This window comes from Cupressus sempervirens, chromosome 8 (assembly GCF_028749045.1).
Source record: "Cupressus sempervirens isolate cs-2001-9-10 chromosome 8, ASM2874904v1, whole genome shotgun sequence".
Lineage (NCBI taxonomy): Eukaryota > Viridiplantae > Streptophyta > Pinopsida > Cupressales > Cupressaceae > Cupressus > Cupressus sempervirens.
In genome coordinates, this window is record NC_143125.1 from 9,368,561 (window position 1) to 9,440,649 (window position 72,089).

The 72,089-nt window shown below is 34.9% G+C and overlaps 1 protein-coding gene and 1 long non-coding RNA gene across 6 annotated transcripts; both read left to right on the forward strand.

Annotated features, from left to right (window-relative positions):
* The first annotated feature begins 27,150 nt into the window (after positions 1-27,150).
* On the forward strand, positions 27,151-42,196 carry LOC149541314 (protein STABILIZED1-like). Of its 5 annotated transcripts, none has more exons than XM_089796605.1 (7): positions 27,267-27,565; positions 27,707-27,766; positions 27,963-29,209; positions 37,109-39,104; positions 40,931-41,073; positions 41,202-41,245; positions 41,374-42,196. In XM_089796605.1, exons 3-4 carry the CDS (start codon positions 28,002-28,004, stop codon positions 38,961-38,963), a joined length of 3,063 nt encoding a protein of 1,020 aa, XP_089652731.1. In that variant the 5' UTR covers positions 27,267-27,565; positions 27,707-27,766; positions 27,963-28,001; the 3' UTR covers positions 38,964-39,104; positions 40,931-41,073; positions 41,202-41,245; positions 41,374-42,196. The 5 variants fall into 5 exon arrangements, with proteins under 5 accessions (XP_089652727.1, XP_089652728.1, XP_089652731.1 ...); XM_089796603.1 differs by having other exon boundaries at positions 27,282-27,565; positions 27,946-29,209; XM_089796604.1 differs by having other exon boundaries at positions 27,442-27,565; positions 27,900-29,209.
* Positions 42,197-53,320: 11,124 nt separating this feature from the next.
* LOC149541315 (uncharacterized) lies at positions 53,321-54,554 on the forward strand. Its single transcript, XR_016355127.1, has 2 exons — positions 53,321-53,739; positions 53,898-54,554. It is a non-coding gene; the product is annotated as an uncharacterized LOC149541315 (long non-coding RNA).
* Positions 54,555-72,089: the final 17,535 nt, after the last annotated feature.

The window sequence follows — 72,089 nt, forward strand, 5'->3', positions numbered from 1 at the left end:
CTCCTCATTCTACTTCTTTTAACCCTTTCAAGAGTGGGTATAATCCTAAGATCAAACTGGATGTAAAATTTGACTTGCCTAAGTATTGTGGTGAACTTAATGCTAAAAAATTGGATGATTGGATTCAGCAAGTAGAAGTCTACTGTAGAGTCCAGAACCTACTAGATGATGTTGATAGGATTCAATTAGCTACTCTTCGGTTAGGAGGTACAGCTTTAACCTGGTGGGAGAGTAAGACTAAGGTAGAAGTTTCACAGCATGGTAGAGTCAGTTTAACTTGGGTAGAGTTTGTTAATGCTCTTAAGAAGCAGTTTTATCCCCTAGGACATATACAACAATTAATGATGGACTGGAAAATGTTTAGGCAAGGGAAAGATCAAACTATCCAAGAGTACACCCATGAATTTAGAAAAAGGGCTATTGCTTTGAATGTTCCTTTGTACACCCAAGATACTTTGTTGAAGTACATAGGAGGTCTTCATTCCTACCTTAGACATTCTATTTTGGTATTGAACCCTTGTAATTTGGATGAAGTGTCAGTTCAAGCTACACACTTAGAGTCAAGGGGTAAGAGATCTTTTATTGATAACTTTGATAATGATGTAAAGAAATCTTTTAAGAATGCAGAGACAAAGAAAGGAAAGAAGGCAGCTATAGTCAAGAAGGATGAGAAACTTTCTTGCACTCATTGTGACAAGAAGGGTCATGATGAAGAACATTGTTGGAAGTTGCATCCCGAATTGAAGCCTAAGTGGGCTCAGAAATTTGATCAGAAACAGAAAGGTAAGGAGAAAGCAGCAAATGTTGTTTTGGATCTTGGTTCAGATTCAGATGATGAGACTAAGATAACAACTATGGGTTTGAAAGGTAAAGCTCCTATTTCTAATGTTTCTGTTGCTAGTTGTGCTTCTACTTTTACAACAAATGATTTCTTTGAAGATAAGAAAAGGAATGAGCTTTTTCATTTAAGGGTTGTTGCTAAGAACACTATAATTGATGCACTCATAGATAGTGGTTCTCAAGTGAACTTGATTTCAGAAAGTATTGTAAGAAACTTGGGATTGAAAACTACATTACATAAGAAACCTTATCCACTAGGCTGGATTTGTGAAAATGATAAGTTGCAAGTAACAAGACAATGCACCTTAAGATTCGCAATCACTAGTAAGTTTGTGAATGAAGTACAGTTTGATGTGGTTCCACTGGATATCTGTGGGATAGTGCTTGGTAGCCCTTATCTTTATGACCGAAAAGCAATTTTCTATAGGGAAAAGAATCATTATCACTTGTTTAAAGATGGCATTCAGTATATTGTACATTCTCACAGGATTAAGACTAATCGTTCTTTTGCAAACACAGGGCAGTTAAAGAGGGTAATTAATGCAAGTAAAGAGTTAACTCTTATGTATGTTAGTACAGGTGGTTCTAAACTTGTCAGATGTTGCAGGATGCACCCGTAGTACAACATGAGAGAATGATGATTGAAAGCATTGATGGTTCCTTGGGTAAAAATGTTCCTGTTGTGAAGAATCGATATGTTGTTGATTTATTCTCTTTCATTTCTGCATTATTGTTCAGCTTGATGCTAGTCAATGTTTGTTGGTTAGTGGCTACGACAATTGATGTAGATGCTTATGGAAGTGATAGAATAATGTTTATAATCAACAATGTTGTTGCAGTCTTCATTGTGCTTGTGAGCCAGGTATTTAGATTTACAGATGATACAGGACAAGTGGGGAGGCCAAGTCCTCACTTTATGTCAGAGTAAATGTCACTTTTGGAGGTCCAAAAGGTCTTCAGTGGGGAGGCCTGATCCGGTGGATAATTTCAGTGAAAAGTGAAGTGTCTTCAAATCTCCAAATTTTTGCACCATCAAAAAGATCTCAGCGTCCTAATTCCAACGCAACTTGAATGGAGCAAAAAGGAGTTCGTTTGTGCAAGTTATGCTCGGTCAAAGTTTTGGTCAATAGGTAGACCAGAGGGCTAGATAAGGGGCAAAATCAAACCATCTCAAAAGTGGTCAACAATGGATTTCAAAATGAAGAGCCTGATGAGAGCTTTCCAAAGGCGTTCGTTTCGTCAAAAATGGACTTCATATGTGAAAGTTATGGCTGTTTGAATTTTGGAGGCAAAATGTAATAGTGATGATGTCATCATGACATCAGCAGCTCAAGTGATGACACATGTCAAAAATATGAGCAAATAAAATAGTGCCACATGGCACCTCAAGCTCAAATTTGGTGGTTTAAAAATTTGTTGAGGTTTGAACCTCCAACCTCCCATTTACCACTTTCCCTCCTTGCCACTAAACCATGTAGAGCTTTCAACAACTTTGAAGTAGATTTTTTATTTAAACTATGAATGCCGCCAAAGCCATTTGAAAAGATGCATGGGTGGGAGTTGAACCCTCGACCTGGCTGCCCCTAAAATAGCTACGTGTCAATACACCACTGATGTGGCTTGTTAAATGCATGGCAAATGTGTTATTTAACCTGTATCAAACAATAGAGCCCCCTTAAAATAGATTTATTTGTTATTTTTAACAACATTAACCCCTAAAATTATATAAATGCCAAAATGTAAAATTGGCAAAGGGGGTTATTCAAAGGGGATGTTTTGTTTTATACCCTTAATTGGTTTTGAGCCAATTTAGGCAAATTATTTTGTATAAAAAGGGGGGTAGGATGTCATTTGGGAAATTAAGGGAGACTTAAGAGAAATTTCTCTTGGTGAAGTTTTTTTTAAAGGAATAGGGAGATTTTTTGGAACCATTTTCGTACTTCAGAGTATTGTTATGCTACCGAAGTGCTAGAAGAAATGGTCTTCTTTGGTGCATATTTGTAATTAATTTTTGGAGATTAATCGGATTGATCGTACTCTATTGGAGCCAACCCAAAGATGTAGTCACGTTTGTGGCGAACTCTGAAATCAAACTTTGTTGCACTTTCTATCTTTTTCTCTCTCAATTCTGTTTATTTCACCTCAAGCTTTTGAGTTTGTGATGCTTAATTTCATTGATGTTAAATGTATTAAGACTTCTGCTAATTTGATTTTATTTAAGCATTCAATACTGTAATTAGTCTAGATCCATCCATCAGATCACACTTGCATATAGATTTAGTATTTTTGTTCTTGATTCTATAGGTTAGAAATCACAATTAAAGAGGTTTAAAGCATATACTTTGTAGAAATCATTTCAAGTTTACGTCCCTGTTTGATAAAGTAAATAGGTCTAAAGGAGAGTTTTGGATGCTATCTTAGATGTCCAATCCATGAGCACAAGCCCTAGTTTCTAGTTCAATCATTTAACCAAGTAGTAACATGTACAATAATATAGGATTGTTGATCTATACTCTAAGAAAATCTAAATTGGCAAGGCCTCAAATCGTGCACTCTTTGAGCATCATTGCAATCATGGCCTAAACCCCTATAAAAATCTACATTTTCCAGTATCTAGACCCTGAGTTCATCAATACTAATTTGGGAAATCTAGAAGGAAAGAAACAAAAGAACATTTCAAAGAAAAATAAAGTTTTTGGATAGATTACTTTTTAGAATCAATTAGGCCATCTAGGAAACTATAGGGATCATAGCCTTAAAAATTATGTGCCCCCTCTACACCCTTTACAAGGTCAGATTAATTTATCTAACAATCTTAGCCAAGCATCAAGTTTAGACTCATGAATGGGCTCCCTAAGGTCAATCTTCCATTCCTCCATTGGCTCTAGTGTGTTGGGAAACACCATAATAGGCATGAAACAAGTACAATTTTCATAGCACATCCAAAGGTAATCCAGATCCATGAGGATCTGGGTTCATCCTTAGTAATGATAAGGGAGATATTGTATCTCTAGGGGGGAAAGACGCTTGAATGGGCCAAATAATGTGGTTGAATTAGAGGCAACATTATTAGCTATAAGATAATCCAAAAAATTAGGGATAACCAAACTCCATGTAGAAGGGGACTTGTTAATTATTGTAAATTTAATTATCATTGGTACCTTGGAAGCTTGGAACCTACAAAATTATATAACAAACTTTACCCATAAATTGGCCACCTTTGAGGATTTTAAAATTTCTCACATAAGACAAGATAACCTAGAGGAAGATCAAATGTCTATTTGGGGATTAAATCCCACCATGCTTGAAGTTGTGATTTAAGATCTCTAAAATGTACCTTGGTAGGAAGCAATCCAACAACATCATTGAAACATTGTTTAACAGAGGAATTAAATTCTTTTATAATGGTTTGTAGGTTGGCAAAGTTAGATGTAGTTTGAGTCACACGCTTGAGGCTTAAGTTGATGGGACATTCATTTATGGCATCATAACTGGCAACTTTTTATTTCTTTCTTTCTTGTGTTCACTCAAGAGCTATTTGCATTGAAGTGTGAAGGTATAGTTATTTAGAGTATTTGAAACAATCGAGGGTTATCAGGTAATTGTAATGGAGACTTCTTTCACCTTGGAATACCCAACACAATATTATCCATTCTGGAGGTTAGTAGGCAAAACCAGGATGGATAAATTATTTTAAATTGAACATCCTCAACTCACAAAGTTGGTGGATCCCTTGCTAGGGGATATGTTTTTTCATGTTCAAAATGACTACTACACAAACATAGATGTCTACTCCATGATCATGGCCTAGGCTCTACAATTGGGAGAAGAGAAAGACATAATGAGATTCATCATGCACCAATTGGCTCATCCACATTACATATAGTGTTTTAAAGAAAATTTATCAATTTTGGTACCCGATTGGGACATTAATCTTGGTGAAAGGGAGTCTAGAATTGGAAAAAATTCCAAGAACAAAACTCACTCCCTTTCTTTGGAGGTTTGCAAAAAGCCAAAGACATCAAATGTTTGAAAAGACAAGAAGGGGTTGAGAAGCCCTTAAAATACTAGTGATGATTAGCCTCTACGACAGTGACATTGAAAAAATGAAACAAAGTGTGGGATGGTTGATAGGGGATGATGAAAACATGAATGAAAGATTGAGGATTGGGGCATATACTCCTCAAGGAGTGCAAGCTACAAACTTAGACCTGAATGCAATCATTTGAGAATGTATTGAGGAGATTGTGCCTCAAGCCCTACAGTGAAACCTGTGATTTATGGTCATCCCTTAAGTGTGTAATTTCTTTATGGATTTTGTTGGCAATTTTGTCTTTTTGTAAATTTTGTTGAACATTGTTAGGTTTGGGAGGTTCTACTTTTAGTAGTTTAAAGTGTAAACACCATCTAGCAAAATTGTTATTTTTTTGGGTTGGTTAGTGGTATTTTTTGTAATTATAGTCGAGAACGTAAAGTTTTTGTCTTGGACAATTTGAGACCACCATTTTGTAAATGGTTACTTATGATGAACACCCAGTTTTTTTTCCTACTAGTTCCTCTCTTTTGGCTTTGATGGATGAACTATGAGGAGATTTTGGCAAATAGATTTATAATGTAATGATGGATGAGGTGCCTACTAATGAAAATTATTGTAATTAAGAGATTTATTTTGAAGTAGGGGTATATAGTGCATTAGCCTGTAGTTGTTGGTTGGGACTCTTTTGTGAAGAAGTGTTTTTTGGTGGGTTTGTTTTGATAACCCTTTTTGGTGCACTCACTATGATCGAATTTTTGATGGATTAGGTGATGTTTGTAATGCTATTCTAGAGTTTGATCCTCGAGAAGATAGTATGAGGAGGAAACTTTGTAACTATATATGTACTTCTCTTTTCAAAGTATCAATAAAATCAATCAACTATTACCAAGAAAAAAATATTATAAAAAAGATTGCAAAATAATTTTAATTTTCTAAATTAAAAGATAATATTTTTTTATGTTTGTAAAAATACATAAAAAATTATCTTTTTAATTAATTAAAAAAATACAAATATTATAATTATAATAAATTTTAAACAAGGTGACACAATTGTATCAGGCAAGAGTCTACAACACAATGGTAAATTGTGAACATCTCATTGGAAAGGTCTTCAATTTGAATCTACTCAAATTTAACACATAATAAATATTAATATCAACAAATAAAATAATAAATAATTAGGCCTCGACCCAACACCTATAAAAAGAAAAAGATGGTCCACAGTTGTATCATGTTCCTCCCATGATGTTTTATATTGAAGTTGGAACTTTTATGCATTCTATAACGACATTAGAATCTTAACATTGTTAAATAATATGAGTTCTTTGAATAATAGTTGTAGCAATAATATAGTAGATCTTCTAACAAACATTATTGGTAAAGTTTAATCTTGAAGCATCTAATAACATATTTCTTAGTTAAACAACATTGTAAATATAATGGCATATGCCCCGCCAATAGTTGGATAAATAGGAATGATGGTCAAGAATGGTTGGAGGTTAGATGAAAACACATGCACATGATACCAATGTTGGTATAGATGTAATTCATTGTGCTTCACTAACAAATATCACTGACTACCATTGATAAAAGGTTGACACACATGATTTTGAAGCATAGACATTGACATAGTAAAAAAATGTATGCATAGATTCATCAACAAAGTCATGAAGAAGTGTTGAAAATATCTTTTCATCATAGAGGGAGTGCTTTGGGGGACATAAGGGAGATAAACAAAGGCCTAAGGAGTTGCATATAACAAATAGGGGATATATAAGGATATCCAATTCTTTGAATGATGAAGAGAGGTAAGGTCATGGATGGATACAAAATCAAGGAGAAATATGGAGATGCTTGATTAGCCAAAGTGATAAGACTCAGAAGAATGTAAATACCAACATGAGACAAATCTAGGAGGTGTTAATGCCTTAGCACTTTCCCATACCACCACTGGGATGGGGTCCCCCAATGTGACCCCACTAGTTCATAGCTCTAATCAAAAGTGTTCACCAATATAAAAAATGTATTATTATATTTTTATTAATGTCTATTATTATTGAAAGTAATTTTTTTCTATTTATTATTAATGACTATATAATAATAAGCATTTAGTATTGAGTTGAATATTTGTTAACCAATCAAATATAATAATTACAATAACTAGTATCACATATACTTATACATATAATAATTAATCTATTTGATAATAATGATAATAGACATATACTAATAATTCTTTTTATAATATTAGTTATTTGCGACACCTATTTATTTTTTTGGCAACATATTTGATTTTATTGAAATAGTAAAAACATTACATAAAGTAAGTACATTGAAATACACTTATAGATTTCTACGATGGATTCATTGTGTTGACCAATCCATCCAAAATAAATCTAACATCTAACCTTCCTTGCATAACCATTTCTAAAGCCCTTCCACTATCATTACAAAGATCTATAAAAATCTACATAATTGCATAATTTACATTTGTGTTTAGTGAAGCCTTAACACTTTAGAACACCAACATAAGTAAACAGATTGAAATATTCTTGACAATTACTTTCATGTCGATGAAACAAAAAATTGTCAATCTTTGATTTACATTATTTCTACCATATATATATTTTTTCAATTCATCATTATGTATAAAAAAAATGATAAGAAACCCAACCTGCTTCTAGATAGTTCTTTGTGACAATCCATTAAACCCTTTGTAAAGTTGCAGACAGAGTTAGCAACTTAACATGTTGTCCTGAAGAGTAGTTTAAAAAAAACTAGACCATTATTTCCAAATAGCCCAAATACTAGAGTATTTGAAAATTCGTATAAAACATAACAAATAAATAACAAAGGAACTGAAAATGAGACACAAACCACCACCAGAGCATCAATGAAAAAGGGAAGCATGATTTGGCTTCATCTAAGGGCATGCAAGAAAAATCCTTGGATCCTTGGTCTAAGAATTGCATTAATTTTAGATTATGACTTGCCTTCCTCACCTTTATTTGTCTTCTCCCTTACTCTCCCCAGCTCTTGCAACCATTCTTCATCTTTTGCAAACCAACCCATATAGATTTCATATGTGCAATGTCTTTGTCAATTACATGTTGCATAACCAATAGTTTTAGGGCATATCTGGCTTTCCTTGCCTCCTTAAAATATTTGTGCCTTAGCCTTGCATCAAATCTCCAAATAATTGGAGTGTACTTTATACCTTGGATTTTTTTAATTCTGCTTTCTTTCTCTCACAAATTGATGCCAATGCTAGCAACTAATGCATCTAAAATTTCTTCTAATCCTAGTAGAGCTTCCTTAGGAACTAAATTAATCATCATAAACCTAACAATGTCCTTACCTTCTCCTAATTGCACAACCATGCCATAATCATAGAGTAAATGTGTGTGTGTTGGTGTGATGATGATTTTTCAACTGGTAAAATGTCTCTCCAAGCAACCAATCAACCACATCAATGAGTTTGTGGTGGGTAAATTTAAATATTTTGTCTAGATAAATTCTTCTACAATGTCCATGAATGAGATACTTTTGTTAGGAATAAGGTGTCTCAACCTTGTATAATTCCTATTCTTATTATTATTTGTTCTGTAAAATGTATTTTTGCAAATAATATGTAATGTGAGTGTACATGTCTAGTTGGCATGTTGATCACTTACACGTGTCGGCATCTTGAAGTGTGTGAAGGAGATCATGGCTGAAATGGTTATGACAGATTTCTATGACAAGTAAGAGCTATTTAAGGAATATGCTATGACAGGTGTAAGAGCATCTTATGACATGAGGCCTATTTGGGCACCCAAGAAAGAGTGGTTGGTGTGTGTAAGAGAATATGCCAAAAATAGGTTGGTATGACGGATTCCCTTACACTTCTCTTGTGACCACTATTTTTGGCAGATTCTATGACAAGCTGTCATTGCCTATTCAAGGGATGGATGCCCTTTTCTTGGTATTGCATGTACATGTGGCATTGTGCATGTTTCTTGGTGGTTGAGCCATGAAAATGCCCAACTCTTTTTTGGGCACTTTGTTGGGTCTTAAGATGTTCATAAAAGGGGTATTGCATGTTGTAATGCAATAGTGAGAGAGAGTGTGAGAGTGAGAGATGAGAAGTTATTTGCACAGGGTTATGATGCCAGATTTCCTCTAGAATGGAGCAAGATGTAAATCTTCATGTGAAGGCTGAAAATGTATTGTAACTTGTTGCTGAATAATACATTAGCTTGAAGGTTTGGAGGGTGGGGTTTTTTACCTGGAAAGGTTTTCCCCACGTATATCTGTGTTCTCTATTCTGTCTAATTATTCTAGTTCTATGATTGTAGAGTAATAATCTGTATGTCATAATGCTTTGTTTAGATTGGTAAATTGTAATCACTTTCCTTTAAGGTTTTAATTGTGGGAAATCAACTATGTCTGTTTTTGCTTTTATGGCATAGTAGTATGCACTTGTATTTGCTGATTAGAAGTTGTACAAGAAACTTTTGTATACAGGATGTGCATACTGATCTCAGATGAATTTCTGGGATGCTCTCATTTCCCTTCATTTGGTATCAAAGCCCATTTTTTGTGAATTGCATGTTGTTTGCATGGGAGGATTCACAGAGTTTTTGGTTCTGTGTATTTCTTCTATTAAGATTTCTTAGCTTCCAGAGCTTGAAGAAGTTTGTTTTGAAGAAATTAACTGATAATTAATCCTTTGATGAGTGGAAGTCTTGCAATTGATTTAGTTTTTCAGGAGACAACAGACATTTCTTGAAGGATGGTGAAGATAGAGAAAATAGAGTTGGTCATGTTGAAATGACATTGATCTGGAGCTCTTGGTTGATAGCAGAATAACTCTTGATGCATGGCTATTTGAAGGTGTCTCTTTTGTTACCTGGAATGCATTAAGACTATGGAGTTGATCATTGGATGATCTGGAAGCTTCTGGATAGTCACTCTCTCTCTCTCAGATGCATGTACTAGTAGTGGTTGTGGGATTGGTCTACAAGTGGGCCTGAAGTTCTAGTACTATGTTTCCCTCTTGGATGTTTATACATGCATGGCTTGGATTCTTGTCCATTGGATTTGAGGGGTTTATAGATTTTCCTAAAAAATCTATGGTGATGTTCATCTATGATAATCCATTATTCTAGGTTCAGTTGTTTGGTATTTTTTTCAGACTTTGAGTCTTCCAGATGAGAAGTGGGTGTGGATGTGCATGGGTGTTCTTAAACACAATGTTTTTGCAAGTTTTGCATGCTGAAATAAAAAGCTTGTGGTTTTTTGTAGATCTACTAAAGAGCTATTTTCTAGACTCTTGTTCCTTTAGAGTGGTACCAGATGAGATGGTTGTAGTTCTACATGCATGCATTCTTTGTGCATGGTGAGAGGAGGTGTTTTTCTTTCTCTGCATGGAGATGTTGGTACGTGATCAGTCACTTAGCATTTCTATGGTGATGCTTTGTTGGATTCTTGGACTATGGTACTTGATGTGCACATAATTGGCAAATCAGATTTGTGCTTGATCTGGTGTTTGAGTCATGTTGTCTACATGATTATTCTCTTTGATCTCATTTATATATGTCACTAATGTGATAGTGGGTTTGCATGTTGCAATGATTGGATCTACAAGTTATGCAGTTAGGTGGGTAGGCCACCCATTTAATTGCAGTGGGATAACTTGGATGTGGACTGTCTATATCCACCAAATTTGATTCAGTGTTGGTGCAGACTTGTTAGCTGGCCTTGTTTGTGGTCACTTGTGCATTTGTGTGGTTGCTTTGAGATGAGAGGATGGATGTTTTTTGAGTACTTGGATAGTCAGTTATGGAGTCCTAAAGCATGGTGAATTTCATTAGTGTGGAGATCTTGGTTTCACCCAATGATGTGTGGACCTAGATGATTTTTAGTTTTGGAGGATGGTGTGTCATATGCTTGGAGAGCTTGGTATCACGCTTCAGTGGGAGCTTTAGCAGTGGCTGTATTTTTTCCATCATATGGTGGTGGATGATCTTCTTAAGTGTTTGCAGATGTTGGAGCTTTGTCTTAGATCCTGTTGCTGCAGAAGCATCTTTGACATTTGCATGGTGCACTTGTTATCTTCATGGTGTATGGAGATGGTTCTTCATGGTATGTTGGAGATGGTATCTTCATGCGATTGGAGATGTTGACATCTTTAGGATTCAAGGAGTCCTTGGTATAGATGTTGTTTATGCTTTTATTTGATATGTTATCATGGTGGCTTTTATGTCATGGTATACTCTTGATACGCGTTTAGAGTTGTGACATGATACAGTTATTTGATATGATCACATGAAGCATGTTATCTCTTTGGAGGAGATGGTTTAGATCATAATGTCATGATTATGTTCTTGATTCCATGGTTGGAGTTTTGACATTGATCTTGTTTTAGTTTCTTGGTATTAAGTGCTTTGATCATTTGCTCGATACTTCATGATAGTGCTATGTTGCAGTGGACTTTTGCATGGAGTGATTGGTTACAGATGCTTGTGGATACCTGGAGACTTAGGTGAGGCTAGAGTTCTCTTGAGATGAGAGACATGTTGTTGAGATGTATACTCTTGATGAGATTTCAGCAGAAAGTCCAAGGAGCCTACACCTTTGTTGGACGTGAGTTCAATAGAGACCTATGAGGAGTTTGTTCTTAGATAAGTCAAAGGGTGACTTGCATATCTTGGAGGAGCATTCTCATTCCCCACTCTTGGTCTACTTGGCAGTTTATCACTTGAGAGGTATTGCCCAATGTTACTTTCAGGTGCTTTATCTTTTCTTTCATATTTGTGGATCTTGAGCTGCAGTTAGATGGTTCTGGAGGATTCATTGCGAGAGATGGATAACATGATTATCTCCTTGAGGTGTACTTTCATTTATGATGACAATAGGAGATGGTAGTGGGCTGATTTCCTGAAATGGGAAATGGAGTTTGTTTGATCTTCTTTGAGAGGCTTACATCCATGTAGATTTATGATATCAGGCTATGGTTGATCTGTTGAGGTTGAACGGTTTTGGATGTAGTTGTGGCTTTTCTGTTGGGGCTATGAAGGAGATCATACTTGGCACAGTTGACATTTAGAAGTGTTTGTAGAAGGACATGCTACATGCTTATGGTTTGCAGTTTCTCTCTTTGGCTTTGGTTATCTTCTTGGATGTTTAGGTTCACATAACATTGTTTTTGAGATTTGTTGGAGCTATGTGGTCACTCTTTTTTGGTCAAATTGTTATCACTTGTACTTCATTGTTTTTGGGTGATGACAAGTTGGTTCCTTTATCTCTTGTCTTTGTTGGATGTGGAGAACATAGGAGATTTGTGGAGACTGGATGAGAGAGATGTTTCTTGCAGTGTTTTTGCTACAGGATTTGCATATCTTTGTGGATGGTCTTTAGTACTACATGGTTTAACTTTCTTTGTGTTGTTATCAGTAGACTCAGTATGCCGTTGATTTTTTAGATTCGACATTATCCATGCAGTGGGAGTTCTTGTATGTGTTTGGTCTTCATCGACTGGTTTGCACATAGAGCTTGAGGTTACAGTTTATGGATTGGCTATGTTGCTGGCATGAGTTTTCTAGTGTTCGATACCTTTGAGGTATGGGTGATTGGATGAGTTAGCATTTACTGTGGATGCTATTTTCAATCTCGTGGGTTTATCAGTTGGATTGGACAAATTAGTTTGGTTGTTGTTCTGGCTGATGTTTTATCTTGTTTTCTGGAGGATGACTTCACAGTTTTGTTGGGCTAAGAATTTGATATTTCTGATGCTTCTGTGTAGCTCATGAGCACAGTAGAGTGGTCGCATGGATCTTATGCTTGTGTTATTTGGACAGGTGTCTAGTTGGAGCACGAGAGCATATGTTATGATTTATGTTGTTTTATGGATGGCTGTGATGATATAGTTTCATCGGTTCTCATGCTTGTAAGGAAGTCATTTGGCTTAAGAGATTGTGTTCTGATGTTGGTGTTGATGCAGAATAATTTATTATTTGGTGTGCCAGTCAGAGTGTTATTTGCCTTGCGAAGAATCCAACTTTCCATGCCAGAACGAAGCACATTGATGTGCAGTTTCACTTTGTGAGAGATATGGTGGAAGATGGAAAGGTAAATTTGGAGAAGGTAGATACTGTGAAGAATGTTGCAGATGTATTAACAAAACCAGTGGGCACTAAGAAGTTCAGATGGTGTTCAGAGTCTATGGGCCTTTCGACCTATAGCGGTTAGTTCCTATTATGTTCTTGTTGCTCTTACAAGGTGTTCGACAAGTGGGAGAATGTTAGGAATAAGGTGTCTCAACCTTGTATAATTCCTATTCTTATTATTATTTGTTCTGTAAAATGTATTTTTGCAAATAATATGTAATGTGAGTGTACATGTCTAGTTGGCATGTTGATCACTTACATGTGTCAGCATCTTGAAGTGTGTGAAGGAGATCAAGACTGAAATGGTTATGACGGATTCCTATGACACGTAAGAGCTATTTAAGGAATATGCTATGACAGGTGTAAGAGCATCTTATGACATGAGGCCTATTTGGGTGCCCAAGAAAGAGTGGTTGGTGTGTGTAAGAGAATATGCCAAAAATAGGTTGGTATGATGGATTCCCTTACACTTCTCTTGTGACCACTATTTTTGGCGGATTCTATGACAAGCTGTCATTGCCTATTCAAGGGATGGATGCCCTTTTCTTGGTATTGCATGTACATGTGGCATTGTGCATGTTTCTTGGTGGTTGAGCCATGAAAATGCCCAACTCTTTTTTGGGCACTTTGTTGGGTCTTAAGATGTTCGTAAAAGGGGTATTGCATGTTGTAATGCAATAGTGAGAGAGAGTGTGAGAGTGAGAGATGAGAAGTTATTTGCACAGGGTTATGCTGCCAGATTTCCTCTAGAATGGAGCAAGATGTAAATCTTCATGTGAAGGCTGAAAATGTATTGTAACTTGTTGCTGAATAATACATTAGCTTGAAGGTTTGGAGGGTGGGGTTTTTTACCTGGAAAGGTTTTCCCCACGTATCTCTGTGTTCTCTATTCTGTCTAATTCTTCTAGTTCTATGATTGTAGAGTAATAATCTGTATGTCGTAATGCTTTGTTTAGATCGGTAAATTGCAATCACTTTCCTTTAAGGTTTTAATTGTGGGAAATCAACTATGTCTGTTTTTGCTTTTATGGCATAGTAGTATGCACTTGTATTTGCTGATTAGAAGTTGTACAAGAAAATTTTGTATACAGGATGTGCATACTGATCTCAGATGAATTTATGGGATGCTCTCATTTCCCTTCAACTTTTTGTTTCCTACACTAGAGGGTGAAGGTGGTTTCCATTTTTTGTAGCTCCCATTCTATTTTTCTCTACAAATCCTTTACAACTTCAAGACTTATAAGTTTGAGGGCGTACACCTCTAATTTTTTAAGGTGGTTATTGATGGAGTGTATTTAAGACTTGTCACATCCTTTGTAGTACTTTATGAGGAATGAAAACCCTTCACCTCCATTGGTTACATGCCACATTAATGGGAGGGGGAAGGTAACTACTTAAAGGAGTAGGGGAATAATTATTGGGTTTCTTTCATTCCACCTATCTAACATCAGATTAATTCTCTATGATAATTTCAAGAATGTTAAGGTTCAAAGCCTAGTTGGATATTATATAAGCCTCTTTGTTCTCATTTCTATTTATGTGTGAGATCTTGTAGTCCTCCAAGGATGTCAAGTCATCATTGATTATGGAGATGTAGTTTAAGAGCTGCCATCCTTCCATGCCACCTTTAATAATTATATTAATAATGATTTGTGAATTACTATCAACATGCAACTTTATTGCTCTTTTTTTTTTTTGAGGCTTTGATTTCTAAAAGAATCAATTCAGCTTCGACCACGTTATTTGTTCCATCTAGAAGACATTTGCTTCATTTTCTTCATGAAACTTTCTCCAGAAGGGCTAGGGTTCTCTTTAGAGGCTCCACCAAAGTTACACTTTCACTAGCCTTCTTGGGTTCTTTCCCAACGAACCACCTCAAGAAAAAAGGATGGGGAGTGATTAAGCCTAGAACACACATTCACAAGTTCTATGACCATTATTATTGTTTATAGTAATGACTCTTCTATTTATTATGAATAACCATAGATTTTTAGTATTACATAATAATTATGAAACTATATGTAATGTTTAATTTATATATATTCTTGGTAATAAGCTTGATTTTATTGAAATAGTAAAAATATTACATAAAGTAAGTACATCGAAATAAAGTTTAAAATTTCTATGATGTAGTCATTGTGCTAAACAATTCATCCAAGTTAAACCCTAAGCTCTAACCATCCTTACAAACTCATTTACAAAGCTCTTCCAATATCATTAGAGAGGTTTACAAAAAATACAACAATTACATTAGGAACTAAGAAAAGTGTTTAATAAAGCCTTAACACTTCAATACACGAGCACGAGTAAAACCATGAAAGATTCTTCACAATAACTATTCTTCAACTAAACCAAAACTGTCGACCATTGATTGGCATCATTTCTTCCTTTCCTTTCTACTTATTAATTATCTATTAAGTATCTACAAAATGAAAGGGAAGTCAAACTTCCTCTAGATAGTTCTTTGTGAATTTTTTTTACCCCATTATACAATTGCAAACAAACTCTTACAACCATTCTTCATCTTCTGCAAATCACCCCACCCAAGCTTTCATCTATGCAATGTGTGTGTGTTAATTATTTGTTACACGACCAATAGTTTTAAGGCATAGTAGACTTTTCTTGTCTCCTTAAAACATTTATGCCTTAGCCTTTTATCAAATCTCCAAACAAATGGAATGTACTTTATGCCTGGATTCTTTTCAATTTTGATTTGTTTCTCACCCAAATTTATGCCAATGCCAAGAATTGAGGCATCCAAAATTTTATCTAAGCCTAGTAGAGCTTCCCCTAGAACCAAATTAATCATCATATACCTAAGAATGTCCTTACCTTCTCTTAATTGTGGAGTCCACCCCATAATCATGGAATGCATGTCTGTATTGGTGTGATGGTCATTTTCCAATTGGTAAAACATTCCATCAAGCAACTAATCAACCACATGAACAAGTCTGTGATGAGTGATTTTGAACATTTTGTCCAAATAGTTTCTTCTTTTATGTCCATGAAAGGGAATCTATTTTTTGGACTACATTGGAAGGTGACTGGAGTTTCCATTTTGCACAACTTGCAAGCTATTTTTCTATGTGAATCCTGTACAACTTACAAGGCTTGTAGGTTTGAGGGCACACACCTCTATTTTGTAATGTGGTTAGTGATGAAATGCATTTAAGATTTTTCATATCCATCATAGTACTTTATGAGGAATGACAACTCCTAAACTCCATTAGTTGCATGCCCCATTAAAGGGAGGGGAAAGATGGCTAGATAAGGGAGTAGAAGAATAATTGTTATGTTACTTTCATTCCATCCAAATAATTATCCATGTAAATTTCAAGGATGTTAATATTTAATGTCCAATTTGACATTGTGTTAGCCTCTTTATTCCCATTTCTTTTTATTTGCTTGAGATCTTGTAGTTCCCTAAGGATGTCAACTCATCATTGATTTTGGAGATGCCATGCCTCCATGTCACATTTAATAATGACATTCATAAATATGTGTGAGTCACTTTCAACATGCAAATTTGTCACTCCTATTTTTTCTTTGAGGCCCTAACTGCCAAAAGAGTTGCTTCATCTTCTACCACATTATTCATTCCATCTAGAAAATATTTACCTCCACAAGTAATGAGATCCCCCTTTGCATCTCTGACTATGAAGCCTACTCTAGAAGGGTCAGGGTTCCCTTTAGAAGCACCATCAAAGTTACACTTTACCACCCTTCTTGGGGTCTTTCCCATTGGACCGCCTTAAGAGCTAGGGGGGAGAGGGATGAACCTCAAGAAACCCATTCATATGTTAAAGTTTTTAAACATTGGTTGTAATCACTACAGGCAATAAGCCCCACTATCTCACCAAGGGTTAAGGGAAACAACTCTCCATTGAGAATCATGATAGAGAACGACCTTGTGGGTACTTGAATGTTGGTTGTAGGCACTACAATAAAGAATCTCCATCATTTCACCAAAGGGCCAAGCCCTTAAAGTTTTTGAACCTTGGTTGTAAATCCTACGAGATATAAGCCCCACTATTTCAACAAGGGTCAAGGGTAACAACTCTCCATTAAGAACCATCGTAGAGAACAATGCCATAGGGACTTGAACCTTGGTTATAGGCACTGCAGGCAAGAAGCCCCATATTTCACCAAAGGGCCAAGCCCTAAAAAGGTTTGTGATAATCTAGGTGTGGCTTGAACTAGACTTGATGCATATCACTAGGATCATTAACCTAACACAATGCCTAATGACTTGCCTTAACACCAACTTGATTGCACACTTGTCATTACTTATTATATTTATTTTATTAATATACATAAAGTATATTAGATTCTTTTTTATTAGTTATTATACTTTCATATAATAAGCATATTTCTTAAATTAGTACTACATGAGAAATAATAATCTTATTATTGCTAAATAAATTTATTTAATTTTTTTAAATAATATTTGTAATTATAGATATTTTTAATTATTATTATAAAAAATCAAGTATTTTTATCACTTCAAGATGGACAAAAAGATATTTGTTAAATTATTATTATAAAAAAATGATTTTATCATCTATATACAATGGAAAAAAGGAAAAAAAAAGGAAAATGAAAAAATAAAATCATAAGAAAAGTTAATCATCCCAATAATACTATTAGAGTACTATTAGCCAATAGAATTGGAGATAAATATAGGTAAATAATAGTATTTTAGAAAAAAATAAAAATAAAGGTGTAAAAACAAAATAATAAATAATAGAGGAATAAAGCTACAATTTTTCACTTATTTTCATTGAAAAACATATCAACTAGAACATTTCCATTATTCATTCTTAGTTCCTACCCATGGGAAGGTTACATACATATCCATTCAATGTCATTTACCTTTTTTAACTATCCAATCAACATTAAGAATTTATTCGAACTCTTAAAGTTTTCTATAATTCTCAAATACATATATATTTATTTGAAATAACCAAAACTATTTATTTTTCTTTTCATTGGTTAAGAGGGGAAAGGCAGGTAAAAAGTCAAATTTAATTACTTTTATTCCAAATAAATAAATAAATTTTATAACATTCAACATTCAGACACTTAATTAATCTCAAAATATTTGTGTTTTTCAGAAGTTGGTAGTCACCAAAAGCTCACAGAAGAAGCACTTAGATTTTGACCCATTGCAAGTGTTTGTTATCTATGTCTCTGTGAGGATCACTCGACTATCCAAAGTCATCTTAACTTAGATGCATTGTAATCACTAAATAGAATAATGCAGCCTTGATTTTATTCATTTTTTGAATATTGATTCAGTTTTTTAATATCAAATTATCCAGAAACAAATAGATTCAATTCCAAACTCTCCAACAAATCCCAAGCCATGTCTTTAGCCTATACTTGGGATAACATGACATACCTTATACATTTCATCAGGGAAGCCATACAAATTATAAATTGTGTTGTTTCTTGGAATATTATTGATAGATGTCAAATAAGTATCCCAATGAGCGAAAATCACCAATGTGGTCTTAGGCTTATGTAGTAGTTCTTTCTCTCAATTTAGCAAAAAATACCTTGCGGGAACATCCTCTATAGCCAGAGTGGGCACACCATAGGAAACAAAGTACGTGTCCATCATGGCCATTTACATTTGTTGTTTCCTTCCAAAGTGACGTAGGGCTAAACAAAACAAGAGAATCCAAATCAATGGATTAATAAGGATTTTGCAATAAAGCAATACAATCTTATTAACTACCAAGGGAGAGTGGGGTTTGACCATACTTGGAGGACTATTCAATAATTTGAATGTAAAGATACATCCATCTCTATTCATCACCCATCTGAGTCTCTCTGCATTTGTTGAAGAAAAAGTTGCAAATTTTTCTTGTTACTTTTTAGCCCCTTTGAAGACTCCAGTACACACTTTTAACTTCTACAAACAACATTGATTTTGCACAATTTTTTTTGCTTTTGCATATTTGTAAATGTGGAAAAAAATGGAAGCTCAAACTAACACTTGGATTGTCTGACAATATGCCTTAATGAAATGTGGTCATCACATAATATCCACAAACTAATTTGTTAAAAAGATTCAAAAAGCATTAGAGGGAATGCAATTGACTAGTGCAAATCTAAAATCCAAAATCGCTATAGCCCTAAATATATGCACAACCATACTCCAAAATTTTGTTGGCCTCTTCCTTGCATGTAATCAAAGGTTAGTCTAGTTACTAACCACTAGACATTACTTACTTTAGTAGAAAATGGATAAGAAACAAAAAAACACACTATTATTTTAGCTTGGGCATGATTACATTAGAGCCCACCACTCATATGTAATCATAAAGGCAATCTTCAATTGTGAGGTAGAGTGTTTGGAATCACATTTTCCTAAAATTTGATCTACTAGTTTTTAAAGTTCAAAAGTTTGATTCCTAAGCCAAAAACAAAAATGGAAAACTCTGTCATCACAAGCCTCACATTGCTTAAATGATGTTGATAGTAACCAAAATACTCTTCCACAAAATGCTCAACAAACAACTCAGTTTTGTATGGAACCTTTAAACTTGTGCTATCATCTTCGTATTATGAATAAATGAGGCAATACAAGTACCATGTGATTAGATTTTCACTAAAATATCATTTCCACCATGGAGGACACCTCTTCCATTATTATTGCTACGCGTATATCAACAGGTGCTAGAAAAAAAATCAACGAATATTCAAGTAGGAGAGATAAAAAATGACAGATGACAGAATGTATTGTTTAATGCATAACATGCATGTCGTGTGTAGAATACAGTTTTGGAGGCATGCTAGCAGCAAGCTCATAAATCAAGGATAAAATTAACTCAAAAGGGAGATTATTAAAGTTGTTTATTAAATTTATTTAAATATTATAATCTTGTGACTACTGTCTATTTGGATAATAGTCATATTAATAATTAGAAAATTTTGTTTTTAATCTAATTAACTTTGATTCTATAACCTAATAGTATCATCACATTTTAAATATTTTTACACTAATATTAATTTAGTTCTTGAATTAAATTTTCTCATAAACGTTTCTTCAATTATTTTACCTTTGCTAATACTTCATCAAGGCTCTCTTTAATACACTAAACACAAATTAGAGAATACTTTTTCAAATCTAGAAGTAGGGTAATTTTAATTTTAATTAAGCATAAGTTATATTCATGTAAAGATAATCTTATAGACAAACGAGATGAGTTAACAAAATAATCATAGATAAAAAGTAGGTATTGTCTACATTAAGTCAAATTTTGATATTGTTATCACAAATTCAAATATTAGTAGAAGCACTTAGAGCGATATTGTTACATAATGAATGAAATTGTCAAGCCAATATTTTTGAAATTAACATCCCTTGGTCAAAATTATTATTTGTAATTATTAATGCTTACGATTCCCATGCAACAAAATAAAAAACTAGAAAGACCCATTATTTTCAAAATTTACTTCCTTGCTCCCACTAATCAATGCAACCTACTACTCACTTAGATTAATAGACATGTAGATACAATAACAAATGCCACTCTAGCTATCATAATTGATTATGTTTTTATGACTAATCAATTTACTATACATAACTTCAGGAGTCATGCTATTTCTAATAGATCTAATAATGTTATTTGTTTCTTTGATATCAATTCAAATGATAGATTTACCCCACATTTAAACTTATATTTAACAAATTCTTATTTATAAATATTATCCATCATAATAATTCTTAAACCAATTACTTTTCCACCTCTACACCTTCAAACATTTGAAATAAAATAAAAGAAACTTTATTATGCCGATAGGGATCTCTCCTTGAGAAATAATGGTCAGATTGTTCAGACAATCCGGCTTGTCTTATGTCGAGAAACAAAAAAAAGGTATCGAGAAAAGAAAAATTAGTTACTGGCAATAACTGAATTGGAACATAGTTTGCATTTGAGATAGCCATCGAAATAGAGAGGGGCGACCAAGATAGATGCCACGATGGAGATAGCTATATGATAGATGCATCATAACTGAATTGGAACATAGTTTGCATTTGAGATAGCCATCGAAATAGAGAGGGGCGACCAAGATAGATCACGAAGAGTCATATGCTTATAGTTTTGGAATGCTACTATTGGAGATAGCTGGAAGGAGGAAGAACATTGTGTTGCCAGAGAGTTGTTTGAGTCAATTGTATTTTCCTACATGGGCATCCAAATTGATAGAGAAGGGGGAGTTGTAGAAGAGATTGAGAGAAAGAGGCCAAGGAGGAATGGGAGTGGAAGATGAATAGAGCAAGGCACCATTGTCATCTTCCTTTGAAGAATCTTCATCTATTAACTCGAAAAATAATCATTTACTATTTTTAATATTTATGAATAAAAGATATGATCTGATATTTTCTAATATATATTAATATATTTCTGTATACATGTTAGTAATATGTTAATATATTTTCTATATGTCTTAGTATAGTCTATTTTTATTAAATAGATCTTAGTAATATGTTAATATATTTTTCATTTATCTTAGTACAATCTATTTTTGTTATATTTGAGATGCTATTAGGAACAACAATTATAATTCAAATATAGATTTATGAGTAGTGATGAATTAATATTAGATTTTCCTCTATTTGACTATTAGTTAAACTCAAAGTAGAGTTTAATTAATTAAGAGTTAGGAATAGGGTTTGAGCTTAAAATTAGAGTTATATTATATTTTTTTCATGAACTCTCTTTTTTTGCTATAGCTTTAAAAAAAAAAAAAAACAAATTATAGTAACGATACTTTTTAGGATTAAATTTGAAAAAAATATATATTGAAATTTATGAATGAGATGAATTTAAAAAAAAAAAAATTAAATAGTGAAAGAATGGTATATTCTATTGTTTGGGAGATATCAAAGTTTGTCAAAAAAAAGTTCTATAAGTTTTAAATTGAAATGTAAAGACTTGAGAATCTTCCCAAAAAAAAAAAGAGAGATGAAATATTGCATTTTTTTCCGCAAATATTCTAATTTTATATTATAAAAATAAATCACATGTACAAGTAAAAAGTTATAGTTTTAGAGGAAAGAGCCTATAGTACAGTAGTAATTTGTGAGCCTCTTTTTTAGGAGGTCTTGGGTTCGAGGTTGATTGATCTTAACATATAATAATAATTAATCTTAATAAACAATAATTAACCTATGTTTCAACCAATTACATATCAATTATTCCAAATTACATAAATTGGCATGCTAGAGGTGAACTATGAATGAAAAGTTACCTATTTTATTATTGACTTGTATTCTTTGAGAGAATGATATGAACACCCTTTTACTAGAAACTATTTTTTTTATTCCATACTCAAATATTGATGCTAAAATGAATGAGAAAAAGTAATGCATATAAATACTTGCCAAAATCAAATTAAATCTACACACATGATTGAAAATTTATTTGGTAGCACTATGCATGCTAAACACTCATCACAACTTGAATTATGAATGAGGAAATGCCTCAATTTGATAAAACACGTGCATGAACATGATAGACTTTAGGAACTATATGTATTAGTGTGCCTCAAGTAAAATTGTGTCCATATATCATAGTCATGAAACTACATGCTCCTCACACTATGCAAAGGACATATAAGTAGTTTCTATATATAGAAGATGTATATTATTCCTAATTTTCACAACTTACTAAAGATGTATTGCCTCAACATTGGCTCTTCCATCACTTGAGTTGTAATTATTTATCTCTTACACCGTAAGAGGTTGGCTACACGTTCATAAAATTCAATTCATCTAATTATATTACACAATGTTGCATTTAAATGAATTCTACAACTGATCGTCTTCATATATTCTAAGATCACACATGAATGAATTTGATAATTAACACAAAGGGTGAATAAACAAAATAGTTGATCATAACATTAAGCTCTTTTGGAATAAAATGCTTATAGATTGTGTGTAAAATTTGCAGAAGATGGAACTTGGGTAGACCATTATAAAATTTGTGCAGCCTCAATGGTCACTCGAACTAACATTCCTGTGGACCATTTGAATGACCAAGTATCCCAAATCTATAGTTTTGATAGGTTAGATACTCCCACAATCCATCTTTCATATCATGACAGAAACCACTACTATAGTTTGTACTTCATTAATAATAATGTCAATGTTCAAGACTCTAAAACCCATTCTTTTGGAGGAGGATAATGAAAGTACAAGTCATTTTTGCCGAGACCTTGTAAAGCTCTTTGATGGAAAAACGTGCAAAGATACTATAAAAACTGGTGAAGAAGATAAACTACTGAAAATAAAGGATGAACCTTGATAAAGGAAAATTATAGAGGGTGTATTCTATGGGTGACAAGGAAGAAAAAATAATAAAAATAAAAAAGAAAAAATAATAGAAATAAAAACTATGATCAAACAAAATGTTATGATCAAACTTTCCATATCAGTTCTAGAACAAGGACGCAAAGCGTCTAGTTCCTGCCATAGTGTATTTTGAATTGAAGGTTGTAGTGTTCAGATAAAATTAATTGTAGTGTTAAGATAAAATTACTTGTTACAGCCAGTTATTTGTCTAGAAGGATTCCTTTTCGACCATTGAAATGTCAATTTAAGTGTAAGTAATAGTGTCGTAGACTAAGTTTGCAAGAATTGACATTAGGAATTACTTACAGCCCTTATAAGCAACATAAGCAACATAGATAAATTATTAAAAATGGCATCCATACACATTTTATTGGATTAAATGCATGATTACGAAGAATAATATAGGTATCAACATATATTGTGTTTAACTACATAAATTACGACTACGAATTAGTAGACAGACGGATGCCACTGTGTATATATTTGAAAAAATACTTTATTATAAATGCTACAAATTGTTTCAAGAAAATCAATCTGTATGTGTGTGTGCATAATAATTTAGGTCAAATTTGAACGATTCCAAAAGAAATCAAATGGGTATCATTAGATAGATGAATTTTATAAATAAGCTGCAAATTCGGTGGTGTCAATTGGCATTTCATTAGATAAAATATATTTTGTAACATTGAAAAGTGTATTGACTATTAATTGCATTATATTACAAATATAATAATGATAAATATCATTAAATAACTCAGCACAAAAAAAGGGTGTGAGTGTATATTGTATTATATTACAGGTATAAGGATAAATGCCACAAATTCAGATGACAGAACAAATGTATATTAACATACAATCTAAACAGACAGTTTGAAAAGATTGTCCAAATACATAAAACCCATAAGGTGGTACTAGAGGAAGAAACAATCCACATTGGTGGTGGGCTTGCTATTCACAACTATAGCTAGAATGAAATTTAAAAAAATTAGAAAATCATTTATACTTGTCTAGTTTTTCTCAATGACCCAATAACATGCTTATAGAATATAATATGACAATTATTTTTGGTAATTATTACTCCTTTTGATGCAAATAACACTTAATATTATTCAATTTAATTATCAATTAATTGTATTAAATTCATTAAATGAGATTCATGCTATGTACAATACAATAATCCAAATTGTGTGTAAAGTAAAAACGTGCATCACTTTGTTCTTAAGGGCCCTTGGATAAACAACCGAATATATGCACTTGATTTGATAGTTTATATAATTTATTAATTAATTTTAAAGTCAGAGATCAGTAATTTTGTAATTTTAAAATTAATTAATTAATTACATAAACTGTAAATATCCAATCAGGTGCCCTCCACAAGCACTTCGCTTGCGCATGTTGCGACAACCAAAATTAGATGCACAAATGGAATAATAAATCAGATAGTGATTGATTGCCCTCCACAAGCTAGAAACGCTGAATTTGGATTAATGAAATGTTCATTGATGTAAAAAGCGTACAATTTTCAGCAATATACCAATGTAAATGTTGATTAAAATAAATATTTGTTTAGTCATAAGGAACGTGATTGAATTTGAAATTTAAGGTAAATAGCATTTGTAACAAATTCATTTTATAATGAAAATCAAAATTATGCATGTTTTTTAAGAAGTCATTTTATTTATTTATAAATCTACCGTTACGTACTGCAGAAAAGTGAGCTTGAGGAAATGATAGTACCAAGATTCTAAGCACCTAAAACCTGCTGATTCTAGTTGGCTTTTGCTTGGAGTGAACGTCACCTCCATCAGCTGTTAACCTCTTCACAGTGGGCTTTAATAGTCTTCCAGCGGCTCGTCGATGATAAAGATAAGTTACCCATCACTTCCTCTTCATCTGGTCAGGCTAATCCCTCCGTAGCATAAATCCCACAAGCCCCATGTTAGAGCAGGTTTACCAATGACTAAAATCGTCCTGTAAAATAGATTACGAGAAATGAGAAGCTAAAAATGTTAGATTCATAACAATTGCATAAAAAACTGAGGCCAAGGAAGAAATTAGGTTCACAAAGTAATCCCATAGGTTTACTCCAAATCACTATAAATAAAAATTAATTCTGTAAGTGAAAGATTTCAGAGCAAGTAAAAGATTTCAAAATGGTATTTTCTGAGCAAGCGTAAACAAATGTGACTGTGCCAAACTTAACTATGAAGGCATGATAGACCGAAGTTTGTTAGAGTGCCGCAAAGGCTTGTGCATCATAACTGGGAGCTTACAACTGGGTAAATGTAATGAAACGAATATTGCTTAAAAAGGGGAAAATCCTTCAGAAGTTTATTATCACTGCACTAATATGGATGAGAAATTGAAATTTTCTACAATAAAGATTCCACTGCATTCAAAAACACCCAATTCAGAAAGATCAATTTGTACTGTTGATACCCCATTTGGGGGTGAACAGCTAATCCAATATAGAAGGAAGGGTACCAAAGGCCAGTTTTTGTAAAAGGAAAAGCCGTTCATACAGACTAGCACAATAATACTCCATACCTTGTCTCTGCCATCATTGAAGTTGCTTCCAGTAACAACCTAGATTGATGGTCTGTGTTATATGCTCTGGCATTGGCAACATTCTCCAGCACATCTACTCCATTGAGCACAAAGAAAAGTGTACAAGTGAAACCAAAAGATATTCAACCTTTCCGCAATTTGTAGAAGCCTCTGTGGTCTAAAGGTTCCTTCAACATCAATATAAAGTGCTTTGCCTTCGCCGCTTCCTTTATCTAAAGGCAACTATACAAAGACCACCCTTAGTGTTCGACTGAATCACTTTCAAAACGTGAAAGATTCAAAAAGTATTCCAAGTCATAATCCCTACCATTGAAGTTAATCAACAATCCTTCCATACACCACAGTTTGTAAGAAATCGAACGAGCTTGAAAGAAGTTGAATTGCATTTTAATGTCTTTCAAAGGTTCTAGACGAGTCCACTATCGAATCTCCTGCGCACAATGAATGCCGATAGAACACTACATTAAATGTTAACAATGACCATTGGACAAAGTAGAAAATATCACCTATCAAGCTAGCACGTCGACAGAAGAAATAAATATTCAATACATATTTTTTTGACCCTTTAAAAGTACTTGTCCCATAGTGCACTGTGCTAGGTATACATAAGTTCAAAATAAAAGTGAACAATGACTATTCACTTATAAATTTCTAAATTCACAAAGTTTATATAAACAGATCTGGGAATTGGCTAAGCATAGTGGTTCAGATAAGACAATTGACAAAACATAAAGCCAAGCAATAAAGACTACAAAGAAAAAAATGTCATTGACAATATGCTTATTTAATGTTAGATCAAATGTTGTCAAAATTGGCCAGATATTGTTCAAAGATAGGTGAATAATATTAATGAAATCACTATTGCTATGTTCCATCCATCTGTCAACATTGCCACAAATTCATTTTTTTATACAATGGAAAAAGCTCAATACCCTACTGTTCACCACAACAGCCAATGGGAAATTTGAATTTAACATGTTTTTATAAATGAAAATAATGGCATAAATTCAAAAACATTATGAAACTAGGTTGGAATGTATATATAAAACATTTCAATTGGTCAAAACTTATTGAAAATTTGCATCCACTTGGATGCTATAGTATCCTGCCATACGGCAGGAACTAATAACAACATTTGATATATATAAAATTATCAGCATAACCCTTTGCACCTTTCAAAGGTACAAGCGCTAATATACAAACATTCAAAATAGAAGGAAACATTATACGGAGCTTTGATTCTTCAGTTCTCTTTTTCAAAGATTGAAGCCTTAATATCAGATTTATGATATACCGATCTTTGAATCTTCAGTTTCATATTGCCTCTATTTCAAAGAGTGAAACTATATATTAGATTCAGGACATACTGAGCTCTGATTCTTCAGTTTTTCTTGTAATCTGTTACTGATGGCTGCGTAGAAAAGTGGCTTGTTGGAGGGCAGAACAGGGAACAACAAATCTCAGCATAGGGCACCCAAAATCTTCTCTCTTGCTTACATCCATACCTGCTCGCCCAAGAATTCAATTATGAGGCTTCGGGTTTATCCCATAACTATTAAATAACATGAGCAACAGTAAACCTTCGGAAGAAATCGATGAGCGGTGACGTAATTTTTTGTTTTTGGAGAAATTAAATTTAAAACAACTTTGATTTCAAATTGGAGAAAATTGATAAATAAATCTACAATATGTTCAATAGTGGATAAATCACGTCTCGGCTAAACTAGGCTGGTAAATCTGCAGACGTGAGCTGAAGATAGCCGACATTTAAGTCGGCGAAGGTTTTTTTCACTTATTTGCCAGGTATTTAATATTCCTCACTCTTTAAATTTCTTTTTATCTCATTTCTGAATTTGATCGTGTGTTTCTCAACTCAAATCACAACAATTTATTTTGGGATTTTTTTTTCCCTTTTCTCAAACTCTCTTTCTTTCAGTTTTGTGGTGGGCAAGGTTTGATTCTGGTTCGAAATGTTATTACAGCGCACTTGTTGATGCAGGCGAGTGGTTAAGGGTTGGAAACCTAGGGTATTGTGGCGATGAGGATTTTTCTCCGTATTCCCACGGGCAAAATCGTTGACCTGACGATTTCTGGAGATTCGCCAACGGTAGCCACTCTGAAGCAAACAATCGAAGTAGAACAAGGAATACCTTTATGTGCCCAGAGGCTCATCTTCTCTACGAAAAATTTGTGGGACTCGGGTTCGAATCTCGTTAACTATGGTATAAGGGATGATTCAACAGTGACAATGGTTGTTCCTCTAAGCGGAGGTATGCAGGCGCCAGTCCAGCCGCGGCCTAGGCTGGAATTTCTCAATACGAAGCCCCCTGCGAATTACGTGGCTGGTCTAGGGCGAGGAGCCACGGGCTTCACTACGAGGTCTGATATTGGGCCGGCTAGGGCAGCTCCTGATTTGCCTGACAGGTCTGCCACTGCAATTGGTGGTGCCCCGGCATCCCAGGGCGCTGGCAGAGGGCGTGGCAGGGGCGCTACCGGGGAGGAGGAGGAAGAAGGTGATGACGAGAAGGGCTACGATGAGAACCAGAAGTTTGATGAATTTGAGGGTAATGATGTGGGCCTTTTTGCGTCAGGGGAATATGATGAAGATGATAAGGAGGCAGATGCTGTGTGGGAGAGTATTGACATGAGAATGGATTCTCGTCGCAAGGATCGCAGGGAAGCGAGGCTCAAGCAGGAGATTGAGAAGTACAGGGCTTCAAATCCTAAGATTACAGAGCAGTTTGCGGATTTGAAGAGGAAATTGTATGCTCTTTCCAGTGAAGAGTGGGATAGTATACCGGAAATTGGGGATTATTCGTTAAGGAATAAGAAGAAGAGGTTTGAGAGCTTTGTGCCCGTGCCGGATACTTTGCTGGAGAAGGCACGGCAGGAGCAGGCACATGTCACTGCGCTGGACCCCAAGAGTAGAGCCGCTGGTGGAACTGAGACACCATCGTCGCAGACACCTGTGACTGATCTGACGGCTGTTGGACAGGGGAGGGAAACTGTGCTCAGTCTTAAGCTTGATAGGTTGTCTGATTCGGTCTCTGGTTTAACTGTTGTGGATCCAAAAGGGTATCTGACCGATTTGAAAAGTATGAAGATAACTAGCGATGCAGAGATTTCGGATATTAAGAAGGCCAGGTTGCTTCTGAAGTCAGTGACACAGACCAATCCAAAACATCCGCCTGGTTGGATTGCGGCTGCAAGGCTTGAGGAGGTTGCGGGGAAGATTCAGGCTGCAAGGTATGCTGAATTTTTGATACCCTTTGTCATCGCGTTGATTGCCATTTCTTCTTTCTTCTTTCATTGGATTTCTTGTGTTTTCTCTCAGTATGCATGGCATACTTTTGATCCCATGTGTTCTGGTGTGTTGATTGTCTATTTTAATATATGATAAGAGGGAAGGACAAAGACATCTTGTCTATGAGAGCTTCTCCTTCTCAATTCTGCACTAGAGATAGTGCTAGATGTTACTGTTTACTATTGCAGACCTTTTTCTTATTTGACAGCTAATGTGCTTGCTCATAAATGGTGTATTGGTTCTTTGTAAAGCTTTTCTAATCCATTTTGGCAAGTTGTATGTGCATTAGTGTTTTGAATGGATGCAAAATTAGTTGGAGTGTGGTTGTGATATGTATGAGGAAAATTGGCTTAATTTTTTTTGAGATAGATTCTTTAATTTGAAGAATGTGACTGTTTTTAGTTTTATAGGAAATAGGGTCAAGGATGTGATTGATAAACGTGTTAGGAGTAGTGGGTAGAGAAGCTTCCCTTCTCATGTTTAGAAAGTTGGCGAAAAGCCTTTAAGTAAATAATGTGAATGGATTTGTTTCATTGACAATTAGCCTGACGACCCACCCTAGTGCCACTTGAGGGGATTCAAACCTGCAACTCAGCTCTGCTACCAATTGTTGGAACGCATGTGTTGTTGTGCCAAAAGATCAACCTATTTAACACCTAATACAAATGCCAGAAATAAATGGATCCACAGGATGTGATAATTCCATCTCCTAATTCTGAAGGGGGACACTATTGATTAGTCCCACATTAAGGTGTTTGTAAACTTCAGTCTTCCATTTGCCAGTGAAACAATCCATTTAGTGAACTGGTCTCATTTTCAGAACAGTCCTCCAGTTCGAGCACCCCTTCATCATTTGGTTCTATGGCTTCCATTCCTCCCACCAGATACTATTCTCCATCTTTTGACTGTGATTAAGGGGATGCTAACTCTTTGCTCACTGATTGGTTTCTCAGAGTGCTTCCAATCCTTGGTTCCTTTGCTAAGGATAATTGTTTGATACAATGTAAGATACTCTCTAGTATTGCGACAAATCTGGTTTTAGGATTTCCTTTTTTGTCCTCTATGTCTATTAATTTGTATGGATGGGTTGCCTAGTTGATTGGCAAGATAATATGCTTCGTTAGAAAAACGTAGGTGTCCAGCAAGATCTACCTACACACTCTTTGTCTATCCACTATCGATGAGATTCTTTCTCTCCCCTTGTGTAATGTCCCCTTTTTATTAAATAGAGACACTACTAAATTTATATAATTTCTACTTGAATAACTGCTTTATTGATCCAAACTTCACTTATAAAGAAGTAAATAATGCAAATGGTTTAAATATATAAATGTAAATTACTTGTAATTCCAAATGCATATGCTGAATCTATGTATAGTTTCTATGTATACTTTTTAAGAATGTAGTATACAAATATGAAAAATTTGTATCTGATATAGCAATGTAGAATGTGCTCAATAACCTAAATGGCCGTCTTGTTCTTCCTTAGATAGTCCATGCTGCATATACAGGTTGATATGATATTCAGTGGCAGAGATATAGGCCAACTCTGATATTCTTGATTTGTCTATGCACTGATTCTCTGATTGGTGAAGCCGTCTCTGATATATCAGCAGTTTATTTTGCTTCTTTAATGGATGCCATCTCTGATATATAATTGAATAACTTGCACTTGCGGTTGCTGTAGCTACCTTCTATGCTCTTAATTGAGCACTTCCATAAGGGAATATATATGTTATCAAATATCAATTCTCATCTGCTTCTTGGTAAGCCATTTGGCTTTCATTTATATGTGCATCGAACCATGAGAGGGTGCAAGTGGAAAAACAGCACCCTTCATAACAATTGGTAATTTTATTGTTCACTGAATAATCATTTATGATTATTTGGTGAAATTAGTCATGAAGGATTATTCAGTAAACAACTTCTAGCCAATTATATTATAATCATGAATCATTAACAATTGCCAACTCGATTATACTATCAGCTTATATTACAGGACAATGTTAAAACATATGAAGCCTGATATATGAATCAGAATTGATGCCTGATCATATATTGCTTAAGTTTCGATATATGAATCAGAAGCGATGCCTGATCATAATTTTCTGAAGTCTCACAATGCAAATGGTAATTAGGCTATCAAGCTTGATGACAAGTATTGGCTTAGTACACATATATGATTGATGGATCGGTTGACAACAATTAGCATGGTTCGTGCAAATGCCATTATGTATCTTATGTGGCCTCTGAGAACATATCAGTTGCTAATCCTTTGCTATTGTCCATTTTCCATCTCTGTCTGTTGGATTGTCCCATGTGGATGGTATTAGCATTGTCGTATCTTTGATAGCATTCATCATTTCCGGCAGATGATGGAAGACTTAGTATCATACATAATTGCTAACGATGATTCCGTTTGCATTGCAGATAATAGAGGGCAACTGCCATTACCTTCAAATATCCTCCGCTAACCATATCGGATTATTATTACATCCTTTATTGTTATCTATTATTCTGCTCAGTTGCTAATTCAATAGATTCGTCTCTGAAAGCATTTGCCAAAGTCACATTGAAAGTCCTATATAATTGATGTCTTAATTTTATAGACATACCAGAGTCGCCAACAACAATTCATAGTCACCTACCGCTTCCATTCTCATTGACTTGTCTACATATTTGCTTCTGCTGTTGATACATTAGTATCCAAACTGATATCGTATATGCCACTTACAGTACTGGTGATGAAACAACTAGTCACTTAGTTATAACTGCTATCACAGAGGAATGGATGAATTAGCCAATGTCCTCTGTATTTCTTATAACCATGTTGTTGCCTTATTGTATGACGTGGATTTAGATTAGAATTTGGGTTTTTATAAATTTCAAGCTTTAATTAAAATTTATGTGATCATATATCTCTCAATTCAGGACATTACACCTCTACTGCAATTGCAACTTACGCGTCTCAGTAGACTTGGGCTTTCCATTTCCATGATTTCTCTCAGTTGTTGTCATCACCCACTTTGTTCTATTGATTGCTGGGATCTTACAAATCTTAATGTGGCTTCTTGACTACCTAGACTATATCTTTTGTCTTTGTTTGGCTACACGGGCATTAGTTCTGGTTCAGTTGTTGCGGAGCATGAGGAACTGCTGGAACATCATCTTTTGGAGTATCATCGAGCACTACATAATCATTTTTTTTCTTGTCATGCTACTGGAACAGGTCTTTGTACAACACTTTCTCATTGAATATGAGATCCCTGCTTCTTACAATTTTAAGATTTTCAAAATCCCATGGTCTATAATCAAATTCATCAATGCCATATCCAATAAATATAGGACTTCGGGAAGTGTCATAATTCCTCCCTCAGATTTTGTTCTTCATGCTGCTATGGTATTTGTTTTCGTCATTGCTTGGTCCTTTACCTCTTGAGAGCTGTAGAGGGTATTGAAGTTATTTCCAAGCAACCTTGGCAATCTCTAAAGGAGATGATTGACTTATTTGTTCATTGTTAAACTATCTCGAATGACACTCTCAGGGGGCCCTTGCTGGAGAGCTTCCCTTCGAATGTATGAGTTCACAAACAATTCCCACAAGTACACTAAGCACATTGCCTCTGCTATCTCAGCCACAATTTTAAAATCTCGCAAGGCAGAGCTGAGGAAATTGTGACATTTCACAACACTGAGAAACAAAATTGCCAACTCACTGAGGCTATGTAGCAAACTACCCATGAAGAGAGACACATAATGGCCTCACTACGCTCATCACGGACCAATAGCTGATAAGGGGGATGATACTGAAGTCTTCTTGAAGCCCAGAAAATTTTGTTTTCCATGAAGTCTGAGGGACTATCAATGCCAGTTTCTCAAAGGGACTCACCAAGAAGTTGCTGCTCTCCACTTGTCTTATGTTTTTGCTTAAATTTTAGAAGTCTTATGTAAATTTCTGCACCAAATGATGGGTTAACGATGTTTTTAGCTAATGTTAATTCTGTCTTTCATTATTAACTGGATCACAACCCAGTTTCTGTATAATGTAATTTGCTGCCTTCATCCCCATCTGTTCCTTACATCTTCGGCTGAGGATGTGGCTTTTTGAAAGGATGCATCCCAATAACACAGTATAATATCTTGCTATCATAAAGGAAGATTATTTGGTAATCATGAGAAAAGTACATGTGAAGTTGAGTTATGTTTAATGAGATGACCCTTACTATAAAGGCCACTAAAAAGAACCACTAATAAGAACCAATGCTAAACTGAGACAATCCGTCAAACACCTGTCTTGTCCCTTACTATAAAGGCCACTAAAAAGAACCAATGCTAAACTGAGACAATCCGTCAAACACCTGTCTTGTGGTCTGAACTGTGCTATGGAAAAATATTGTACTATGAATTTTGTCAAAACTGGGCATGTACTGAATACTACTGCTGGAGGTAATTTCCTGATTTATAGAGAATTGTTCACAGAACTAACAACTTGTTGATAAATGATGCCCAAATGTATTACACTAACTGAGACAAATTCACAAACAGTTGGCAAGGAAAGAAAAAATAGAGGTATAGCTGTAAACTTAAAAATTTGCCTGAATGCTGAATACTGAAACAACTATTATTTAAATCATTCTTCACCTTCATATGTCTGATTATTACAATGAATGATTACTCAATTATGTCCTTGGCCTAGTCTTAGAATTAATATGCAAACAACTTTAACATAAGAACCTGGACATGTCAGCGCTGCCCAATTGCTGAGGAAACTCTACAGCTGAACAGACCTATGTGATTGTTTTTGTATAATTTGCAATCTTCAAACAGTGCCGAATCCAATATAAACTGAGTCCGCCTGGTGTCAAGGAAGACAATGCCCCAAATCGCATGAAATGTGGATCAGCTATGAAGGCTGGGTTGCTCCTGCACAGTTCTGTTCTAGACTGAGTGCTAAGTCCCTGCGATTTAATATGGACTGGATTGAGACCACTGATCGGTTCCGGCCTGCTCTTCTTGACCTGTTAACACTGCTGTACCTGTATGGCCCTATGCAATTTTAATATAATTCTCAGCCCTCCAAAAACAGTGCCAAAACTAGCATGGATTGAATCGCCTAGGGATGTTAGATAGTCCCTTAAAAGCTTAAATTGAAACTCTCAGCAGTCTGTGAAAAATTAGCAAATTTGTGACCTGAACCTTAGTACGGCTCTGTTTTGTACGGCCCTGCTATAAATTAATCTGCTTGGTATTGGGTGCCGAATTTGGTATGGTTTGAAACGCCTAGGGTTAATGTATAACCCCTATCAATCATAAATTTAGATTCCCTTGCAATAAGAAGTTATGAGTAGAAATGTGCTCCCAGCTTCCTTTCGAATTTCTCCAGTTCTGCAATGATTTGTGTAGATGGCAATTAATTCCACTCTAGCTAATCTTCCAATGATCAACGATCATCAAAATTGGCCTTAGGCCACAGATTCTGCCCCGATGAAATGACTGTAACGTCACCTCCAATCTGCAATAATTCAGGTGATATTCCACACCCTCAAAATTGCGTACCGATTGAGAGTTTTCGTTCTCAATGGCCAGATGTGTCTATTCCAGAAACCCTAGGCTCCACAATGCACATTAACAAACATCAACATCAAGAACAACAAATCTGGATGATTAGAATGAAGCCCGGGGTGCCTATTTATTCCTTTTCCTCCACTTTCTCCAGAAGCTTCTAGAACATTATTTTATTTTATCTATTAAGTGACTTTATAAAATATTTTATAATTCAAGTCACTTTATTAAATTAATTAAATATAAAGTTACCTTTTAATATTTATTTATTTGATAACTTTATAAATAATTAACTTAATACCACTTATTTATTTAATTAAAATAATTAATTAGTCATCCTCATAAAATATTCATTATTTTGGACAACCTAATTAATTAAATTAATTAAATCAAATTGCCTCCAAAATGGGGACAGGACATTTAAACAAGGTCGTGGCTATTTTCAAGGGCATGCAAACAATGAGACTTTCCATGTAATGTGCTCTTTCAAAGCAAACAGGATTTTCTTCATGTCATCAATTTTCATTTTTGCCTGCAAGAGCACAGACATTTCTGAAAGTTCTTTTAATTTTTTTTATTGCATTTTCTTTCAGCTTGCATAAAGCTGGGCATGCTACTATACAAAAATTCTTCTTTTTAAAGGAAAAAATAATCTATGTTACCCGAGGATGCATTTTTTTCCACTCCTAAACCCGAAGTTTTGGAAATGGGGACAGTTTCAGGGATGGGGGGACGGCAGGGGACATTTCCCAGACGTCCCTGCCTAGAGAAAAAAATAGGAAAAGCTTCCCCAAAACTTCGGAAACGGTCAATGAGTTTTTGAACCACATTGACCATTTTGGGGACTGTTTTTCTGTTTCCTAACGTCCCAGGGACTGCATAAAAATTTCCTATTAAAATTTTATTAAACTCAAAAAAACCATTAAAAAAATGATTTTCCAGTCATCTGCGGGCTCGGACTTGTGGAAGTCAATTTTCTTATAAAATGAATGATTAGGGGCAGCTGTCATAGTATCTTTGTTTTCATTTTGAGGCTCGGGATGATAGTGATAGTGACTTTGATATGGATGATTGGGGCAGCTGCCATGGTATCTTTGTTTACATTTTGAATTTGATGTTTCAGATTTTGGAGTATTTTGTCTTGACATTATATGATCATTGATAGTTGATACATTGATGGAATGATTATATATCAATATGATCATTGATAGACTATGGTTGATACTTTAAAAGTTTAAAACTTTAAAGTTTGAGTCTTTATCTTTTCAATGTTTCCATAGACTATGGTTGATACTTTAAAAGTTTAAAACTTTAAAGTTTGAGTCTTTATCTTTTCAATGTTTCCATTTTATTGAGAGTTGATGTTTTTAATTTGATTCATTTCATTATGTACTAATGGTATTTTAAGGACTTAGATGATGATTGAAAATGATGCTATTTAGAATTTTCTATGATGATTCGATTAGATGCTGATTGCTATGCTCTATGATCATTGATGAATCATTATTTGATGAATAATTTTAAACTATTGCTATGCTGATTGCTATGCTCTATGATCATTGATGAATCATTATTTGATGAATAATTTTAAACTATGTTGCTGTGATGAATGTAGAATTGATGAATATATTTAAAAATTCAGATATATATATATAGCTGTTCCCTGCCGTTTCCTAGTTCAGCAAAAAAAAAAAAAACCGTCCTGGAAACTCGTTTCCCCATCCCCCTGTACCCTCGTCCCAGAAACTTGGGGTTACATAGAAAATAATTGAGTGGTTTGCCTTGCTCAGCTGTTGTAATGTTGTGTCTTCTCAAATAAAGCTTATCAACCACCTATACTCTACTTGCTGAAAATGTAATCACAATGGAATCCAGAAAACTTTTATGATAATTATAAAATAGTTGTTATTTTCTTGTATCTATTTTTGGCCACTGAGGATTATTGGATTAACTAATGAATGGAACGAATTTCATATTCTCTTATAATTTAAGGCGATCCAACCTTCTTACCAGATTGCAATAGCTGTTGTACAACCAGGGATAAGATTGTTGTTTCTATGTAAGCTTAGATGGCTTTACATCATGATTAAGGATTGAACGGTTTGTATTATAGGGCATAAGCTATATTGCACTCTAGTTTACAGCAGCTATCTCATTTTCTAGTGATTATTTGTGAAGACTAATAATTTACAAGTTATATTATGTTTTTGCTATTATTCATATTTGGTCTTTAGATGGTATTGTAGCTCTAACTAATTTCAAAACTTTTATTATGACAGGCAGTTGATACAGAAGGGGTGTGAGGAGTGCCCAAAGAACGAAGATGTCTGGGTTGAAGCCTGCCGATTGGCCAGCCCAGGTGAGGCCAAGGCTGTTATTGCACAGGGTGTGAAAACAAATCCGAATTCCGTGAAGCTGTGGATGCAAGCAGCAAGGCTAGAACAAGATGATTCAAAGAAGAGTAGGGTCCTGAGGAAGGGGCTAGAACATATTCCAGATTCTGTCAGGCTTTGGAAGGCTGTGGTGGAGTTAGCCAATGAGGAGGATGCAAGGATTTTGCTGCACAGGGCTGTTGAGTGCTGCCCATTGCATGTGGAGCTTTGGCTTGCACTAGCGAGGCTTGAGACATATGATCAGGCAAGAAAGGTTCTCAACAAGGCTAGGGAGAAGCTTTCTAAGGAACCCTCAATTTGGATTACAGCTGCCAAGCTTGAGGAGGCCCATGGCAATACTAACACAGTAGGCAAAATTATCGAGAGGGCTATAAAAAATTTGCAAAAGGAAGGTGTTGTGATTGATAGGGAAGCTTGGATGAAGGAAGCAGAGGCTGCAGAGCGAGCAGGGTCTGTTGTGACTTGCCAGGCAATAATTCGGAATACAATTGCTATTGGAGTTGAGGAGGAGGATAGGAAGAGAACATGGGTTGCAGATGCAGAGGAGTGTAAGAAAAGAGGCTCAATTGAAACTGCTCGTGCAATTTATAATCACACTCTTTCAGTCTTTCTTGCAAAGAAGGGTGTATGGCTCAAGGCTGCACAGCTAGAAAAGAGCCATGGAACCAGAGAGTCTTTAGACGCTTTATTGAGGAAAGCTGTGACCTACTGCCCACGAGCAGAGGTGCTGTGGCTAATGGGTGGCAAAGAAAAATGGCTTGCAGGAGATGTTCCTGCAGCACGTGCAATCTTGCAAGAGGCCTATGCTGCAATACCTAATTCTGAGGAGATTTGGCTTGCTGCATTCAAGTTGGAGTTTGAAAATCACGAGCCTGAAAGGGCTAGGATGCTTCTTGCCAAGGCTCGTGAGAGAGATTGCACAGAAAGAGTCTGGATGAAGTCGGCAATTGTAGAAAGAGAGCTGGGAAAAACTGCAGAAGAGAGATCGCTTCTTGAGGAGGGTCTTAAACGATATCCTTCATTCTTTAAATTATGGCTTATGCTTGGGCAGCTTGAGGAATGCCTTGGAAACTTGGAAGCTGCACGTGAGGTTTATGATCAAGGCATCAAGAACTGTCCAGAGTGTGTACCTCTATGGCTTTCTGCTGCTAAACTGGAAGAGATAATGGGTGGTTTAAGCAAGGCGAGGGCTATTTTGACTATTGCTAGGAAGAAGAACAACCAAAATCCAGATCTTTGGCTTGCTGCTATCAGGTCTGAGTCAAGACATGGAAACAAGAAAGAGAGTGAAAGTCTTATGGCCAAAGCATTGCAGGCATGTCCAAATAGTGGCAAATTGTGGGCAGCAGCAATTGAGATGGCTCCAAGACCGCAGAGGAAGACAAAAAGTATGGATGCAATAAAAAAGTGTGATCATGATCCCTATGTTATTGCAGCTGTTGCCAAACTATTCTGGCATGACAGGAAGGTAGAAAAGGCTAGGAATTGGTTCAACAGGTCTGTTACTCTTGCTCCAGACAATGGGGATTTCTGGGCTCAGTACTACAAGTTTGAATTGCAACATGGGACTGAGGAGGACCAACAACATGTATTGAAAAGATGCATTTCAGCAGAACCAAAGCATGGAGAACGATGGACATCTGTATCAAAAGCAGTGGACAATTCGCATCAGTCTATAGAATCTATTTTAAGGAAAGCAGTGGTGGCTATTGGTAAGGAAGAAGGTGTTGTAGGTGTGTGATGACCTATGCATGGACAAGCCAGTTGTGAAAATACAAAATATCAAAGGGACTGCATTTTTGTTGGGTGTTTAACTATGATTCAGATTTAACATCTTACACAAAGACTGAGAAATCAAGAATCTCCATAGAATATTGAAAAGGTGATTTCATATTTGCTACTGTTATTGCTGCTAGTGTTTTTTTTATTTACAGTTTCAAAACTAAGTTTTATGGAAAAAGAGTCTAGGATACCGATTCGTATCAGAAGGCAGAGGCTTCCACATCAGATGCAGATGGATGTGGGATGCTTCCAGAAGCCCTGCGGATGCTGGCCGGAAGCCAGCTGCAGGCTCTGGCTTCCAGACGCATCCGGGAGCATCTGCGGGCCCAGCAGCCGGAAAAGTGAAAAAAAAAAAACAATTAAAAACATTTTATAACTGATTCGGACAAGATTATCTCAGATAGCCTCACAATAAAATTTCCTACTCTGCACAAAATAAACTCATGGAAAATTGCATAGAATGACAAACAAAGCCCACGTAAGGCCAGCCAGACCTTCAGAATAGTTCCACAGATAGAGCCAAAGAAAACCTTTTATTTGAACCAAACAAGCTAGCTTGGTATAATTGAGGTGTATCTGTTTCTTTTATCTCAATTAACTGAGTTACTCATTTAGATTTTATTTTTTAAATTGTCAAACTGGTTGAGAAAATAGCTCATCTTTCTGATTGCCCTAAAGAGTCACCTGAACAGGAAAAAATTGTTCTAAATATTGCTCAAATTTGAAGCTGAAACAGTCACAAGTGTCTAGGTAAAGTCGACACAATTCTGAGTAATAATTTTGTCAGGGGTAAACCTCTATCACGTTAAGCTAAGTGAGCAGGTTTTACTCTCTTGAATGTGAAATTGGATGATGGCAGAAAAAAGAATGCAACTATGATTAACTACCAACCACAAAATAATTGCTCACCACATTGTTGTGCTGAGGAATAGAAATATGTAAAGACCAAAATATCTGAATTTAATGCATTATATATATATATAAACACACACACACACACACACACACACACACACACACACACACGTTTCCTCCTGCATCTGCATCCAAAAAAAAAAAAATTCCCCGCATCCCGTATCCTGTATCCGCTTTGGAATCCGCATCTGAATCAGTAACATAGGAAAGAGTAGAAAATTTCAGTGACTTAATGATTTAGAAACTCATAACTACTATTTAGCTGTAGCCCAATTTGTTTTTTGAATTATTTATAATATTATTCTGAATTTAAGAGGTGTGCACGATGAATTATCAGTTATGTAATTTATCAACATTCAGTGTGTTTTAAGTCATGTCATCTCATTAAACGAAAGGCAATGTAAATATTTTGAGATCAAAGGTATTCGTCTACATTGTTGCATCTAATATGGGCACCAAATAATCGACTACATAGTTAGAGGGAGTCAACCATTTTGATGGGGAGGAATGGTTATGTTGTCAAGTTGATCAACAAAAGGAAGAATTTTATATTTCTGGTCTAGGTGTCACTTGTTCAATCTCATTTTCTTTCATTTTGTTATTTTTCTTTTTCATTTTGTTATAATTTTCATAAAATATTTATGTATATTAACATTGAAAGTTGATTATTCTGTCTATGTGAATTGACAATTAAGCTTTTTCCTATTTATTAATTCCCGTTCCCTAAAAAGTGGCCTTCTGTCCCAGCTGTCCTCGAAATACATTCTGTCATTCTCTGTTGTATCCATCCTGGTAACTCCATGAAACATAGTTACTACCCATTTATCTCAAAAACTTAATATATTCCTCATTTATCTCAAAAAATTAATATATTCCTTACTGTGGATTCTTATATGTGTTTGTAGGCTTTCCTCTTTGGTGGTGTTTTTTTTCTCTCTTTTAAACCATTTGAACACCTATTTTTATTATGCGATAATCTGTATCTACTCTCATCTTTTTTTGTGGATGCAGGGTTCCGTGTATAGAATGCATAATGCAAGAGCATACAATTGTCTGTATGTGGTTGGTTGTGGAAAGCTATCTTCAGGTTATCTTCTTGTATCAAAGAGGAGCATTCTGTTCAGCATTTTTAAAATCATAGCAAGGAATTAAAGGTGATTAAAATTTTAAATGGGTTTTAAATAGCATATCTATTTTGATTATATAAGTTCTCATAATCTAATAAGTTTCAATGCTCGGAGGATACATGGTATATGAATCTGTGAACTCTGTTTATTTACAGGGAATTCTGTTCAGCATTTTTAAAATCGTAGCAAGGAATCAAAGGTGATTAAAATTTTAAATGGGTTTTAAATAGCATATCTATGTTGATTATATAAGTTCTAATAATCTAATAAGTTTCAATGCTCGGAGGATACATGGTATATGAATCTGTGAACTCCGTTGATTTACAGGGAACCGTCAGCAGTATTGCAGCCTCAAGTCCCTTAATCTGCAACTGTAATAACAGCACAACTTAGTAAATAACAGTTAAAGATGACATAATTAATAAATCTTAGCTCCTAGTAACATTGTTTCTAGCAATTTTTTATGTTTGCATCTAGTCTGCAAGAACTGTTAATTTTGACAGAATGTGAACAAGTACAACCTTTGTAATACTAGATGGTACTGTCTTTACCACTAGGGAGGCTAAAATGCTAATTTGAAAACATACGTCCATTCCTGGGTACACTTGAGCAGCTCATTGGGTTGGAGGGACAGTCATCAAAAGATCAAATTATATGAATTCACAGCCATTTCTGTGCAAGGCATGTAAAAGGTGGCACTATTCCAGAAAGTTACTTCTTGTGTCCTCTATAGTGCTGTTGTTTTTTTGATCTCTTGAAGAAAAGCATACTTATCGCATCATGTGGACTGAGCATGTGTGGCAATAGATAGTCAACTAAGAAAAGTCGAGCTATGCAATAATGTTGGTTAGCGGTGTTTTGGAAATGTCACTCTTGGCACGTAATCCTGTGTTTACTGCTTTGTCTATTCAAGTTCGGTAAGCCATCAGTTTGGAGTACTGATTAGGATACTTGTTCTATTGGACTTCAGTCCAGGACTGTCTTCAAGGCATGCTTCAATTTTGTTGCAGTTTATTGTTTGGTTTGTCTGATGGAGTATTTGTCTGAAAGTTTAGAACCAATATATACAACACCTTTAACAAAATTAAAAGTTTTCTGAACCAAAAGGGGAAGTGGCCAATGAATGGGATAAATGTTATAATTTGAAGAACCTTCGTTTGGTCACGGCCCCACTTCGCGGGTGGTCTATCAACGTGACTTTCTAACTGCTTGCATGCTTTGTGTGTGCTATATCTCCCCTCCAAAATGAGACTACCCAACGGATGAGAATCTATCTACATAGGCAAAGATATAGGAAAGGTGACATATTTAATGTATATTTGTTTTAAGGTAGAATATTCTATAACTGGTGCAAAATTTAATGATTGACATACAACTCACTACAGTATATATCATACCCTGACAAGTATGGAGGCTGCAGATTAATACGTGTTCTCTGAAATCGGTTCCTTATCAAACTGCTGAATTATCCAATGTCGTTCTTAGTTTGGTGCTATTGTCTTCATTCTTGATGTGGGTATATATTCTTCAAGCTTCCTCGAGAGATGTGAACATTTGGGGAGGATGTTTCTTGATCGGAACTACATCCCAATGTCAACTCCAACTAGCTACACATGTTGATTTTCATATTTTTAATTGTCATTAATTCCACTGTTAGCAATACATGTTAATTGTTGTTCTTGAATCATAATCAATGCCTTTACTAATGGTAGCCAATAATAGGTGCCATTGCTGATAATAGAATGGTTCATCTTATTTATTGTTCACCTCTGTCTGCAGGGTCATGACATTATGCTTCTTTGGTTGATGATACTCCTGCAAATGTTTGCTTTGTGTGTGCATTGTAGTTGTGTTTACATCACTGAATAAGTCATTAGGCTGCTTGGAAGAGTTCTTCTCAAAAGGTTTTCCCCATATACAACTATGTTGTATGATTCTGTTTATGTTTTATGTGTATTTCTTCTTTCTATAATTGTAAAGATTCATTACTCTTCTCATAGTTTCATGCTAGAATCACAGATTGATACTCTGAAATGATTTAGAATAATAGATTTCTACTATGAAATGATTTAGTTCTAGAATTATGTATATTTCTCTTATTTTTTGTATATTTAATGCATATATAAAAAAATAAAAAAATAAAAAAATAAAAAAATATAGATAGATATCGTGTTACACACACACACATGAATCCTTATGAATCATAATAGGATTTTCTTTTTTCTTCTAATCCATGGATCCTATTCATGTGCTTGAATTGGATTCATATCCCGAATCGGTAACTAAGTACAAAAAACATTGTTGACAACTAAAGCAACGTTAATGACTATAATAAGTTGATCTTCACTTTCTGGCAAGCTTTTGTTAAATTGGTGTCATTTTTTGTTTTTGGGCTCCAACAAGCCAAAAGAAATTCCTTGTAAGGGAAGGTTCATGTGGATCACCAAAAGGTGCAGCCTTGGATGCCACAACCTTCTGGTGGCAAGCAAATCCATAATCACTGCATGAGACTGTCCACACACAAAAAAGACCACTAGAGAGTTCTACAATGAGATGCATTAAAACCAATAAAAAGGCAGGGAAAATCTCCATGCAATAAAAAACGAAGGGAAAGTAGGCAGTTGTGCAGCAGCCAAAATGAGGCTTTGAAACCTTCACAGCTGGCTATGCGGGTACACCCAGATCTGCTTTTCATGGAACCATTTCACTCCCATAGATATTGCTGCTTGAATACAAACCTGCAAAACAATCATTTGTATTGTGAACCTGAACTCCAAACCATACCCAAGCCAGAACTTGAATGCAACTCGAAACCTAGATCCAAAGATATTGGTTCCTTATGTTTTCTTTTGGAAAAAAGGAACTGCATTCATTGGGTTCATTATATTCTCTCAAGAAATTGTAAATAATCCCAAGAAAGATGATTACTTCCATCACTATGATATAAACCAATAGAATGGTTTTTTACTATGAACCTGATGGTTTCGAGGTGGCAAACAAATATTAGGAGCAAAGCCTGATTAATTAATAACTTGCTTTACTTCCATCACTATGGTATAAACCAATAGAATGGTTTTTTACTCTGAACCTGATGAGGTTGAGATGGCAAGCAAATATTAGGAGCAAAGCCTCATTAATTAATAAATTGTTTCCTGTGTTCAGGAGGGATCTGTTTAACTACTACGTATTTTGATGACTCCCATCTGTCATGCATTATGGTCTACATAAAAATCTCTTTCTTTTTGCCACTATAACTTTCAATTGTAAACAGCATGCGCATTGTTTAGAGAATAGTCACTATAAATATTCTTGATCTTAGATCCTTAATACAATGTATCTCCTTATCTAAATGTGAAGCAGTGTACAAAAATAATACATATATTGTAGCCATAGCAGCAACAGTACTATGTATATGAATCTCCTGGCAGGTGGTATTATTATTTTCATTCAAGCTGAACAGTCACATTTGTAAAACATAAAAACGTTTCTTATGCACAAAAGTTCCGGAGACCTTTAATTTGCCATTTAAAACACCTAAATCTCATTTCCCAGCAATTGCCAATTTTTTATACTTCAATAAGGTAATGACCTCCCCAAAATGTATTCTCGTAACTGCATGTTCTGTTTGTACTTCTATCTTTAGAATTGGGTCAAATTATGGTCTTATTCATATCACCAAACCTTCTATCATCTTGTTGAGTCTTTGACCGTGTGGGAAATTTGATATCTGGGTACTTGCAAAAGGCTCTTCTTTCTGACACTTTAATTTCTTGATGTTTTAGTCTGCTATAATTTGAATGAACGTCCTCCCATTTAAGAATGTTTTCCATCTACCCTGTTTTGTTTGGGTCTGTCACTCACGGTTATGTTAAACTTGTTTGTGTCCCGTATTTGTTGGTCTCTCTTTCCTATGAAGGAAATTTGTGCTGTTTATAAAGGAGGCTACATTTTATTGGGTATATGGTGCTGTCCTTAATCTTCAGGCATATATTGTACTTGTCTGCCTTCAGTACGGCTTGTATTGTTTTGCTGGCTATGATTTATTCTTTTCCTTAAGCAAAACTGGCGGATCATATGAACTCTCTTCTTCCTCAGGATTCGTGCATCTCACAATTGCAGTGGCTTAAATGGTTACTCCCTGGCTTTTCTTACTCCAGTATCTGTTTCCTACAATAGCTTTGACAGATGATTATGATTGATATTATTGATTTTCACTTCCACAAGCCTTTGTGAGACAAGAACTGTTTGAATTATCTCTACACAAATGATTATTTGCTTGAGAATTGTGAATAGAATCAACATGAAATGCATACTATGTAGTTAAAACTGATAGCGACAAACACGGGGGATAGTATATGTGAATAGATTCATTCAGGAAAGTTGCAGTGTGGAACGAGGTTGTACCTATTTTTGTAAATCCACTTCACAGTGGTGTTAACATAAATAATAATTCATTTTGCTGTTGCTGCATCTGATTCTCCACACTTTCTCTGTAAAATCACCTTTGATTATTGTAAAGGAATCATTTTGGTCAGTAAATGAAAAGAGGGGATCACAAAATATATGTATATGGAAAGGAAAAATAGCAACCAAATACAGCAAAATAAATCAGCCACACTAAGTGCCCTTTTTGCCTAACTAAATGCCTGCCTAGTGAAATATGACAAAGGACAATGATTATGGTGTGGGGAAATGGTGATTTTCAGAATTAAGGTTTTCTTGGCTTTTGAAATGGGCTGGGATTATTCATATGCTGTAAACAGGTCATGCAAGGCTATGCACTTTTATTTTCAGTATTATGATTTCTGATTTTTTGTCTTTGCGTGACCGTGATATTTTCTTAAAGTTGATTTTAAAACCATATGAAAATTTGTACCAAGTCTTACGCGTGTTTGATTTTTCTGAGTGTTGCTTTTGCACTAAAGTGTAACCCATGTGTGTGTGTGTCTTTATTTTGAACATCCTATTGAATCGAAGTGTTGGTTTTTGCGCTAGAAGGGAATTGTGGCCTTGTTGGTTGCTAGCTATGTTGCTAGTGAATGCAAAGCAATGTAAGTAGGAACTACTAGCCTTCATGGAAATTTGATATAAGATAATGCAAGCAAAAGATACGAGAACGAAATAACAAGTTTAAGTGAAATTGGCGTGTCGAACATCTTGTCTGTGATTTTCTTTTCTTTGTTTCAAATATGTTCTTTACGTACCACTCTTTGCACGAGGGTGCATATATTTAGCTTTGGTAAATGCTAGCTACCTTGCTTGCGGAGGCACAAACAATATACATAAGCAATTCTAACCGTAGAAAAAATCTAGTGTAAGCTAAAGACGAGCGAAAATAACAAAGTCAAGTAACATTAGAAGGTGCTCACAAACTATTCAAGCTTGACCAAAAAAACAAAATAAAAAAATTGAGCATTTCAGATCGGCGAAGGAGATTTTGGAAATTGCAATCAATTGGGATTCATAAGCTAGGTCGGAGGGTAAATTTAGTAGTTACTGGCTTGTGGATTTGAGGTTGAGAACAAAGATTAATTTCAATTAACAAAATAGGGAATACAAGTGCTTAAAAAAAAGTAACATAAGTGATATTACAATAAGTATAATTTACTTGGTAATTGTTTGAGTGTGGGTACAACTACGTCTAAAGCTTCCTGGGTAAATTTACTAGTTAATAGGTTGTAGATTCGAGGTTGAGAACAAAGACTTATTTCAATTAACAACTATTATATATATATATATATATATATATATATATATATATATATATATATATATGCAACATAGGGAATCCAAGTGCCTCAAAAAAGTAACGTAAGTGATATTACAATGTAATCCAAGTGCCTCAAAAAAGTAACATAAGTGATATTACAATGTAAATAATTTACTTGGTAATTGTTTGAGTGTTAGTACAACTATGTCTAAAGCTTCTTGGGTTTTAGTAACATGAACAATTTGATGTATTGCTCAGGAGATTGAGACCTCCTTAGACCCAGAAAACTCCTTTACTCTTGCAGCAAACATTGGCTGCAAAAAATGCATTAAGTGCTAGTTTAAATTGGTTATTACTTTGCTTACTTAATTTTAGTTACAAGTTTTCTTTTGGAAATTGAAAAGATTAAGGGATTTAAGAGAAACTAAAAGCTAGATTTATTCGGACATATTTTGATGAAATTGTTTTCTCAATAGAGTTGGTTATAAAATCTTCAAAATGACATTGTTAGTTACACTAGAAAAAAACTAAAAGCTAGATTTTTCAGTTATATTTAGGTGAAATTATTTCTTAATAGAGGTGGTTGCATTGAAATCTTCAAAATGGCTTCAATGGTGTCAACATGTCCAGTTACACTCGTGTGATGATTTTACTATCAAATTTTTATCTTTATTTTGTATATTAATTGTTGCATTAATTTTCCCAAAGAATGCACCTATACAAAAAATCATTTAGATTTGATTTTTTGGAAGACGCACTTTTGGCTTACATTAAAAAGAATTGCCATTTGCAATGGAGTGTATACCATTAGATTCGTTTAAAAATCACAATTACAAATCACACCCTATCATTACCGAGTTTGGTTCCAAAAGCTACAAGGACTCTTTAGGGGAGAGATGATATGATATCATCTTGCTCCAAAGACAATATGGTTAATGGGGTGGCATTGTGTACATGGGCGACAATTGACTCGTTTCCCCTATATGACAAGATTTTTCCTATTTTTGTGGTGTTAATTTATAGGAAAGTGTAGGCAAAAAAGATAACACTAGAAGTAAGACTATTATGGTAGTATTTTATTCCTTTGATATTCTCTCTCTACTCTCTCTATATAGGGGCTAGCTAATCTCCAGACAAAACACACTAAAGATAGAAAAAAGTCAACATTATTCTTTTTCAGATTCATGAAGACCCAATGAAATTTTTTCAAAATTTTTGTTGTTTTCAAATCACAAAATATACAGATCATGAAGATTAAATGCTGAAAATTTCAAAAAAATTTATAGTGTTTTTGTTTTTTTTTGAAATTTAGTCAATGGTGCACTATACATATATGACAAACTTATTTAATAAGTTTTCTTTGTATATTAGTAATAATTAATTTCTCATTTAGGGTAGTACAAATATGACGCATGCTCTCCTTAAGTAGAGGTATACAAATGTTACCATTAAAGTTGTGATTGTAATTAGTTATCTTTATTAAGGTCACTTGAATTTAATGGTCACCATTACTACATCCACTAATAGTTAATTGTAGTTAGATTTGGCCTTTATTAAGACCACTTTTGCTTTGGTTAGACTAAGATAACTCTTTTTTTTGTGGGTTGAGTGATCGGCCTTCTTTGTGTGTGTTTTATGTATATGTCACACTTTGTAACTTGTTTCCATTAAATTGAATGTAGGAGTGTTTTTTTTCTTTTTTCAGTCAGTTTTTTGTGATTATTTTATAAGCATTTAGTCCAAGGTAGACTTCTTTGTGGAGAGATGCAAGTTGTCCTCTTATCAATATGTTTTTTTTTTAAATTTTATTTTTCCATTAAGTAGGTGATTGCATTATATTATAATAATTCTTCTCTACAATATCATTCTATCATTCTTTCATATTCATATCATTACTTATTATTCATTTCATTTATCTATTAAATAATATACATTCTATTATCATTTATCCATCAATTGATTTAAATAAAATTTTTATTCTCCTCTTATTCAAATAAAAAATATCTTAAATAAAAGTCTTACAATTTTCCATTTGCTGCCTATCTTCTATCTTTATTGTTTATGTTTCCTATGCCATTGATCTTCCATTATTCTATCTTCCCTTTGATATGGAATTCCTTCTTGAGGAAATTAATTTAAGCAACACTCCTCAACCTTTTGGCATTCAAGCTTGAGCATCAAATGTAGTTGTAAGAAATGAAAATATAGAGCAAGGAACGAAAACAATCCAAGTAAGTTAAGTGTGAAACAATGTTACCATGAGATAAGCAAAATTCAAGAGCATACACCAAGAAAGTTCAACAATGGAGACAAGGATTTATAAGGGGAAAGCAAAGAAAACTCTTTGTGAGTATTATGAATGAAGGCAAATGCTTAGAGCAGAGAGAGAGAGAGAGAGATAGAGAGAGAGAGAGGTGGAGCAAAATAGCTCAATACAATAATGTCAAAGTGATGTGTAGAGAAGTAAGAGAGAGGAGCATCTCTTTTAAAGAGATGAGAAAGGAGTTGCATGTGTAACTCCCATTTCTATGAATGCTACATTCATAATAGGTGTGTGCAAAGTGTCAAGATCCTCTTAAGGAGGATAAATTAAATTCCTTAATAAAGGAATAATAAAAATGAGTTGTCCTCACATGTGGAATAAAGGACAAATAATGACATGTCCTCCACGTGTACAATAGGACAAACTACATTTAGGGATCCTTGGAATATCCCAATTAAATACATCCAAGTGAAGATTAATGTTTCTAATAGTAGCAATTACATCAATCTTTGCAATTCTAGCTTTTTGCATTTTAATCTCTTGTATTCTATTTTCATTTTGTATTTTCGATCTTGTCATGATGCATTTGTTGAATCTCATAATAGTTATTTGTGCACTAAGAGCATTTATTTTTATGCACAAGGTCTTGATTGATATAAGGGTAATGGAGTGAGCTTTCTATCGAAAGCTTGTGTATCCATGTGATTTATATTTTGCACGTGTTATTTAGAATGCCTCCATTATTGCGGTGTTGGGACAATGCAAAAAGATAGATCACCAATTTCTAACAATTTTACAATTGTTAACAACAAACTTAACATATTCTCAGTCATAATTGCACCTATTGAAGTAGTATTTTTATTTTGAATTGGTACACATAGCAATTTCAAAATCCCCTACGTGTCTCTGTGTGTAGTCTTGCACATCGCATACTCCTCCCATGAATGTGTTGGTGAAGGATATTGGCCCTACAATTTTTGTTGATGTAGTCACTGAGGCTATTGAATTTGAGTCTAATGGGCCTAGGTCCGCTTCTGATTGTGCCAAGGTTGATGCCTATTGCTTGGTCCCTCCTCTTTGGGCAGAAGGGGGAGATGGTAAGGGCACTCTCTCTATAGCTCCTCTAGTTTTTGGGCTTTTCTTTTATTTGGCGAGGGGAATCTAATTAGGTCTCCGTTGGCTTATTCTGTTGCCAATGAAGTGATCCTACGAGAAGCTGCGACTTGGAAGGAGGCTATTGTGGGAGGTTCAAATGGGCCCTCTTATGCCAGTCTATTTGCAATGGTGGGGGTTTGGGGGCTAGCACTAAGTTGTCAGTTTCTAAACCCATTCCTACCTGTAAATCAATTGTAGTTGATTTGGATAAAGATACAATCTTAGAGACTGAACAAAGGACTACGACCCTTGAGATGGATGCGGTTATTAGTAAATTCAGGGGCTTTTGGCCCTCTCTCAAGGAGCTTCATGCTTGGATTGTTAAGCATTGGGAGCTATATCTTACTAAGCATGTCTAGATCTTTCCTTTGGTGAAGGGTATTTTTATTGCTAGATTCGATTAAGTAGACGATAGGAGAACCATTCTATGTGACCATTTCTTCACATGGGAAAATCATTTCCCTATGATGATCAAACCTTGGCACACAAGGACTTCAACCTTGCCATTGATTTTTTTGGCAAAATGCCTATCTAGATATGACTCCCTAACCTTCCTCTTCATTTTTGCCATGATTATGTTCTTGAGGAAATTGGTGAGGCTTTAGGTGATTTCTTAATGGTGGATTCATATTCCTCTGATATATTGCATTCTACCTATGCATGGATTCTTGTTGATATAGATTCTTTTAAAGGCCTTCTTGCTCTCTTCCTTATCTTCTATTTTAGGTTTTGTGCTTGCTCTTTTATTGGCACTGTTTGGTGTTCCGTTTGGTGCTATCTTCTTGGTTGTAAGCTCCTAGTCCCTTAGACCTGTGTTGTGGTTTCTTGTTGGACATTAATATTATCCTATCACATTGGTTCTTGGATCCAATCTTCATATTATGAAGGTCTTCTGTTTAGATGCAGAAAATGCTTCAATATTAGGCATGTTGTGGCAAAGTGTGAGGCTGACAAATAAAAATCCAAGAAACCGTCCTCATGGTGGAAGGGTGCTTTGCTGCAACATTATTGAATGGTTAAGAAATCTAATTTGAAGGGGCAACTCCCTCAGACGATATTGTTATTGTTTAGCATTACAAAGGTGACACTATCCCTTCTCATCATTTGTTGGAAGCTGATCTTGGTTAGAAGGAGTTTGCTGCTTCAGTCCCTCTTGTGGTTGGCTCTGATCATGGAGACTTTGTGGTTACTTTAGTTGTTGTTGAGGATTAGAATAATGTTGTTGGTTCAGTCCAGCAAAGTGTTGTGCTTGTAATTGTGGGAAGTGATGGTGTTGTGGCTTCCATAGGAAAGTCTAATGTTGTTCACCTTGTCCTTAATGGTTGTGTGAAAGGAGGATTTGGTGGTGTTGGCTTTGCTACTACTGGTCCTATCATTAATGGGGGTTGATCGGTTGATTCTAACATTTCCACTGGTTCGTCGGTCTAGCAATCTGTGGCTACCAAGATTAAGGAGGGATGGATTGTGGTTAAAGATAAACACTTAAAAAGGCTTCCATTCCATTGTTATACTAAAGCCCACAAGTTTGGGGTTAAGGGGAATTCATAATTATGTAGTCTTTTTTCTTATAGTAGGGTGGTTAGTTTTTAAGGGTTTATTCTTTCCTTGACCACCAATTCCTATTGGTGGGGATTGCGAGATGTTTGACACCCCCTCTTGTTTATGTTTTGTTGTGTCTTTGCCCTATTTCTCTTTGAAGAGCATATTGTATATCTTTCAGTTTGGTTTGCAGGTTGTTTAGCTTGGCACCTGCTTTGCACTTGCATTTCACGACCCCTTCAAAGCCAGTTTTACTTAATCAAGAACATATTATTAGAGTCATGATGGCCACAATTAATTTCTAGCGTTTGGGATCATGACTACCCTTACTTTTGCATTAATTGATTATTCTTTTCTTTTATATCAATTGATGATCTATATATATATATATATATATATAGAAATACTTGATTTGGTATTTTTATTTATGATAGTATTTTAAGTAGCTTAATGTGATAATTTGAGCTCATTGATTTAATGTCATCCCATTGAGTAAGTTTTTGTCTTTGATGTGTTTATTTTTTAATAGATGTGCTAGTAACATACTGCTCACTAATCTAGGCCATCTGCTCCCCCTTTTGAAATGAATCTTCGATCATGCAAGGAAGACTCTAAATCAAAGGGCAAATTGTGATGTATCTGGCCCTGCCTCCTTGTTGGATCTTTTCTCTTGGTTGGTGATAGGCTTTTTTATCACTTTGGTTACTTTTTTTGTGGGGTGACCAGTTCTGTGTTTGTTTGTTGCTTCGTTTGGTTTAAGCATTCGTTGAAAATCTTTAGTCTTGTACAGGGTTTTAGGCACTCTTCAAAATCTGTTTGAGGTTCCAAGTGCCCGGTCAAAACTTGGTGTAAGTGGTTGAGTTGTACTGAGTTATCTTTGTGACCACCTCAGTCACCTTTTTGGTTGGTGACCTGTTTCTCCTTTGGTTTGTTGTTACTATGTAATGGGGTTTCAGGGCCCTTTCAAATTCTATTTTCCTTAATCAAAAACATATTGCTCACTATGATATTAGTTTGGAAATTGACCTCGGTTGCCCTATGAATAGTGACAACCATTCCAATAGTTGGCGAGATTGCAAGTAGATCACAAACTCATTGCAATCTTTCTTTGCGTTTGAGAGGGACACCTCCCTTTTTATTTGTGCTTTTCTATGTATATTTTATCTTAAAGGACAAAAAGGAGATAAAATAAAACCAATAGAAAGATGTTGGATCTCACTAACAGTGGACACATGAATACCATGGGAGATTCTAAGGAAAACTAGTTACAAAGGGGAATTAAATACAAGTTGAGCTGGATATGTGAAATTGATAAAAGAAAAGAAACATGTTCCCACATATGAGAAATTGGTGGTTTAAACATTTTAAAACCAAGATAACAATGTGAAAACATTTGTTTTACATATATTTGAAGTACCTTAAAGAATGACCACTTCAACAAATGGTAAATTGATAAAATAACTTCAAAAACATATTTAAGACATGCAAATCAAATATATTCTTTATTATTCTTTTGAAAATATACAAGTCCAAAATACCTTAGACACAAGGTGAACATTAAAGTTCTTAAAAGTTCTCTACAAAAGTCTACAGAGTTTCTCTTCTTTTTTTGCAAGAGTTCCCCTTTACAGTAGAAATAGTTTTGTATTTATAGGCTTACAAAAATAACTACCTCAATTTCTAGATCAATAACTAACTTATTCTTGTGCAATTTGAAAAGATTAACTAACATCAAAATTTCGCATAAAAAAGGTCAACTTATTTACCTTGACTGAAAGTAATAAAAGTCACTATATAGAAAAGTATAATTGAAAATCTACTCTTTTCGAATGTAAAGTGGATGATTATTTTGAAATAGGTAAAATCATCTAATGAAATGCTAGGTTTGTTTGCCAAGAACTTGACTATATGCACACGAATCATTATTGTATAAGATGACATGTTTCCATCCAAATGACTCATAAAAGCAGGGAATGGAGATGAAGACAACAAATTTAAAGGAGATGCCATTGGTGACTTCCAAATGGTGGGTTCTAAATTCTCTGATATTATGCATACTACTTACACTCACATCCTTGTGGTGGTTGATACTTCAAAGGGCCTCCTTGAGAAGATCAAACTCGAGGTCCCTAATGGTTCATGGATTCAAACTCTAGATTATGAAGGAATTCCTTTCCGTTGTAGGGTTTGCTCCAGGATTGGACATATTGCTGTGCGCTATCCTGCGGAATTGAGAAAATCAAAGAAAATACCTTCTTGGTGGTCTGGGGCTTTGGTTCAACATTACTCTATCTTAAAAAGACTCTGCTCTTATGGATTCCCCCGTGTCTATGGTTGCAGATGGTGCCAGTGGCCCTTCCTTGTTTGACTTGGCTATTGATCCATTGTTGGATGTGGTTGCCACGTTTCCCCTCCCTCTATGGGTTGGGTTCCAGTGGGCAATTTATCTGGTGAGGTTTTGTTTGTTTCTCTGGTTGGGTTAGATGTCGATGCTTTGGTTTGGGAGAAGGAGGCTTCTTTAGTGGAGGAAGGTTGGACAAAGGTTAAAGGGAAAAAATACAAATGTTCCCAACAGTCCTATGATTGACTTCTTAGATCTCACTCATTTGGGAGTAAAGGGTCCTAAATGGTTTTATTGAGTATTATTTGGTGGTAGAAGTGTACTGTGACATCTGTGATGCCACCTTGGTCACCGTATCTTGGTTGGTGACCTGTTTCACCTTTGGTCTGTTGTATCTTTTGGTTGGGCTCCATTGAAAATATTTTGATGTGTAAAGGGTTTCAGGCACCCTTCAAAACTTGTTTTACTTAATAAAAAACAAACCTAAAGGAAAAACAAAACTTGCTTGCCATTCATAATAAAGCAACATATTGCTTCTCAAACCTAGAAGAATATAAAGACTATCAAACAAAACAAGCTTCACATATGTGGTATGCACCCATTGACAACAATACCCATTATACTTGCTAGCTATATGGAACCAACAAGGGCTGTGAAAGTTTTTCCTGTGCATAATCAAGATAAGCTCCATAGAGGGATTTTGTTTTCCAACTATGCATAGTTTGCCAATCTCAACTCCACTTGGGAAAGGACCATGTGAACCTTTCCTTATCAAACCAATAATAGATGATGACACAAGTTGGGCTAGGTTAATTTTGAGGAATAGATATGCAAGATAGCTAAACCTAAAGTTTTACCTATTCAATTTCATAAATTCATTATCTTTGGATGACACAGCCCTCATCCCAAGCATAAGTAAAGTACAAGGAGAAGACCTTCCCAAGATTATAGTTGGATGAGAAATTATGACCAAACTGGTACTCGTATTGTTTGGAATCCAAGATACACAAAGTAGAGATGATAAAGCCAAATCTTTTGGATGATCAAATGGTTTGTTTGTGTACAGAGGCACACCTCATTTTGGCAAGACTTGGACCAACCACCCATCCTCTACTAGGCCACATTTTAAATTGTAGGCAACAAAGTTCAAGCCCATAGATAAAACACAAGTTTCCTGCACAAAAGAAATCACGAGAAATAATTGGTAACAATCATTGTGTTTCATTAATATAGCCTATTTGCCAGTTCTCTTTTCATATATTGGAGGCATACTAAGCAACTTCCCCACATTTAGACCATTCTAAATGAGTCTTAAAGAACCTTTACATCCCACACCACAACAAGCAAACCTTTGATATTCTTGTTCATTGTGATAATCAACAAGAGCGATATCTAAAATAGGTGTGATTTCAAATCTCCTAAATGACAGTAGGGGAGAGGATCCAATACTTGAACACCCTAACTTCACACTTATCAAAATCTTATGTGAACATTTCAAATCACTCCCAAATTTTTACAGTAGCTTACTTGGTGATTTGTCTACTTATAACAAAGGTTTCAAGTCTACATCATCAATTATGATGCCACATCAGCATGCTTTTTGTCAGGTTGTCCAACATAGCCACATAAAAAGTGAGAACAATGGTCATGCAAAAAGGGTACACCCATACTTGAATTGTTGATGTGGCATTACATCATTGGTTACTTTTTATAGCTAACAATACATTTCATTCAATTTTGGGTAATCATCATTGCAGTAACAACTTTAAAGTCACAATTATTGGTGCAATGTTGTAAAAAAAATTGAACATTAAGTTAATAAGTGTAGGTATCAAGTCAACAATTCCTATCACAACCATTGGAATTTGTTCAAGTATTGGGTCATCTCCCCTATGTCCTATTCAATTTTATGAACTTGACCTTTCCCATCTCTACAAATGCAAAATTAAAACAACCATGTAACTCAACATAGATAGACAAAATGTTGGCATAGGTTGTAGATTATGACTCTACATCTTCTCATTGCATTTGCTTTGAAGTTACTAAAGCCTTTTCAACAATTTTTTACTTTGTTCTAGGCATATCCCAACTGAGTACATTGCCATTACCCTCCTAAATTGGTGAAAGTATATGAAAGAAAATAAGGACATTGATGGTCCTTGCTAAGAGTAGCGAGCATTTTCCAAACATATATTTAACAATTTTTTTTTGCAACCATGTTATTTTTGGGAGGATGCCAACAAGAGGCTTTGGAGTTTGGTGTCACTTGCTCCAATTGCATTTGATTGAAGCTTTTCAAATTATTTTTAACAAATGCATTTTGTGTATATGTTGTGACATAACTTTGAAGCATTGTGTTAACCACTTTTTGTTATCTATGATTCAAGATTTTAGACCTTGCACAAGTCAAGTGTTATATAGAAGTTTGTGGCATTTCCAAAATGGGGTGATAATAGTCAATTGAAGCTATTAATGATGAGTTATGGTCTTCGAAAATTGTGCTACCTAAAATTGAAGAAAATGAAATTCCTTCAAAATCTCTTTTGAGTTGTGAAAGTTTTTTATTAAGGAAAATAGGTTTTGAAGGGTGCCTGAAACCCTTTACAGATCAAATAATTTTTAGTGAAGCCCAAAATAACAAATACAACATTCCTAGGTTGAAATAGGCCACGCGCCAAAAACAAGGTGACTAGGGTGGCCTCACAAATAACACAGTGCACTACTACCACCTAAACAAGTTTTGAACAAGATCCTAAAACCCCATGGTTGCAAAAGTAAAAGACACTTAGTCTTGAACCATGTCAAACTACAAAGAAAAAACAGGCCAAAAGGCCCAGGAGAAACCAAACAAAATGGGATAGCCTCAAAAAGAACAGGCGAGCAACAATTAAGAAAACCACGCCTCAAGATTTACATTTCGGTCCTGTCTTTTGAGAACGTAAATACTTATCAAATGAAGAATTGGAGGGCTTGACTTTTTTTCCTTTTACTGTTGTCCATCCATCCTGTACCTTCCCAACAACCTTCTGCCATGCAAAGTCAACCACACCACAACCAACCCCCAAAGCCCTCATAGTAGGAGAAGAAAAACCACCACCACACGAAATTTGGACCACAACAATAGGAGGGAAAACAACTCCATCTTGAGATAAAGCCGCAAGAGGGGCAACAAACAAATCAACAGTTGCAGCATCCGAAGGAGGGACAATTGTATTGGTCATTGCCATAGGGGTTACATTTAAATCATCAGAAACAACAACAAGATTTGCCACCAAAGAACCCTGAGAAGAATCAACCAACCCATCCCCAATAAAGGGAACTTTTTGAATCGTGTAGTGATCATCCGAAACCCCCATCCACGAAGAAGGTGACTTCTTTGATCTAACCTTTTTAGAGGAGCAACGCCTAGCAAGTTGGTCAGTCTTATGGCATTTCCTGCATCTGAATTTGAGTTGTGAAAGTTGTTATGGTTGGTCGGCCTCAAAGTTAATGACTAAAACTTTTAAAACCTTCTTGAATAGTTAAACATTGCCTATATAAGGAAGTTTTGTAGGGTTGTGTAGGACAACTATGTGGATGTATATGGTGGCTCTAGCTTATAGAATATAGTAAGGAAAATGCCCATGTGGATATGCATGTTAATATTTCAAAAATTTGTAATGCCATACTTCTGGAGATAATAAGAAGCCAATCTTTTGTTCTTGCAATTTGTTGTTTCTCTATTTTTATTTGTTTGTGTTAATAAGGGGATTACCCTTCATTACTTTGACTTGTCTTCCACATTCTTATCGAATTTCATATCCCATGTCTTTTGCTTCTTCTCTCTTTCCCCATTCGCATTAATATTATTCTTTTTTGGAGCACAGGCCTTCACATTCCTTCCTCTATAGGTCCTAGTAATTTACCTTGAGTCATTTCAACTATAATATGTAGGACTTCGTTGTAGACCAATATATACCTTTTTCTATTAGATTTGCATAGAATGACATCGTACTCATATTCGTTGCATGCATAACAATATCCATTGAAATATTGTACATTTTTACCATTGATAAGTAGGAGATAATCTCCACAAGAAGTCAAATTATGATATTGCCATCAAGATTTAACTGTGTGATTTTGAGTCAAACTCATTGACCCATGTTTCATGAGTAGTTACTCAACATGAATCCATCTCTCATGAGAATAAATGAAACACTTATCACTCATTGGATCTAGGTGATGCTCACAGGGGTGACACACTAAGACTTCCTAGGAGGTCACCCATCCTAGTACTACTCCAGCCTGAGCACGCTTAACTACGAAGTTCCCTCCATGGTTAAAGTCAAATTATGATATTGCTATTAGGATTTAACTATGTGATTTTGAGTTGCAATATCACAAATTTGAGTTAAAAATGATATTGCAATATATACAATATATTACAATTTTGAGCTGCAAATTGTGATATTGCAATATTAGGATTTTGAGTTAAATCCTAAGAGCAATATCACAATTTGACTTGCTATGGAAATGATCTCCTACTTATCAATTGATGAGCTTAAGGGGCTTTCTAATGAATGGTTCATGAGGCACAACACTTGGTGAAGGTTTTACAAATGGGGTTGCAAGCTTTGGGTTTAACCATAGAGAAAACTCTATAGTTAAGCGCGCTCAGGTTGGAGTAGTACTGGGATGGGCGACCTCCTGGGAAGCCCCGGTGCTTCACCCCTATGAGCATCACCTAGATCCAATCAATGCTAAGTGTTCCATTTATTCTCATGAGAGATGGATTCATGTTGAATCACTACTCATGAAACATGGGTCAATGAGTTTGACTCAAAACCACACAGTTAAATCCTAATAGCAATATCACATTTCTACCATTTTTTACATTTACAAATCCATTTATTATCTTGCTGCTACTACATGTACATTTTCCTTATGCTCAAACTTATTGCAAGCAATACTTTTAACATTAAATTGTTGTGCCATGATTTGAATTTTGCATTCACTAGCTTCACGTCTAACCTTGTTACATGAAAAACATTTACCATGGAAAGATAAAGGGTACGCAATTTGAGTAGGGGCAAGCTTTTTGAAGTTCTCCCTGTTCCAAACTATAATGAATCCTTTTTTTATGATCATAGTGAGTATAAGACAGGGGAGAAAAAGTTTATGGACCTTCTCAATGATGGAGTTGCCATAATGTTAAAGGTCACTTTTGGTTACATTGTTGATTCGAATCCTTTAGTCCCCTTGTTTGAACAAGCATTAGGGAGCACATTCATGAGATTCTTCGAAGAAATAGAAACAGAGGACCCCTAGTTGCTGTTGTTCTAGTAGCAATCTTACGTTATGCACTAATTGTTGTAGTCTACTCAGGCTCCAAGGATGGATTGCGAAGATGCCAAGTGGTGCAATAATTGGTTAAAAGTCAAAATTTCTATACAAGTTGATCAATCTACATCGATGTGCTTAATTTTTGTAATGATATAAACTCTTGGACAACACACACACACACACAGACACACACACACACACACAGACACACACACACACACACACATATATATATATATATATATATATATATATATATATATATATATATATATATATATATATATATATATATGGCGATGGTCTTCAAAATACTAATGATTACAAAGTTGTAAATTTTTGTCTGTATATCTTTATACTTAATAGAGAAAGAAAAAGAGGCTTTCTGAAAACCAAACATCTCATCAAACAAATCACTGCTTCCTCTAAGCTTCATTTTTTTCCTTTGCATCTTTCACTTCCTTCTCCAAGATCATACTTCATCTTCTAGTTTAGTGTGATCATTAGGATTGCTCTGTTCTTTTTTTTCTTTCGATTTCTTCCTTAGCACAAAAACTTCATCAAGATTTATGCAATTCTTTGATTTGATTTGCAACTTTTGTCTCAAGATTGTTAGTTGTCTTGTTAAAAAACACATCTCAACCCCTACATTTATATAGTATTTTTATTTTTTATAATTTTTCATTCAAGCACATATTTTCCCTCATCTTTCCCAAAAGCTTCAAATGGGCTATAGATAAGCATGTCAATAAATTTTTATTCTAATATCATGTTTAGTTTTGAAGAAATCTAAGTTTCCACTTTTGAAGTTTTCAAAGAAGTTTAATGAATTTTAATTTTGAAGAACTTTAAAACTAAAAAATGGGCAAGAAATATTTGTAATCACTGTAGTGGGTTAGTGGGTTACAAGGTGAGAGAACATGTCATAAGATTTTTTAAAGTTTAAATGGGTTGTTAATCAAAGACCCCATTCAAAAGTTACTACCTTCAAATATTTGGGCTCTTAAAATAGGAAATGTAAAAAATGTTACTTGAATAAATGGGTTATATGAGGAAGCTACACATATTAGTGTGTGTTTTGACATTGTATAATATAAAATGGTGAGAAATACTAGGATGCAAACCCCTTATTAAATTATTGGGGAATTTCACATTAAATACAAACCCACCCTTAAAGAAATTTGATTAGCACAACCAAATAGATGAAGGGCGCTACTGCAAGATCTATGCTCAAGGAGGTATTTTGATTCCTTAAGACAATATGATTAATTTGGTTGTCAACGAAATGTCGAAATATGTTGTAACTCCTATTCTGGAAACCCAAGACCTATAAATGTCTATTGTGCACTTTTTAGCCAAAAAGTGCTAGGACAAGTTTAAAATCCAGAGACAAGTCAATGGGTCAACTTTTTTTTGACAACTTTGATTCTAATAAAAAAATTCAAGATCCTGCAACTATACTTGTACCTTCTAGATCCAATTTTGTATCTCTACCACTTGTGCCTACACACAAAAATAAGGGGAAGAATGTTGAGGGGAGGGGTATTCCGTAGTCAAACCCTTGTTTAGGAATCAACCTTCAATGAAATAAATGAAATGGAAAGTGTGTTGTCCTGCAACAAAGGCTAGATCTAAACTATGAAGTATATCATACTATCTAGATACAATTACTTCTTAAAATGTGGTCAAATATGTTGATGCAATAGCTATGAATCAACAAAAAACCCAAAAATAAATCATGTAAGGTAAAATATCATATAGTAAATGTTCCAATTCAGCACAATGCTTTATTAGGGAAGAGAGAAAAGAAGAAGACTCGATGCGTGAACGTAGATATCGTTCCTTGATTCAAAACTCCTTTGTTTGGCCTTGTGAGGCCCTACCTTGAGCTTGTCATAGCATTTCTTTTATCTTCATGAAAAACTTACTATTTGATACACTATTTTGATACATCATGGATGTAGACTTTATTTGACAAGGATTTGATAACATTGGATATGATGCATTCTATTTTATGTTGATTTCAATACTTATGTAGACAATATTACGATATATTTATGGATGCAATATGATTAGTTAAGTGTTTATTATGATGATGTAATTGAGTATTGGATTTCATGTTAAATCAATTCTATTGACGTTGAGATATGTTTTGGAGAAGATTAGATATTAACTGAATTTTTTGTAGTTAAATGGATTCCGTTCATGTACTTGTATATGTATATGTGTGTTTTTATGAAAAAATTGTTGGAGGAAATGTTAAATGGTTTCTATAGTGTCTTACTATGAATTGATTATGTAGAGATGTTAATTAAATGCTAAATACCTAAATAATATTTGTATTTATATACTATAAATGAATATGTTTTCTCAGACTCCTTATATTTGAATTGAGATGTGTGAGAAAGTGACCATGGAATTATTCAGAGAACTAAGGCCAAACCCATGTGTGATAGTGAAGCCAAGGTTGCATCTATTAAAGACACAATACCCTGTATGTATTGTGTCTTGATTCATAAATGTGAATGCTTGTATATTTATTCAATTTGTAATTTTTGATTTATAACCATGTCAATTCCTAAATGGACATGCCATGCCTATTTAGTGATTTATATTTTTGTGGTGTCACTTGACACTTGTGTTGTGTGAGTTGACAATGACATGTCCATTTGAGGGAGATTATGTAAAACTAACACATGCAAGTACCTTGCAGTATTCCCATGCAGGCCACTGGGTCAAAGGACTTTGAATATGGTCAAGTCAAGTTGAACCTGTAGGAGAACTTTTGGTGAGTTTTTGAGGGGCCAAATTGACTTTTGAGTTGAGTTTAGGCTTCTCTTAGCAAGCCCAATTGATATACCTATGGGTAAGGGTCATTTTTAACCACATGTCCACTTATGTTTAACCTTTGAGTCCATCCAAAAGTTGATTTTCCAAGATGAACAAAAATCATCTTTTGAAAAATTGATCTTGGACAGACACCTTCCATTTTGTGTGTGAATAAGATGTAAGAGGTAAGGAAGCTGTAAGAGGTTAGGGAGACCAACCAATGGGAACTCACATCTTTCCCCGAGGGATTTGGTAAGTGTGTGAGAAACCTTTAGAGGAACGTTTGGAGACTATTTGGTCGTTCAAACAGTCTCCAATTTTAGAGTTCACATGGAATTTAGAGAAGAAATTTAGCTAAGGAAGAGAAATTAGGAATTGGGCCAACTCTTCTACAACTTTCATTTACCATAGTTGGAGCAGAGGGTGGTTATGTTTCTCCCACGTAGAGAAATATTTACATTTTATGTGTTGAAGAAATAAACTTATTATGTTTTAATGTGTTTTCATTTGATGTGTTTGGAATGAAATCCTTTAAGGCTTGTCATTGTTTATCATTGGTTTTCTTTGTTCCATGTTTGTAGGAGTGCAAGGCCAAACTCACCCTTGGGAGAGAAGAAAAGTGTTGGGGTGAAGGGATTTTTAGGTCAACCCATAGAGTGTAGAGTTTCTCTTCTAGGAAGGAGGGATAAGCATGGAGTATGAGGTCCATGTATATGTCATTTTGTTTGTCAATGGGGGTCATAAGGGTTGAGTAAGATGCAAAATGAAATTTACATGTAGGCCTTTTGAAGACATCCATAATATGTATTTCTAACTTTCTCCTCTTTGGTAGTTGGTCCACCTTCATCCCATGTATTGAGTCACATAATGACTTTGTCCAAGCCTTGAGTTGGGAGTTGTTATTGCATATATTCTAAAAACCAATATTTTTTTAAAAATATGTGCATTGTGTTTGTGTGTAGCCCATTAGGTTCTTAGTTTTGCTAGCTCATGGGCGACCTTTTAAAGGCCTAGGTTGGGAGGTGAGCCTCTATGATTAAACTCTATTTTTATTGTAGATTTGGTTTGCATTAAAATAGAAAGAAATATAGAAAAGAAAAAGGGAGTGATATGTTCCTCATTGAGTTACTAAAACGAGAGAGAGAGAGAGAGAGAGAGAGAGAGAGAGAGAGAGAGAGAGAGAGAGAGAGAGAGAGAGAGAGAGATTCTGTTGTATGGGCAATTTATTTTGAAGTCCTAAAAAATAATGAAGATAAAGTTGCAGGCTTCATTGTTAAAAAAAAATGTATATGAAATCATATTGTATATATGTTTTTAGTAGAAAAGAAAGAGGTTTTATTATTATTTATTATTATGTGATTGTAATGTATTCTTTTGTCATAATATAAATCTATTTTTTTATAAAAAGAATTAGAAATTGATATTTCACGTTGTCAAAAAGAATAGAAGTCGATAAATATATAAAACTTTCCTAGTCTTGTCTGCACATCTTATATTTTGTTATGCATCTCTTGCTCTAGCGTCTTGATGATGGACCACTGAGTATGATTTGAAACGTTGATGTTAAATACCAAAAGCTATTTGTTCAATTAAAACTCATTTTATTTTAATGTGCTTAAATGCATATTTATGAATGAAAGAGTATGGTTAAGTAAGAATAAATATAGATTGCTTATGAGAATATATGTATATATATATATGTGTGTACACATATGTATATATATATATATATATATATATATATATATAATGTACAATTATATTAATGATTAGAATAAAAATTACAACAAATCAATGGTTCATATATCTATTATGTAAATAAATATGTGTATAATAGTTCTTGGCATATACATATGTATTATGTATGTATATATAAACAACACACACACACACACACACACACACACACACACACACACACACACACACACACACATTTTAACATAAATATAATCTTATAGTTTGTGGGTATATACGCATGCCTGCACACACACACACACACACACACACACACACATTAAACATTGTATTTTATATATAAAACATGTTTATAAAAAATAGGTAGGAGGGATGTTGAAAATCTACCCCTTGTTGGGGAGGAATCAATAGGGTGACCACCACTAGGGAGGACATCATAGCAGTGATAGGTCATTGTAGCCAGTGGCTAAGGCCACTGTGATCAAAGCCATTGCCATGGCCGGTTGCCACGGGGAGGCACCACCATGTGGTTCCTACACACATAGGCCACCACCATCACCACCATGAGGTGTGCCTCCCCCCCCCTCTCCCCCGCATTACTTTTATATATATCTTTTTATTTCGACAAAAAAACTTGCATACTATTCATACAAAAATGAAACCCTACAACATTTTAACAAAAATGACATGAGCAAAGATAGAGATTTCCTCCATCAATCTGCAAGCACAACTTGAACAAGCTCTCTCTATTCCCAACCCATACACACAAAAACAAGGAGAAAAAAATGTGAGAGAGGAAGGGAGAAGAAAAGAACTAAAAATTAATTTAAAAAAAAAGAAGAAGTTATAAATGTCCATAACTTAATTTCAAAATTAGGTTTATGGTAGGAGACATGAAGAGGGAGATATTAAAGTTTGAAATGAGACAACAATCTCATGTTGGGATAACTACAAAAACCTTAATTAGTGTTGGACATATAGAAAAGGTTAAAAGAAGATGTTGTGTGTGCTTATTCTCTTCTTTAGACATAGGATTTTTGTATTAATGTTTATTTTGTACTTTTGATTTAAAAGTGACCCTTAAATTATATTTGTGCATTTTTAAAATTTAAAAGCTATTTATTTAATTGTTGTAGTTTAAATATTAAGGGGTGGAATATCTTGTCAAAATAGGACCAATTAATAAGTTTTTATATTATTATTTTAATATGTTAATTAATTTTGTAAATATGGTAATAAAAAGGTTATATTTTATATTATCATTTTAAGTGTGTTAATTAAACTTATAGGAAGAGCCATCAAGATGAAAGATTTAGATTAATGTCTTCATATATCATTTAATTTAACAAATGGTGACATTCAAACATTAGATTTGATATATTATTAGTATATCTTTTAATTACAAGGAAACTTTTAAAATATTAGAAATAACATTAATAATTTATAAATGTGACCCTATAATTAACGAGAGATGTGATTAATAAATTTATAATATTTTAAAGTTTAAATTTAAATAATTAAATTATTAGTAATCCTTATGGTAATAGTGGATTTATCAAAATAGATTAATTTAAATTAGAATATTAATAAATCCTATGAGCGTTAATAACCTTATTAAAACTATTATTAAAAAGTATTTATTTAGATTTGAATATTTGAACCTAACCAAGGGTGGCTCCATAGTTGGACCACAAAGGTGAAGTCTTATTGAGGGAGGTTGACAAAACCACTTGGGGAGAGTAGTCCCCACATTGCTCTCGCTTGCAATGATTCACCTCAACTTCTATCGGTTTAATATAACTATGTGGTAACTCTTGTAGTGAACTTAGTGTGAAAATTAACACTATTGTAGTCACTGATTATTAATCTCCTATCATAAATGATTATTAAACTACCGAAAATAAATTCACAGCTAATATCAAAAAATAACACAACTACAACTTCACCAATAAAATATGGAAATAAATTCAAAACACAAAAAACAAAATATTTTTGGGCAAATTGTCACTAGAAAAACCCCTAAGGAAAAACTGGTTCTACAGATGAAAAATATATAACTTCATCAAATCAAGGGATACAAAATTCCTTGCCCCTCATAGGCAGAATTCAGACAACCTCCTAAGTTCTCCTGTTGATATTCTCCACTGCTATTCCCAATGCTATCACTGCGCCCTTGCTAACATTGCAAGACTATTTTCTATCATTGCAAACTCATTTGCTAACACTGCAAATGCTTCTACAGCTTGTGTTCCTTTGTTCTGTTCCCCAAATGCCTCCCTTGACCCCCCTTTTATACTACCTAACCAAGAGATTTCTAGTTGCTTCTTGATCAAGACAACCTAACCAAGAAGTTTCTAGTTGCTTCTTGATAACAACCTAACCAATAAGTTACTAGTTGCTTCTAGAAGGAGTCAATTAATTAACAAATATTTGCTAATTAATCACATATGGATGAACAATTATCCCAAGCCACCTAAAACTAACACTCCCTCTTAGTGAGGAAGTTGTTTTGCATAAAACCTAATTTATCTCTATAGAAGATTAATCTAGCCTTCCCCAATGCCTTGGTCAGAATGTCTGCTACTTGCTCCTTTGTAGGTATGTATTGTAGCTAAACAACCCCCTGTTGTGCACAATCTCTGATGAAGTGATATCTGATGTCTATATATTTAGACCTATCATGAAACACTAGATTCTCAGACAACTTTGATTGTCATAGTGTATCATAGTAGTCTCAACCTTCTGACCAAACAAGGCTACTAACAACTTCCAAAGGCATATAGCTTCACATTTCGCTATGCTAGTTGCTATGTATTCTACTTTTTCTGAAATCAAAGCCATGAATTTCTACTTCTTGCTAAACCAATATACAAATCCTAATCCCAAACTAAAACAACACCCTGAAGTGATCCTTTTGTCTGTTGTACTTCCTACCCAATCTACATCAGTATAGCCCATCAACTTGATACCTTCACCTCGAACATATCCGATCCCATACTCAACTGTACCATGCAAGTAATGCAATACATGCTTCGCCACTCTCCAATGCATTCTCTTCAATCTACACACGTGGGTCTCTTTGTTGTGTGCTACAAAGCCTTCTAGTTACTCTATGCATACCTCCTCCTTTAACTCACCATTAAGGAATGTTGTCTTGACATCCATCTAATGGATTTGTCATCCCATCAGTGCTGCAAATGAGATCACAGCTCGTATAGAAGTATATTTGGCCACTGGAGAAAATGTCTCCTCGTATTCTATTCCCTCCTTTTGAGAGAACCCCTTGGCCACTAACCTTGCCTTGTATTTCTCGATGCTACCATCTGCATTGTGCTTTATATTATAGATCCAATGTGATCCAACAACTGCCCTATCTATTGGTCTAGGAAGTAACTCCTACACATCATTTTGCATTATTGAGGAATATCCTCAACCATAGCATCTTGCCATACCTGATGCTCTGCAACCTCCTAATAGCTGGAAGGCTCACTATCTACCAACTGACTAACTAATGCCACATAGTCATTGAACTTGGCTGGTTGTCTCTGTTGTCTAGTACTCTTCCTAGGAGCTTCCACAAACTCCTAAGTATCCCTTAGTGTCTCTTGAACCTCGTGGTTCCTGCTACCAATTGTAGAGGATGAAATATCAACCACTAGGTCTTCTAGATGCAATTCCTATTGCACTTGTTGCTCCGTACTCTGTGAAGCTTCACCACTTGAGCGTACACTTGTATTGGTAATTGTACTTGTGTATTGCTACCCTTGACTAGGGCTTGGAGCTTCTACTGGCTACTCACTTTGATCATCTACTAGCAAATCTCTGGACCTTCTAAATGCCTTGTCCTCCATGAACTTAACATCACGTCTAATAATAATTCTTCTGGTCATGGGGATAAAAATCCTATATGTCTTTGAGGTTTCATTGTACCTAACAAAGTACCCACTCTTTGTAGTCTGATCTAACTTGGTACATGTAACACCTAGAATATGACAATATGCCAAACTCCCAAATATTCTGAAATGGCTAACATCAGGCTTCTTTCCTGTGAAAGCTTCCTTAGGTGTCATCCTCCCTAGTACCTTGTGTGCAACCCTATTATGAATGTAGATTACTGTACTACACGCTTTGCCTATAGGTAGTCGAGCATATCCTTGTCATGTAGCATAGCTCTTTCTGCCTCTAATATAGAATGGTTCTTCCTCTCAGCAACTCCATTCTGCTATGGATTAAGTAACAATCCACTCTCTCTTGATTCATTCCCTAATATAGAACTCCTGAAAATTATTTCCTTTGTACTCGCCTCCATTGTCTAACTAAAGAACCTTTATCTTCTTTCCTGTCAAGTTCTCCACTAGAGCCTTGAACTGTTGGAACCGACTGAAAATCTCATCCTTAGTCTTCAAGAAGTATATCCATGTCTTCCTAGAGAAATCATTGATAAAAGTAACATAGTACTCATATCCTCTAATAGACTTTGTTGACATTGGTCCACATACATCTGAATGTAGTAGATTGACAACACCTTCAAATCTAGTGTCACTCTTTTGAAAAGATTCTTTTGCAAACTTCCCCAACACACATCCCTTACATACATCATCATGCTCTATGCTCACCTCTAGAACACTTGTCACCATCTCATGAAGCGATTTGAGTGCTCCATGATGAATATGGCCCATCCTCCTATGCCATATCTCTCAAAGACCTCTAGGATTACAGTTGCTCATGAGTGCATTAGGAGTATCAAATTGCAACCTATAAAGGTGACCACTCCTAACTCCAATAGTTACGGTGATTTCCAATCCTTGTGCTTAATCAACACGTGTCCCTCTAAAGAGTACATTATACCCCCTATCTTGAAGAATAGATATAGAAATAAAATTCACACCTAAGCCTGGCACATCCAATACAACATGAACTAGAATTATCTTTCCATTCTCCCTTTGCAACTAAACAACCCCTTTCCCAATTGGGTTGAGTTGAGGAGTACTCTCTAACTCCTATCATATGAAATGACACCCTGCTATCTATATACCAGATAGTCTATAAGGTTGAGCTCACCATACAAGCTATAAATGCAAACTCATCTTCTAGTCTATTGGAAAGTTCTTCTACACTTGCTGAAGCTGCCACTTACTTCTTTGCCTTCTTCCTTTCTGGGAAATCATTGACATAGTGACCATACTCGTGACATCCAAATCACGTGACTTTAGAAAGGTCCTTCTTCTTCTTATCACTTCGTGAATTCGATCCTTTGCTAGATCCCTTCTTTGCTTTCCCTTTCCCGGCAACATTTTCCTGTTCCACCTCACTTTTTTGACTCTTGTTGGCCCCATTGACAAGACTTAGTCTAAGCTCCTCCTTAGTGAAATCAATCCATAGTCAATCCCAACTCGGTAAGGTATCTCGTCCACTAACAACTTGAACAAAGACACTCCATTGTTTAGAATCCCATTTAGGGCTATTCTCACTAGCTCATCATCACTGGGACTATCTCCAATAGCTGCTAACTAATCCTTGAAAAGTCTAAGCCTGGTGAGGTAACTTGTAACATCTTCTCCTTGGTTCATCTAGGTATTCTTTAGCTTCTCTTTGAGAATCATCTTCCTATTGGTGGTAGCATTCTGGTACAGATTTAGAATGGCATCCCACATCTTCTTCGCCATGTCTAGCTCTGATATATATGAAATAATATGATCCTTGACACCATCAAGGATAATCCTCCTTTCCTTGGCATCATCCTTCTTATATGGTGCAAAGTGTGTCACATCCATTGGTACAAGTACAACACTGGTAACATAATCCTTGATACCATTCTCTTCCAACAATAAAGAAATTCTGGCCTTCTAGAGACCAAAATTCGAGGCACCATCCAATCTATCTTGACCTCTCAAACCAGCTGAAGCCATCTCAAGGGATTAAAGTGATAATAATTCTAAAGAGATCAATCTAGGTTATATAAACCATTAATTTCTTTCCAAGGGCAAAACTCTTTTTACCCTCAACACTGCTCTCATACCATGTGAAAATTAATGCTATTGCAGTCACTGATTATTAATCTCCTATTGTAAATGATTATTAAATTGCCAAAAATAAATTTACAACTAATATTGAAAAATAACACAACTGCAACTTCCCCAATAAAATATGGAAAGAAATTCACAACACAAAGAACACAATATTTTTGGATAAATTGTGCTTGAAAAAACCCCTAAGGGAAAACTAGTTCTGTAGATGAAAAATATATAACTTCAGCAAATCAAGAGATACAAAATTCCTTGCCTCTCACTAGAAAAATTCAAACAACCTCCTAATTTCTCCTATTGATATTCCCCACTGCTATTCTGAATGCTATCACTGTGCCCTTGCTAACACTGCAAGACTATTTGCTATTATTGCAAACTCATTTGCTAACACTGCAAATGCTTCTACAAGTTGTGTTCCTCTATTTTGTTCCCCAAATTCCTTCTTTGACCCCCCTTTTATACTACCTAACCAAGAGGTTTCTAGTTGCTTCTTGATCAAGACAACATAACCAAGAAGTTTCTAGTTGCTTCTTGATAACAACCTAACCAAGAAGTTACTAGTTGCTTCTAGAAGGAGTCAACAATTAATTAACAAATATTTGCTAATTAATCACATATGGATTATTAGCTATCCAAGCTACCTATAACTAACACTTAGTAAATACCGCGACACCATAACGTACAACACATTATTTATGCAATTACATGTTAAAATTTTTTTTTGTTAGTTTGTTTTTGCCTTAAATTTTGGGCACGAAAGGCCTCCAATGGGGGAAAAAGTCATACATATGGAAGGAAACAACTTGATTAAATGAAAAAAATGAAGACTTGGATACTTGATGGCTCTTGATGGCTTCCTTGCACTTGAATGCTTGATTGATTGAATTCTTAAGTAATGTGTACCTTGGCTAATGGTTGTTGGTAACTTTCTCTTGAAACATGGATGTAGATAGCTTGTATATGAATGGATAGATCAAAATGAGAGGATAGGATGTCATTTTATACTCATTTTAGGGATCAATTCAAATCAAAGTTGACAAAAATCTAAACTTCATATGAAAACCCCAACATAAGGCCCGAACCAAGTTTGTGCCTAAAAACCTAGGGAGAAGTCAACCAATTGACTTATCCTAGGCAAAATAGGCTAAAAACCCAAGAAACATTGGGACATGTAAAAAATAAAGGTGGGAGAAAGTACACGTTGCCTGGATGTTGAGATAGAAATTGAGATCCAATAATAAATGCATGGATCCTAGGTGAGGGAGTGAATTACGAGATAGGATGGGACCATGGGAAATCATGTATATAAGTTAGAGCCAATCTTGAGTTTAAGAAAATTTGAAGGAGGAGGAGGATATATTTTTGAATTAGGTATATATTTAAGTGCACTGTGAGGTCCTACAATAGAAAATACACTAAAATAGACACACAATGGTTCTAAAATGAGCACAAGTTAAGTGTTTGCTTTTTAGTACTATATGAACATATAATAGAACATTTTAGCTATTGGAGATAAGAAGGAAACCAATTTATAAGTGTGTTTTAGTCCATGATTTTGTAATAGTGTTTGATGGTTCCATACATTGTATCTCCTATATATTAGGTACATAAGATGGGGGGTGGTGAAAGAGTCATACAACTATTCTATGACCTTTGGATCTTTGGTAGGTGATGCTCGTAAGAGAAGCTTTCTCTATAAGTATATTGTAATTTGTTAATGATTCCTTATATTGGTTGCCTTTTAGAATGTGGGATTTTTCTCAAAAAAGAGTTTTCCCATGCTAATTATTGTGTTGTGGTATGCATGTTATTTATTCCAATATTATGTGTTGTAAATTTTGTAAATATTTAAGTATGTTTTTGTATTTCCCTCCCCAAAAGGAATTGTAGGAAGTTTTTTTGCTACTTAACTTTCTTATGGGTCTTCTTTACTTCTTCAATCTTCAACTAAGCAATGTGTTATTCTACTTTCTTCCATTTTTTATTAGTATTCATCTATTTCAACAAGTGTATAATTCAATTCTTTTTCAACACCCACCATTGCATTAATTCACCATTTGTGTGTCTCCATATGATCTGAATCTGTACCAAATTCAAACATAGTGTTAGTTGTTGGAATGTTTCTTTGGAAACCTTGCTTTGATATCGATTGTTGTACAT

Coding starts and splice junctions, on each gene's coding strand:
- LOC149541314 (XM_089796601.1), top strand. CDS start 28,002: ATGAGGATTTTTCTCCGTATTCCCACGGGCAAAATCGTTGACCTGACG. Junction 29,210..37,108: donor GGGAAGATTCAGGCTGCAAG/GTATGCTGAATT, acceptor TTATTATGACAG/GCAGTTGATACAGAAGGGGT.